Source organism: Cynocephalus volans, chromosome 5, assembly GCF_027409185.1.
Source record: "Cynocephalus volans isolate mCynVol1 chromosome 5, mCynVol1.pri, whole genome shotgun sequence".
In the NCBI taxonomy this organism is placed as follows: domain Eukaryota; kingdom Metazoa; phylum Chordata; class Mammalia; order Dermoptera; family Cynocephalidae; genus Cynocephalus; species Cynocephalus volans.
Window position 1 is genome coordinate 22,196,333 of NC_084464.1, and position 72,089 is coordinate 22,268,421.

The 72,089-nt window shown below is 38.4% G+C and overlaps 1 protein-coding gene and 1 pseudogene across 1 annotated transcript; one reads left to right on the top strand and one right to left on the bottom strand.

Annotated features, from left to right (window-relative positions):
* The first annotated feature begins 25,012 nt into the window (after positions 1-25,012).
* On the top strand, positions 25,013-29,003 carry LOC134378913 (non-structural maintenance of chromosomes element 3 homolog). The gene is made up of 2 exons (XM_063098215.1): positions 25,013-25,132; positions 28,152-29,003. The coding sequence occupies exons 1-2, from the start codon at positions 25,013-25,015 to the stop codon at positions 29,001-29,003; spliced, it is 972 nt and encodes a 323-aa protein (XP_062954285.1).
* Positions 29,004-71,707: 42,704 nt separating this feature from the next.
* The window catches only part of LOC134378825 (chloride intracellular channel protein 4-like), a 752-nt pseudogene continuing 370 nt past the window's right edge, over positions 71,708-72,089 (bottom strand).

The following is a 72,089-nucleotide window of genomic DNA, read 5'->3' on the forward strand; positions in this document are numbered from 1 at the left end:
TGGACTAGGGGAGCCTCAGAACATCTCCAACCCTCCCAGCTAGTTCTGGAAATTCCCAGGGATCATTTTGCACATGCTCCTAAGAAGCCCTTCTGGCTCCCCAAACAGCCTTGCGGATCTGCAGTAGCAACGGTGACAAGCTCCCTGCACTCTTTAGTGGCTGCTTGGCTGGGTCCCCCAGGCCACTGACTTTCATGTTATCACTGGGATGTGCCGTAGCACTCCCCACAAATGGCTGCCACTTCATTCCACACTCGGTAGCCTCTCAGTGGAATAACTGGACTACACTGAGGTAGAGGAAACATCCTGTGTCCCTACAGCTATTATCCTCCACTCCTAGGCTGCCTTTTAAGGGTCGTCTTCTAAGTCTTTCTTCTCAAGTCTATGAGGGGCGTAAGCAGCCACTCATACCTCCTGGCCTCTCCAAAAATATTGGAAGACCATGTTATATGGCCCAAATCTGTACACCTCTAGCCGAGGACGACTTCCTTCTCATAAGCCACTCACTCTTCAGGCAAATAAAACTCCAGTGAGAGACCACCTTGTTACTGCCTCCCTACCCTATGCCCTGACACGTCTACATTTACAATGGATATATGGCTTCTGGACACCTTGGTTTCACAGGTGAAAGACTCGGAGTAATTACCTTTTTTTTTTTTTGCAATAATTTAATGTGAAGTGGATTAAGGCAGGATTTAGAACCTTTAAGTGGGATAGTACTTCTTCAAATGGGTGTGACTCCAAGTGATGGATTCAGTGGATGGAGTTTTCCACTAGGATAGCCCCTCTGGGGTGGAGGCAGCTTGCTGAGACTGGGAAGGATGGAAACACACAAGCACACCTCCAGGGCTCTGTCCCCACATACACAAAAGGTGAGTATTTAACACCGTCCCCTCCACCTGCCAACATTAGAATGTCTTCAGAGGCAGGCCAACCCAGTCTCTTTCTGTACATCTAGAATTCCACTCAGCTCCCTGAGCTACCTGTGCTCTCTTCGTGTGATTTTGCAAAATGCGGCCTTGCAAAAAATTATTCCATCACACATGGAATTTGACATCACAGAGGGTGCCACCACATTGGATCGGGCATTGACCACCTGGATGCAGATAGTTTACCCAGAGACACTGCAATGATCTTTTCCTTGCCTGGCCCCTTTTCTCACATTTTTACTCTCTTCTCTTTAAAACTCTAACCAAATGCACACCACATGCACACATACATATAGATACACATTATACACATACCAGTACACATACATGTCACATAAACAACCATATGTCACATCCATACCACACACATATACACACCCTGTATACACACACCAACCATACACACACCATACATATGTATGCACCACACACACAAATACATACCACAACCACATGCACACCACGTGCACACAAACACACAGATACAGAGTGCACACATACAAGTACATATACACATCACATATCCATAACCATATTACACACAGACACCACACACATACACATATACACATCACATGTATGTACACACACACCACGGGCACACACACACTTTCTTCCTTGATTTCCAGTTCTTACTCTGTTCCTTTACCTTTCCTGACTGACACAAAGGACCAAATCTGTCCAAGCATTGCTGAAGTGGAAAAGTCTGGTTCCTTTGGTGGCTGTGACAAAGGCATCATCAGGCAAGAAGCAGGTGCTGCAGTGCATGTTCCACTGAGTATTTCTCTCTAGATATGACCTCCTTTGTTCAGGGAAGCTTCCAGTGCACTCCCAGAGCTGCATAACAGTTACCTGAGCAAATGCCCATACTTCTATGATGTGTAGTCCATAAGTACTAAATGTCAAAGCCAACAGAAAACCCTAAGTATGGGTCTATTCAGAGATTATCTGGATTGACAGTGAGTAATTTCAGGTATTCGAACCACTGGGTTCTATTAACAATTCTTCTCTAGTACCTAAAACCCTTGGGTTAATGTGTTCATTTATTGAACTACTATTAGTTGATAGCCCATGTTAGGTCACTGAGGAAGACACACATAAGTGACTCAGATGGCGTGAGCTCTCAAGGACCTACCTTCCAGTCTCCTGGATGCTGTCGCATACGTGTCTGATGTCCTTCTCATAGCACCTCAGCATCCGCCGCTGCACAGGAAAGGCTTCTTGCTATGAGTATCTGCAATTCTCTGCTGCAGGGATTTTCTTTTCTGGCCAAGTGCGGTTGGCCTGTGCTGTGGAAGGAATGTCCCCCCAAAACTGATTGAAGCTTAATCCTCACTGTAACTGTTAAGAGGATGGGAAATCCTATTACGGTAATTGAAAGGTGAGGCCTGAAGAGGTGATTAGATTTTGAGGTCTGCGTCCTTGTGAATGGATTGATCCATTTATGGAGTGATGGGTGTGGTTATGATGGCTTTAGAGGGACAGTGAGTGAGTGAGCAGCTTTGCTCTCTCTTGCTCCTGCCATTCTCACCATGTGGCACCCTGCATCGCTGTAGAGCCACCACCAAGCTCAAAGCCCCCACCAGATGTGTTCCCTGCACTTTGGACTTCCCAGTCTCTGAAACTGTGAGAAATAAATTTTATTTCTTTATAAATTACCCAGCTTCAGGTATTTTGTTATTAGCAACAGTGCTTTAGTCCGTTTTGTGTTGCTATAACAGAATTACCTGAGACTGGGTAATTTATAAAGAAGGGAGGTTTATTTGGATTACGATTCTGGGACAGCTGCTTCTGGCACAGGCCTCAGGCTGTTTCTACTCATGGCGAAAAAGTGGCAGCAGCCGGTGGGTACAAGCAGATCACATGGCAAGAGGAAGCAAGAGAGCGGGAGAAGGTGCCAGGGTCTTTTCAAACAAGCAGCTCTCGTGAGAACTAATAGAGTAAGAACTCACTCATGACTCCCCTACCCCCAGGGAGAGCATTAATCCATTCATAAGGGAACCGCCCCCATGACTCAATCAGTTTCCAGCACTGCCACATTGGGGATCAAATTTCCACATGAGTTTTGACAGGGACAACACATCTAAACTCCATCAGACAGAAACAGGCAAATACAGCCTAAATGTAGGACAAAATGGAAACGCCCAAGAATTGTTTTCTGTAGAAGCATCCCTCAAGTCTATAATGGGCAAGGCATTGGTGAATAAACACCCCAGCCCCCTTGACCTTGGTTGTGATAAGTGTGTTCGACATTGTCCCCCAAAGGGATTGAGCTCTAGTCCCACACAGCGGTAATTGAATTGATAACGCCTCCTTAATGGATTTAGTTTACCTGGTCTTACGAACCACCTCCCCTATTGGTGACTCCTGGGATCACCTCTCAACATTTGAATCATTGTGTCAGAATCAGCTTCTGGAGGGACCCCTACCAAGTCAAGGGCTAAAACATATGCACAGAAATAAAATTTATTGAACTGTACAGAATTAACATACACAATAGTGCATAGATATTGAGCATTGGGAAGATTCAGGATTCACATCTAGGACCCTTGTTGCCAAGACTGTCCCACAGTTTGCTGTTCCTCGCCCCACTGGCACCTCCACTCCCAGGATAATGTAGTCACAGAAGCTGAGGTAGGGGTCTTTGCAAGTGGGGGTGACCGATCGATGGTTTTAAATGCAGCAGCAAGTTTGAGGAGAGAAAAACAAATGGATGCTAACTTGAGAGTTACTTCCAGTTGGACTTAAGTGAAGGGAAGGTGGGTTTGGGAATCAGAGGACCAGGATTTCGGGGATTCAGGATACCAAAAGTGAAGATGAGAAAGTGAAGGCAATGAATGCAAGCTAGTCCGTGGCTTCTTGGTAAATGGAAGGAAAGAGGCAGAACGCATCAGGGATACTTAGTGAAGTGCACGCAGGCTGGACTTCCTGCTCTGTAAAATCTTTGAGTACTGAGAGCACTCAGAGTCTTTCAAAGGAAGTTCTTGATCATTGGCCACCTTCTTTAGAGTCATGTGGCCTCATCACCAGGTTGATAGGACCAGAGAGAGACAATTCATTGAAGTCAGCCAACAGCAGACTGACTAATGGTCGATGAAGTGGCCTGGTGGAAGGGCTCTGTCCAGTAGAGGCTGTGAGCACTGATTGCTGATGGACCAATCCACCCAGCTTCCAGGTCAAGGAGCTGGAACTCAAAGATACCAGAGAGACGCAGGTAGCAGCGGGAGCAGTACAGGCAGAGACAGAAGGGGCAGGTCGCTCTGTTACCTGAAGTCACCTGGAGCAGAGAACAATGGACTTCTTCTTGCAGAAACAAGATGATCAGATCCCTGGAGAATCGCAGTATCCTGAACAGGGCTTCATTCTGGCTGGGGTCAGCTCAGTCCTGTCTTCCTTATTTTCACTTGCATCCTTATGGAAAAAAAAAAAAAAAGAATACAACTAATGATTTAAAAGAATCCAAGCACAATTCTGTTCCTTACAATCTTAAAAAACGTAGCCAACACATGGGGTAAAACTTGAAGTCAGAGTAAGGCGGGGTATTGGTGTCCTTGCAAAATGGAATCCTACAAAGTACTCATGGGGTCAGATTCTTAAAGAAGAGCCTCCAATGGCCACATGCTCATCCTGGAATAGCTTCAGAATGCTGTTCCACGGGTCTATCTGGATATTGAGAACGTAGCTTTACCCATCAAGGCGAGTGAAGGACTAACGTCATCCACATAACACAGAGTCAGGCATACTTTTGGTTGACAGTTGATATAATAAAGATGTTTACTTCAAACAGGGATTTAACAGTCATCACACACAGATCAAATGCTTTTCAAGTCAGGCACTGATGCATCCGTGATAGCTAACATTTGCAGCGTGCTCACTACATGGTCCTACATGCTTTACACATAGAAATTTATTTCATCCTCACAACAGCCATAGGAAGTAGGTGCTATTCTCTCCCTACTTTTGCAAATGAGAAAACTGAGTCAAAAAAAGGAGCTTAATTATTTGCCCAAAGTCACATTTATAGCCAAAGGTTACAAATAAAAAGCTAAGTTTTGAACATCTGTCCTCCCAGAAGCAACCACCAAGGTGAGATTGGAAGTTCATTGGATTTATTGGGAGCAACATCTATGAGGGATGAAGGGGACAAACAGGAGCAGTGGGTGGGGAGAGGCTTCCTACTGAGATACAGGCGTGAAATGTGTGAAAAGAGAGAGGGAGGGAAAGATGGGTAGGCAGACCCGCAGACTGCCGTGTAGCTCTGAGAAAGTTTCTGCCAGGTCAATGGATGGGGAGGCCAGTGGGTGGAGAAAAAACCCGAGCGTGGATGGCCTAGTTTAATTCCCCCATGTTGCTCAGTCATTGGCTGAGAGCAGTCTAGGAAAAGCGTGACCTGCTATGCATGCTGCTGGGGACCCAAAGCAGGAATTGGGGGCTCTGCCGCCTGTAGTAGGTTCTGAACGGGGCAACTGAACTCAAGATGTCTGGTCCCAAAGTCATGCTGGTAATCATTCTATTTTGCTTCCCTCTGGGCCTCATACTTTAAGGGTATTTAGTGAGGAATGTAACCCTGTCATAATGATAGGTTTGGGGAGTAAAAGGGGATGCTTCATTATAAAGCTCTATGGGGCTCCGTTCACATAGTATATGGTGTAAGCAGTGCCTCCAAAGTCGTGAAAAGCAATGACTTTGGTAGTAAAGATGTGGATCGTAATCTTCCAGTCTAAACATACTTGTAAGTTTTGCTTTGGGACACCTTCATCACATAAAATCTCATAAAACTTTTCAGCCAATGTTCAAATATTTATTCGACAATTATTAAATAGAAGGCACTGTCTTAACTGTAGTGGGAACTCCTAAGATCTAAAAGCCTGAACCCTTCCATCCAGTGGTTTACCAAGTACAGAAGATGTCATTAATATAAATAACCACAGATATGCAAGGATAAGAAAAAATGGCCACACGAGGCACAGATATGGCACTATGAAAGTGTAGGGAAGAGAGGGCCTACTTCCTGTTGGAAAGATTGGGGAAGAGTTCATGAAAGAAAAAAGCAATGATACTGGTTCCTCAAAGGCAAATATGGCAGCTGGAGGAACATAATACGCATTGCAGTGGGAGGCAGGAACACAAGCCTGTCACAGAAGCAGGAAGCCAAACAGAGGGTGACAATATCATAATTCTCATAAGATATAAGAAATCTTCCTTTCAAAAGTCCAAACCCCAGGAAAGCTAGAAATATATTAATCTGTTTATTATAAGAAGAAACAGAGAAATTGACTTTCTACCTCTATTCATTTCCTTGGGCTTTTGTGACAAGAGTACCACAGTTTGGGAGGCTTAAAACTACAGAATATTGTCTCACAGTTCTAGAGGTTAGAAGTCCAGGATCGAGGTGTTGGCAGGGCCGTGCTCCCCACAAAACCTCTGGGGGAGGAACTTTCTTTGCCCCTTCCAGTTTCTGATATTCCCAGAGTTTCCTTGAATTGCAAAGTTATCATGCTCATCTTTGCCTCTGTCTTCATCTGATTTTTTGTGTGTCTGTATGTCACATGGCCTTGCTCCTTCTGTGTCTCTGTCTCTTACAAGGGCACCAGTCATATTGGATTAAGGGCTTACCCTGATCCAGTGTGACCTCATCTTAATTACAACTGCAGTGTCCCTACTTCTGAATAAGTTCCCCTTCTGCGGTACTGGGGCTTAGGATGTCAGCATATTTTTGGGGGGAGACCAATTTTGAATCATAACATCCTATCAATAAACCTTGATATTATTCTTTGCTGTCTTCTGAAATTTAATTTTGCATGAGAAACAATTTGTTCCATAGATTTTCTAGGTACTAAGAGCTGTGCAAAGGAATCAAACACAAAGCCCTGCATATTTATATCACTAAATCTGTACACATTTCTGTACATTAAAACGTAATATTGAGTCTGTGAATAATGTCCAAGAATAATAAAATATTTTAAAAATATTTGACAAAAAGAGACAGTTTCATCACTCCCTCTTGGTCTTTCTGAATCAGTGTAGCCTCATGCTCAAAGAGTCTGTTACAGTCTGTTATACTTTCAGGACAGATTCTTCATGTAGAAATTTCCAAGGTAAGAGCTGAAGTGCCAACCACTTCAATAAAATCACAAAGACCATATGATCATCTATACAGATGCTAAAAAGCATTTGACAAAATTCAACATTCATTCATGGTAAAGACTCTCTACAAGTTATGTATAGATGGAAAGTATCTCAACATAATTAAAGCCATATATGATAAGCCCACTGCCACTATCATCCTGAACAGGCACTGGACAAGGATGCCCACTCTCACCACTCTTATTCAACACAGTGTTGGAAGTACTAGCCAGAGCAATCAGAGAAGAGAAGGAATTAAAGGCATCCAGATTGGAAAAGATGAAGTCAAACTGTCCCTGTTTGCAGATGACATGATCCTATATATTGAACAGCCTAAAGCCTCTACAAAAAAACTTTTGGTGTTGATAAATGATTTCAGCAAAGTTGCAGGATACAAAAGCAACACACAAAAATCAGTAGCATTTCTACACTCCAACAGTGAACATGCAGAAACAGAAATCAAGAAAGCTAGTGCATTTAAAATAGTCACCAAAAAAAATAAAATACTTAGGAACTAAGTTAACCAAGGTGTGAAAAATCTCTACAATGAGAACTAATAACCACTGTTGAGAGAAATTAAAGAGGACACAAGAAAATGGAAAGATATGCTATGCTGTTGAATTGGAAGAATTAACATTGTGAAAATGTCCATACTACTGAAAGTGATTTACAAATTCAATGCAATCCCCATCAAAATTCCAATGATATTTTTCTCAAAAATGGAAAGATCCATCCTAACATTTACAAGGAATAACAAAAGACCATGAATAGCCACAGTAATTCTGAGAAATAAAAAATAAAGCTGGAGTCATAAAACTACCTGACTTTAAACTATACTACAAAGCTATTATAACCAAAACAGCATGGTACTGGTATAAAAACAGAACTCAAGACTATAATATGTGCATTTCCATATTAAGAAAACTAGAAGTTTCTTCACAAAGCAAAGCTACAAATTAGATTTTTTAAAAATTACATATATTAGTGCTCACTTTAATAAACAGAAATTGATGTTACTATAATGTGGTTAAGCCCGATTCCTGATAGCTTTGACGAATGAAGGGAAATACGCAAAATTATCAAATGTCACAGAAGCAGCACCTTGAGGCCAGAAGGAGACAGACAGACAAAAGGAACTGGGAGGGGGAGGAGATACATAACGCTAAAATGAATAGTAGTACATACTGTGGGTTTATTTAACCAGCCCTCTTTGACTGGATATTTATATCCTGTTGAAACAGTTTTACAAAAGTGTTGATGTTTATCTCTGCTTATTTTCTTAAAATGAATATCTAGGATCAGGAACACTAAATCAAACAGTTGGAATTCTTGCCTTTGCACTACAAAAACAAATTTATCAAAATTCATACTGCAACCAGCAATGTAGGAAAATATCCAGTTATTCATATGCTTGCCAAAACTGTCACCCTATTTTTCAGTTTTGCCTACATAGTAGACAATATTTCATTGTTATATTAATACCTAATCCCGTAAATCTAATGAATTTAAATATTTTTGTTTGCTGAGCATTTATGCTTTTTATATTGTAAATTCCCTTTCATGCTATTTCCACAATTTTTTTTCAGTTGGAATATTGAACATTTTCTTCGTAATTTTCATCTTTCCATATTAAAGATACTAACTCTTTGTCTGACACAATGGTTCAAAATATTTTTCTGTTCACAATATGCCTTTCCATTTCTTTGAGGGTTGTGTGTGTGCACGTGTGTACGTGTGCACGTGCGTGAGTGTGAGACATCGCTTTCAGTCTCGTGTCGTCACTTGCTTCAACATTCCCCTTCATCGTTGCTCCTTTTGCTTATAAACTTACAAAATCTGTTCACATTATGTAATCAAACTGTAGGCAATAAGAGAACTCAAGGGGTTCCTGCATGGCTTTCTTTCCTACTTTCCCGTTCCCAGGTGAGCAGCCACCACCCCTGGGGGTCCTGCCAGCACCTCGGGTTCAGACATGCAAACCAGAACTGACCTGCATTCTGCTCACAGGGCTCCTTCCCCATGCTTCCTATTTCTTTTCATGACTTTGCTATTCTCCAAGCCACCCCGACTCAAAAACTCTCTTCCACCCATGGATTTTCTTCCTCTAATGTCACCCACATCTGGTAACTGGCTACATGCTCTTCTATCTCATTAAGTAGTTTCATGGCCATTCTTTCCTCCCTTCTGCCATAATCCTCGCTTGAACCTTTGTCACTCCCCACCTTGCAGCTAAGGTCGGTGAGATCGATGGAGGGGAAGAGGGAGGGAGGCAGGGAAGGAGAGAGAGAGAGACAGACAGAGACAGAGAGACAGAGAGACACACGGGGGGGACTCTTAACTGATATAGAAGCGTAACATACACTTTTATGCAAACTTGCGTTTTTCATTGAATCATGGTCATCCTTACAAGTCATAAAATACAAGTTTATTTCTTTTCTTAAATGGCCTTTTTTTCCTTGATCCCCCTTCACGTCTTCTATCCACAGTCCCCTTGCTTCTGTCCATTACACTTCCCTCACATAACCCATTTTATTTCCTTCATGTTTAAGTAACAAAATATATGCATACCCATATCTATGAACAAATGGCATATTCCCTTATAGAGGAACTTTCCACTGTTGCACAGAGAGATTGTGTGTTGTCTACACCTCCCTACATTCATTCTCACTCAACAAGAGCTGGTGGGATTTTCTTCACGTCAGTAATTACAGTTTCGTCTTATTCTTTTCAAAGGCTGTATAATATAGTATGCTACAGTTGTAACATGACTCATTTCACCATTCCCTACTAACAGACATTCACTTTTAATCGTCATTTTTATTTTCCTATCAAAAGGAATGCTACAATAAAATCCCTGTTCCTGATCCATTCATACTGGTGCTGGTATTCCTCTGGATAGATTCCAAGGTGGATCTACTGGGTTGAAGAGTTTGCATATTTTAAATGTTAATAGATATTGCCAGGCTGCTTTTCAAAAAACTTGTTAAAAAATACATTTGGGCAAATGATATATAAGAAAATCTATTTCCCCAAATCCTTGCCAAAAGTAGATCACATTTGAATTATTAACTTATAATGTTCCTAGATTATGATCAGAGAGGTGGCACTTATTACTGTACTGAGTACATATTCCTTCACAAATATACAAATGTTGTTAGATTTTATATGCAGCTGCTGTTATTTGCCGTATGTAGGTCGTGTCACTATAACATCACTTTCCTAAATTAAACCTTTATCATTATAAAATGTTCTTTTACTGTTCAGACCTTTTTAAACTCTAAACAGCAACTTTCTTTATGGCCTCTCCAGGTTTATTTCTGCTTTACATTTCTGGTATCACTTGATTCAGCAAGAAATAGGGATCAACTTTTCTTTTTCGTTGTCTTATTTTTATTTACTGTGAGCATTATATGGCTGGGTTTTTGTCATTTACTCAGTTTGACAGTGTCTTTTACTTGAGGAATTATCATATTATTATAAATAATTATTTGAATTTATTCTGTTTTTATTTATTTTACCTTTCTGCCGTCCCCTTTTTGTTTCTTTTCATTGCAGTTAGCTGGGGTCGATACTCATTTCTCTTCTCATTTTGCTCCTTAATGCGTGTGTTCTCCTGGGCTTCTCCATTCAGTTATGACTACCAGAGTCACATACATAGGGCATGAAGTTAGATGTGTACTGCCAGGTGCCTGGTTGGAATCAAGGAGTGGTAAGAGACCAGCCCAAAGGGAGAGAGCCCCAGCAAAAAGAAGGATATAGAAAGGGTGCGTCTAAGGAAAGTGAACCAGTGCCCCTTGGAAGAAGGGGTCTGCTTAAAAAACCTAGACAACTCCTGTAATCATAACAACACCAGACAAATAAGACCTTCTCTGCCTCCCATCCTGCCCCTAACCAGATCCTGAACGGATCAAAGCCACAATTTGCAAGATGGAGGAGGTACAGAAGCACAGAGTCTGAAACAGAGAAGAGTGGAACTAGGCTCTGCCCTTCCTGCTCAGCTTTTAGGGCCAGACTGAGAAACGCTGTGGGCAGGGCAAAGCCTCTAAAGATGTTGAAAATATCTTTTTATTACTAGCCATACAAGTCAGTGGTTTACGACTGGAGGCAGGGATGCTAAAATACATGAGGACTGCAGGTTCACCACAAACTTCCTTCATAGAGACCCTCTCCTTGTCACTCTAACCCTGCATAATATGTTTATGGTCAAGATCAAGAGCAAGGACCACCTCATTCCGTGAAGCTTCTAAAAGTTTGGATCAGATGAGGCTATCACTAGCAGCTGTTTTATCTCACACTCTGCATTACCCCTGGCTAAATCCAGAGCGCCTCAATCTAATTGGTTTTTTTTTTTTTTTTTTTTCTGGTGTGATAGTTTTCCTTTTCCCTTTTATTCTTTAACTGACCTGCACTGTTTTTATTTTTAGAATCATAATGCTTATTTTGGAAGCTTATAAAAATACAGAAATATATAAATAAGGAAACAGCAATTGCCTACAATCCCAAAACAACCACTGTTAACATTTTGGTTATTTAAAATAGAACCTCCCTTCATGCTGATTTTCATCACTTTCTATCCCCTCACCATAATTTCTTTTACTTAATAAACAGTGTCCTATTTATTTATTAACTCTACTTTCCATCTTCTTGACTATGTTTTGTCCACTGCTGCAACCTTAGGTCCTATAATAGTGCCTGGCACATAGAAGGTACTTAGTAAGTCTTTGTTAAATAAATGAGTCAATATCATACACGCGCACGCGCACACACACACACACACACACACACACACACACACACACACATATGTAATCAGAGCTGAGATCATACTTCATATACAATTCCAGATTTTTCTTCATTTAGCATTATATTTCAGCATGCCAGTGACTTACTTAAAACCCTTCAGTGATTTCTCGTACCCTTAGAACAAAGTCCAAACTCCTTACTATAGCCCACAAATCACTCGTGTTTGGAAAGACACACAATCTCCATCTTTGGAGCTAAAGCATCCCCAGGACCTCAGCATCCACTGCAGCACACCTCCAAGCTTCTCTCCCCGCCAAGCTAGGTCACCATGTTATTTGCTCCCATAGGATCAGTACTGCCCCCTTTTAAAACCCTCGTCACATTTGTAATATGTGTTCAATGTCTACCTTTTGGATTTGACTGTAAAATCCATGAAAACAAGATCCAGAACTGTCTTGAGCATCACTCAGCATTCCCAGGGTCTAGTTCAGTACAGGTCTGGTGGTGGCGGCAGCCTCTCAGATGGTCCTGGGGGCCCTGGCAGCAACAGCTTGCAGCAACAGCCTCCAGCAGCAGTAGCGGCCTCCCCATGGCTCCCCTGGGGGCATCCTTGGGGTGGGGTCCTAAATTGGTATTTTTTAAGTCAAACTGTTGAGTTACAATTTACAAACAATAAAATGAAACATTTTATATGTACAGTTCAATGAGTTTTGACAAATGTATGCATCCATGTAACTCCCCCCACAAGTAAAATATACATTTTGCATCACATCAAAAAATTCTCTCATACCCTTTGCAGTCAATCTTCCTCACCCGCAACCCCGCCACACACACATCAGACACACACACACACATACACACACACGCATACACACACACACTCTCTTAGCAAACACCTATCTGATTTCTATCACTATAAATTAGAATTCTGTTACACTGTTTTACATGTACGGGATAATGCAGTATTTTCCCTCTTGTTTCTGGCTTTTTCCACTCAGAACAGTATTCTGAAATTCATCTGAGTTATTGCTTGTGTGGGAGGTTGTTGGGAAAATAGAATAGTTTGGTCAGGGCCCTCTCCATGGGTCCAGTTGCGTGTGGATTAGCACATCCATTGTAAGCAAATTGCGTGTGTGTGTGTGTGTGTGTGTGTGTGTGTGTGTGTGTGTGTGTGTGTGTGTGTGTGGAGTTAGTGCGCATGCGCCCCAATGTGTCTTTTTAGTTTTGTTGCTATTCTTGTGTTCTACAGAGAGAGAGAGAGAGAGAGAGAGAGAGAAAGGAGTTTCAGTGAAGCAGGTGGGCATCTGCCTCGGGTGTCTGCCCTGCGTGGCCATGCTTTCCAACCTATGGCTCCAAGGACCTTTGGCTGGTTACCTAGCTCATAGACCTGTGTGTAAGGGGTCTGGGGACCCAGTGTGGTGTGTAAAGCATTTGTGACCCAGTCTGTGAAGAGGCTTGAGGGGTCTGTGGGCTTCAGACCCATCCCTAGCTCAACAATCGGCCCACTCCGTGCAGAATTACCAGCAGGTAAAAGAGCCTGACAACTGGTGTGGTCACCTCGCTTTACAGAGGTTCATTACACTTTACTGCTGAGTAGTATTCGCCGTTATGAATGGACAGCAATGTGTTTACTAGTTCATCTACTGATGGATTCTTGAGTGTTCCAAAGTTCTGACTATTGTGAGGATGGCTGCTATGAAAATTCATGTCCAAGGCTTCTGTGGACATATGTTTTTATTTTTCTTGGGTAAATATATAGCAGTTGAATTACTGGGTCATTTGATAAATGTTTGTTTAATTGGGAAAAAAAACCCTGCCAGCTTTTCAAAGTACTGTAGCATTTTATATTTCTATCAGTGAAGAGTTTGGATGTGTTGTCCCCTCCAAAACTCATGTAGAAATTTGATCTCCAATGTGTTGGAAACTGATTGAGTCATGGGGTGGATCCCTCATGAATGGATTAATGCTGTCCCTGGGGCGGGGGGATTAATGAGTGAGTTCTCGCTCTATTAGTTCTTGTGAGACCTGATTGTTTAAAGGACCCTGGCACCTTCTCTCTCTTCTCTTCTCTCTCTCTCTCTCTCTCTCTCTCTCTTCCTCTTGTCATGTGATCTGCTCCTATCTGCCAGCTGCTGCCACTTTTCCACCATGAGTAGAAACAGCTTGAGGCCTGTGCCAGATGCAGCTGTCCCAGAATCGTAAGCCAAATAAACCTCTCTTCTTTATAAATCACCCAGTCTCAGGTATTTCTGTTACAGCAACACAAAACAGACTTAATCAGTAACATTTGAAAGTTTCCTCCAAATTATCATTTTTCCCATCTTTTGGTCAGATTGTGTTTCATGAATTTTCAATCTCATTCAGTGCATATTTTAGGATTGTTATGCTTCCTTTTATCTTTGTCTTTGAAGTCCATCAAGTTTCTAATATTAGATATTAATGTAGCCATACCAGCTTTTTTTTTTTTTTTGTCTTTTTTGTGACCGGCCGCACCGCGCTCAGCCAGTGAGTGCACCGGCCATCCCTATATAGGATCCAAACCTGCAGCGGGAGCGCTGCTGCGCTCCCAGCGTGGCACTCTCCTGAGTGCACTGCAGGGTCGGCCCCATACCAGCTTTCTTGTATGTAGTGTTTCCATGGTATATATTTCTCTGTCCTTTCACTTTCAACGTACTTGTGTTTAAATTTATGGTGCATCTCTTATAGTTGGTGTTTAGTTGTCTTGCTTTTTCATCCAGATTAGCAATTTAATTTATTTAGTCTTCAACATTTTATGCAATCATTCATGTGGCTGAGTTTGCCTACTATCTTGCTATTCATTTTTGCTTTGTCTCTTTGGTTTTTTGTTCCTCTGTTGAGCCTTTCCTGCCTTCTTTTGGGTTACTCAGATATGTTTTTAGTATTTCATCTTATTTCCTCTGTTATTTTCTTAGCTATATCTTTGAGATTGACACTGTTGGCTCTAGGGCTAATAGCATGCATCCTATAATAATCCCCATCTAAGAGTCAGTGTTACAGAATTTCACACTTTGTACCTGATCGTCCACACTTCTCACATCACAAATGTAACAACCTTACAATAGTTTATCCCAGTTTCCACCCCTCCTCCTTTGAGCTGCCATCATATCTTTTACCTGCACATGCTTTATAACCCCACCTTACAATGCCATTTTATTTTATTTTGACAGTAAAATGTATATTAAGAAAATTATTTGTAAGACTAAGGCTGTTATAGTTACGCATCTACTTGCAGTTCTGGTATCCTCTGTTTTCCTGTACAGATCACTTGTATCATTTTTCTTCAGCTTAAAAAATTCTTCAACATTTTTTATAGTGCAAGTCATCTAAGTGTCTTTATTTCACCCTCAACTTTTGTAGAATATTTTTGCCAATACAGAATTCTGGGTTGACATTTTTCACCATTTTAAATATATCATTGCATTAACTCCCGGTCTTCATTGTTTCTGATAATGTCAGACATTTTCGTATCATCATTTCCTTTTCTGTAACTTGTTTTTTTCCTTCTCCCTGATTTCAGGATTTCCACTTTATGTTGCGTATTCAGCAGTTTCACTACAGTATTGTTAGGTGTGGTTTCCTTTGTATTTATTCTTTTGAGGTTTAATGAGGGTATTCAACCTATAAGTCAAACTATTTAAACTTGGGAAATTTTCAGTCATTACATCTTCATTATGTATTTCCTTCCACTCTATTACTCTTTTCCTTCTAAGACCCCCTCCCATTACATTTATGTCAAATTCTGCGATACTGTTCCATGGGTCTGTCAGTCTCTATTCACTTTTCTCTCATCTTTTTGTTTTCTGCACTTTAATTTGGTTCATTTCTATTGTTCTGTCTTCAAGTTCACTGATTATTTCTTCTGCCATTCTAATTTTCTGTTAAGCCTATCCAGTGAATTTTTCATTGAATTCTTGGATTTTCAGTTCTGTGTTTCTTTGTTTATAATTTCTATGTCTCTGCTGAGATGCCCTAACTATTCTCTCATGATGACCATATTTATCTTTAATTGTTTGAAAGCATTTGCTTTAAATTTGTAAATAAATTTATGCTAGATGTCTTAATATGTTTCCCTGCTAAATTTCATGTTTGAATTATGTTGTGGTTATTTTTCTTCACATTTTTCTTTGCTTGAGGTTAGTATTGTCCTGTTCCCTTGGATGTCTAGTAATTGTAGATTGCATGAGGGACATCATAGAAGACTGGATTCTGTTATCCTCCTCTGAAAGGTGTTTTGTTTTGGTTTGGTTTTTGGTTTTTTTTAGTAAGCATTACTGGTTAATCCCTTTAAACTCATGTAGGCTTGAATTTACATTTTGTTACAGCAGATATGTGAGAAACCAAGGGTTTCCAAGTCACTCTGATTTGACAGCATTCAACCTCAAAACTCTAACCCCTCTGCTTACCTTGTTCAGGGATTGTTTAGAGCTTTCTTTGGGCAGGTTTAGAGTAAGCCACTCTAGACTGTGGTCTTTACTCCTAATATACAGACTTTTGGTGTCTCAATTTGCTGAGCAAATGGATAATGAGGAATTAACGTGCCTCTCCTAGCTGGGCTTGAACTCCACCTTTGTTTGAACTCTATTATCTCTGCTCCACTCTCAGGACCACAGTAGCCACTAGCAAGTAGCCACTAAGCAAAGCCTCAATTAGTCTTGCTATGGTTATGTACAGCACAGCCCTCAGCCGAGGACTCATGGTGGAGTCTCTGTACTGACATCTCCCTGCTCTCTGTTCCACTCTGCAGATTCCAGCTGCTTCAGCTGCCCTGAATGCTGAACTTTGTCCCTTCAGTTCAGTGAGACTTTCTCTGCTTGGACTCCACTTCACTCCTCTAGTTTGAAACTGTGCCCAGGTAGAGGGCCAGTGTTTGCCTTATAGGATTCCATCATAAGTTTCTCTTCTCTCAGGGATTACAGTCTTATGCTTCATGATGGCAGTGCCCCAAAAGTTGTTTTCTATATTCTTTCCAGTTTAATGGTTGATTATAGCAAAATAGCTAGAACGGGACCAGCTCTTTTCTACCATCACTAAATTAAAAGTTGTGATATTGTTTAATTTTTTAATTAAAAAGTAGAAATGAATACATGAGTTTGTCATGGGCTAACTAACACCCACGTTGCATGCTAGTAATACAAATGTAAGTTAATTATGTTGAAAGTCCATTTTATTTTAAGGAACTACTACTCAATTTAACCATCAGATCTTATACTGAGAAAAAAAATGTTTACAAATAATATTAACCTGCTGATGTCTCTGGAATGTGTCAGCTGATATCACACAGAAAAAAATGAATAAAACAGTCATTTTTAATAATACATGAGGTACACAAGAAAAACACTTGTCAAAATTGCATAATGTTACCATAGCCCATCTATATATAAATGCATATGTTTATAAAAGTGTATTTCCCCTGTGTTGTGCTAATCTTTTTCACTTGGCATATTTTTAATGGTTTTCCAAATGACCTTTATAAAATGAATCAAGGATCTGACACTGTCCTTTGGAGAAATACAAAGAAAGAATGCTGCTTATAATAACTTTTGTGTGGAAAAACAACCAGAAAATGACAAACACAGAGAATATTAATACTAAAAAAATTAAAGCTTGAAAGTGGAGCCAACTGAAAAATGTTGCCTTTTTGGTAGTAATATTTCTACAGGTCTCTGAAATTCCATTTTTTCTTTATTTTCCAAATCATTGTCTTTATTACTTGCGATCAGATAGATTTTTCAAAATAATTTGGTAGGTATAATACACCACAATTTTCTAAGAGCTGTAACAATGAGAAGCATCTCAAATAAAATTAATAAAATGCACAGAAAATATGTGTAAAAAATATAAATACAAAGAACCTAGAAAAATGACTGCAATTAGATAAGATGGAAATCTAAAAAGAAATTAAATTTAGTTTGTAATACATTTTTTATTCTTTTCTTTGAGAAAATTACTACTGAAGTGAGGGGGTTTTTCCCCCTGTAATTTAAATGTTAAGCTGCCGGATGTGTGTCTCATTCTTGAAGAGTCGAAGCTTTGCATTATTTAGCATATTAAGAATCACAGAATTTTAAAAAGGGCTCCTTTATTGCCTCAAGGTTCTAATTAAGTAAACCTTAGCCTGGTACATTTATACTTGCAATACACTGGATTTTGCTCTTTTTTTCCCCTGTAGTCAAGTCACGTCTATATAATAAACATGCAAAATCTTTAAAATGATCTCAATTTTCTTTTGCTTGAGGAATTAAACCTATCTATTATTTTAAGAAGTTTTTAATAGAGGTCAGCAATCTGGAAGACAACTAAAGATTCAAAATACTTTTTAATTATTGCAAGTTGCTTTTCTTATTTATAACAAAGAATATGCATTTCATAAAGGCAATTCTATACTATTAATCTTATTTCTTCTTTCGTACTCTCTCTGCTTCTGCTGTTGTCCCCACCGTTCTACTCTCATGAGACAATGGCAATTCTAAGAAGCAACAAGAAGGTCATCGTTTTTGGATCAATATTATGGTTTTTTTGTGTCTGTGTATGTGTGTGTGTGCACATGTCTATCTGCGATAAATATCTGATCACACAGCACTAATTAGTTGTCCTTTCAGCAGTTTGTGGAAAGAGTTGCAGCAGCTAAACTGAAAGCCATAATCAAATAGAAGTTCTGGAGGCACACAGCATTCATAAATCATACCCTTAAATACGGTTATTTTTGCCATTTTAGAAAGTGTCAAAGGTGTCAACTCTGTCCAAATATACTGCTTAACAGTGACTATTTTAGTAAACTGACTTGAAATGCATTCAGCCAGCTGACAGGTAGAAGCACATAATCTAGTTCACAGTACAAACGAACAGTTTAAAGGCCAAAATAAGCACTAAACTACGAATTCTCAATGACATGTTACAGTGACCATGGCTGCAACCACAGATCCAAATATAGTACTAATGTGTTCCATCCACATCAGAAATAGATGCTCAAAATTTTGGAATGTGATTTTTTTTTATATCTAGTTTCTGGTTAAGAAAACAAAAATTATTTAACTACATTCAAAACTGAAGTCAAACATCTAATTGAGGATATTAGCAGTGAATAAATGAGAAATTACAGAAATGCAGGTAATGAGTTGATAACGTTCTCTGCTAGTGGAATGGTTAGAACCTGCGAATGGTAACTCTGTGGGAACTGCAAACATAAATAGATAAATATTTGTTAACATGACAAGAAACGAGACATTCTCTTAGCTTGTCAACAAATGAACAAATTGATATTCAAAAATTTAACTGTTGGCAAGTAAAATAGGAATTTAGGTTTGGCCAGGATTATTCCCTCCAAAGCCCAAAGTGTTTAGTTATAGGTAAAATGTATCTAACATTTTGCTGTTTCCTAGAAATGTTAAAATGCTTAATGGTTTAATATTTGGGGATATTTTAATATAATTGGCAGCAGAAATGCAACAAACCATCCCTGCATTCACTCTGTCCAAACCATGAAGCCACAATCTTGCTACCTGGGACTTTAAACTATGTCACATTTTGGAACCATTTATGAGTATTGGCAGTTAGTTGATTGAAAACAATATACTATAATTATACAAAAATGTTCAGTTTATAAAAACATTTTCATGTGTTATTTAATTCGAGTTATTTTGATTAACTTCATTGCCAGTACAGAACTGTAAATATTTATACCATCCTGTTGATCTAGTAACAGTGTCTGGATATTTTGCATTCATAGCATAAAAACTAGATTCATACATACATGCCTTTCCTAATAAAATATTACTCTCATGTAAGAGCAGAAAGATATGTGGTGATTCTTCTCAAGAATAATCTTTAAACATCACCCATTTCTTCCACAGTTAAGAGGATTCTATCCTTTTATGAAAATCAGCTTCCTTTTTCCTTATTCTTAAAAGTATTAAACTCTCCAACTTAAGCACAATGAAAGAATTCAGAAATTTTAATATGCTGCTCACGAGCTTTCCCTGGTTATCATCAATTAACACTTTCACTGAACTTAGAACATCCAAAGCTATTTGGAACAATGAAGTATTTTATCCAATAGGAAGTCTCTATTGCTAAGAGAAAATTACAGAGAGGGATAGAGGGAGTCATTGCCCACTACCACAATTAAGTGGATTTTGTCTAACATTATGGAAATCAACTCAATAATGCAGGGATGATTTTGCAAGCACCTACTATGTTTATGACACTTTACATAAAGTATTACTAATACTCAAGAAGGGTCTGTCATCTCTTTTTTTTATAGGTGAAGAAACAAAGACTCTGAGATTAGAAAACTTGACAAAGGACATTAAATGACAGAGTCAATATCTGAATTTAAGCCCCCCTGACTCTCCTATTCAGGTTCTACACCCCCACTAAATTTGCACTTTTCAGACTTCCCTCTGGCTATCCTCTGTTGAACATTTCCAATAGGAAGACAAAGATTAGGGCTGCAGGCAGATGATATTAGAGTGAAACTAGTTGGCACAAATGAACAAAAACAGAACTATGACTCAGAGACCTACCTGCAGACCTTCAGCTATTTATGCTATAGAGAAGAAAAAATGAATAATAAAACTCGGCAGAAAATAACAGTGTGAGCTAACCTTGTTGAGCTCATACCAGGCTTTACAGCTTTTAAAGTCTCAAGTTAGCTACTAACTTTAAACTTTTTACCACAAAACTGTTTAAAACACTGCAGTGAGTAATAAAATTTACTATTTAAATTGTAACTCTTTTCTTGAAGACATTATTTAAGTGAAAGAAGCCAAATACTGTCTGATTCCATTTATACAAGGTATCTACGGTAGGCAAATTCATAGAGACAGAGTGCAGAATGGAGGTTACCAGGGACTAGGGGAGGGGGTTGTGGGGAGTTGTTTAATGTAGAGCTTCAGTTGTGCCAGACAAAAAAAGTTCTGGAGATGGGTGGTGGTGATGGTTGCACAACCATGTGGAGGTATTTAATGCAACTGAACTGTGCACTTAAAAACGGTTAAAATGGTAAACTTTATGTTACCGACATTTTACCACAATTAATTTTATTTCTACTTTCATATTCCTCAAGCCCCAAATGAAATGCTTAACAAACTTTAAATGCTGCAGAGACCTAAGTAAAAACAAAAAACAAACAAACATAAAAGAATGGGAGGATTTCCAGCTCGGAAAAGATGGCATAAACTCATTTCTCCCTTGTCCTCCCCACTAAGTACAACTGTGAACCCTGGAACTAATGCAAGAGGCAGCCAAAGGAGAATTCCAAAAGGTGTGAATAGGTAGACAAGGTGATTAGAGATCTCAGAACTGGGGCCACAGTGCAGGGCAGGGCATCTAACACTTCACCCTCACCCTACTCAGCAGAAGAAAGCCACTCTCACCCAGCATCTCTCAACCTCCTCCTGTCAGCAGGCAGTAGTCCAGGCAGGCTCGTTCAACCCTCTCTGGAAGGGAAGTTTGCACAGACACCACCAGGTGGGTCCCACAGCACATGTGAGGAGAATAGCCCAGAATCCCCACTGAAGCAAGCATCCAGGGGAAGCAGTCTTCCTCACTGCTGCTTGAGACATCCATCCCGCCCCCACCTAGAGACACCATTTGGCTCAGTGGCACCAGCAGGGAGATCCCACCACCGCTGTCGGACCTAGGAAGCCTCTTAACATCCTGGGGCCGGAGACTGCCTTCCCCCACCCAGAGACACCAGGTGGCCCAGTCTGGGGAAAATCTTTCTGTCCCCTCCAGCATTACCAGCAGGACCCCGTGGGAGCCCTGAGTCATGCAGACCCAAATGGCACAACATTTTTCAAGTGATGAAAGAAAAAAAACTGTTGACCACAAATTCTATGCCCAATGACCATCCTTCAGCAGTGAAAGGAAAAATGCATTCTCAGATGAAAGAAAACTAAAAGAATTTGTCACTAGCAGATCTATTCTTAAAGAATGGCTAGAGAAATTTTCTCAAATAGAAAGAAACTGGTAAAAGAAGGAATCTTGGAGCATCTGGAAGAAAAAAAACAGAAAGAGCATCAAATGTAGCATATATGACATACAATCCTTTCCCTCATGAGTTTTATAAATTGTATTTGATGATTGGAACAAAAATTATAACACCATGTTTTACTCAAGAAAACAGTGACACCAGGAAACTGATAAGTCACACACGCCTATAGTTACACCCAGAGCAACCGTTATGAAAAGTACTCTAGATATGCCCAATAACTGTAAATAAATCAAGATGGGATCTTAAAAGCTGTTCAAATAATGCACAGGGAAGCAAGTAAACTGGAAGAGGGGAATGAGAATGAGAGGAAACAATGAGAAAACAAATATTAAAACGGCTGGCTCATGCCCTAACGTTTCAATGCTCAGCTTAAATGTCAATGGTCTCTTTCAATTAAAAAGCAGATATTGGCGAGTGAATTAAAACAATACGCATGACTGAACTGTATATTATTTAAAAGAAACATACTTCAAATGCAATGGTATAGGAAGATTAAAAGTTTTAAAAATGGAAAAAGCTATACCATGCCAATATTAACATTTAAGAAGCAGGAATGGCTATATTAATATCAGATAAAATGGACTTGAGAGCAAAGAAAATTACCAAATAGAGAAAATATTACATAATGAATAAATTTCAATCTACCAGTAAGACATAACAATCTTAAATACTTTTTATGCCCAAACATCACAGCCTCAAAAATGCTTGAAATGAAAAGTGACAGAGCTAACAGGAGAACAGAAAAATTTCCAATTGCAGTTAAGAATTTCAACCGTCTGCTCTCATCAAATGATAGAACTATTAGAAAATCAGAAAAGATATCAATGATCTGAATGGCACAATCAACAAACAGAATTTAATTGAGATACACACACAAACACACCAAACACACATGCACCCCTACATATATATGTAAAGCACTTGACCCAACAGCAGCTCAGTATGCATTTTTTTAAGTGCCCATGGACCATTCACAAATATCATATCCTGGACCAAAGCTCACCAAATTTGAAAGAATTGAAATTATGAAGAATATATTTTCTCATAATGAAATCTAACCAGCAGTTAATAACAGAAAGACAACAGGAAACCTTCATACCCTTGGAAATTAAATAATGCACTTCCAAATAATCTGTATGTCAAAGAGGAAGTCTCAAAGAAAATAAAAATTGATACAGAACTGGATAAAATGAAAATGCAGCATATCAACATTAGCAGGATGCAGCTAAAGCAATGCTGACAGGAAAAGTTTAGCACTAAATGCTTACATCAGAAAAAAAAAATCAACAACCTATGATCTCACCTCAAGAACCTAGAAATAGAGCAAAATAAATCTGAAGCAAGTAGGAGAAAGAAAATAGCAGTGAAAAACACAGAAACCAAGGAGACTGAAAACAGAAAAACAATAAAGAACATCCATAAAACAAAAGGCTGGTTCTTCAAAAAATCAGTAATGTTGATAAACCTCTAGCAAGACTGACAAAGACAAAGAGAGGGAAGATACAGCTCACCAATATCAGAAATAAAATGGGATATCATTGCAGGTACTGTAGCCATTGAAAAAGGAAATAAAGGAATAACTTGAACAACTTTATGCTCATACCTTCAACTACCTAAAAAGAAATGAATCAATTCCTCAAATACTACAAACTACAAACACTCAACTGAGATAAAATAATCCGAATAGTTCTATAACCATTAAATAAATTGAATTTGTAATTTTAAAATTTCAGGCACAGATAGCTTCCCTAGACAATCCTACCAAACATTTACAAGAGAATGAAGAATCCTACACCATCTTTTAAAAGATAGAGAAGAGAGCACTTCCTAACTCATTTATGAGGACTTTATAACCCTGACACCAAAACCAAAGAGAAGACATGAATAACAAACTACAGACCAATATCTCCCAGCAGATTAGATGCAAAAATCTTCAACAAAATATTAACAAATTAATTTCAACAATGTATAAAAATAATTATACACTATGACCAAGTGAGATTTATTTTAGGTACGCAAGATGGTTTCATTGTTCGAAACCCACCATATGAATAGTCTAAAGAAGATAAATCATATGATCATATGTATCCATACAAAACAAAATTTGACAAAAGTCAGAACTCATTTGTGATAACAGAAATAGCGGGTAATTACCTTAACTAGATAAAAAGCATCTCCGAAAAGCCGACAGCCATTATCACATATAATGGTGAAAGACTGAATGCTTGTTCCAAAGATCAGAAGTAAAATATGGACGTCTACTTTCCCTGCTGCTATTCAACATAAGGCAAGAAAAGGAAATAAAAAGCATACGGCTTGGAACGTAAAAAATATAACTATTGCTCTTTGCAGATGACATGATTGCCTACATAATAATTTTTAAGAAATCTACCCCCAAATTTCATAGAACCAATTAGTGGCTTGAGCATGGCTGCAAGATACAAAATAACACTATAGCATTTTCAAATTGTTCCAGAGAAAATAAAATACTTAGGAATAAGCTTAACAAAACAAGTATGGGATCTTTGTGCTCAGAATTAGATGTTGTTGAAAGAAATAATACAAGACTTCAGTAACTAGAGTCGTGACATACCATGTTCTTGGACTGGAAGACCAAACATAGTAAAGATGTCACTTATCCCAAATTGTTTTATAAATTTAATGTAAGTCCTATCAATACCCCAGCATGTTTTTTTGTTAGTCACAGACAAACTTATTCTAAAATTTATATGAAAAGGCACAGATCTTAGAATATATAAGGCAAGCTTGAAAAAGAAAAATAAATGGGAGAAATTAATCTACCTCATATTAGGGTTTACTGTATGTAGCTACAGTAATCAAGCCTGTGTGGTATAGAAGAGAATGAAGAAGCCAGAAATAAGTCCACAAAAACATGCCTGAGCACTGATTTCTAAGAAAGGTACAAAAGTAATTCAGTGGAACAAAGACAGCCTTTTCAACAAATTATGTTGAAATCATTACACATTTATCAGAAAAAAATTATCTAAACATCACTCCTTATATAAAAATAACTTGGAATGCATTAGCTTTTAGAACAAAAAGAGTAGAAAGAAATCTGGAACTAGGCAAGAAGTTCTTAGACTTGGCATCCAGAGCATGATCCACACAAAGAGAAATTGATAAATTGGACTTGATTAAAATTAAAAATCTTTGCTCTGTGAAAGACCCTGTTAAGACGATGAAAGGCAAACTACAGACTGGCAGAAAACATTTGCAAACTGCATATCCAACAACTATTGGTCTTATTGAATGTGACGTGGATTATGCGGAAAAAGAGTGTCAAGATAATGAATTCTTGGTTTTCCCAACAACTAGTTCACCACACTTGATAAAAACTTTATTTCATAGAAATTAGTCACACACATGACACCTGATCTGTAAGTATGAAAAAGGTGGGGAAAAGATGTTTTATTAAAAACCTAGGAGAAGGTACATGGAGATACTATTAGTTATGGTTCAAGAAAAAAATGCCATAGTGAAGATTTGCGGAATAAGGCTAAATCTCACATTGGTGGTCTCTGGCTAAATCTCACATTGGTGGTCTCTGGCTTAGGGCCCATTTATGGCACCCTTTGCTCCTTTTTGAACTATCAAGTGCCTTGGCCTTATATGATGCCCCCACCCTCTCACCTTTGCCTCATCCCCTTTGGGGATGAAATGAGTGTATTTGTATGTGAAGAGGGCATGAGTTTGGGGGGCCAGGGGTGGAATGTAGTTGATCAAATTGTGTCCCCCCAAAACTCACTGAAGCTTGAATGGTAGCCCCCAAGTTTTATGTATTAGAAACTTAGCCTCCACTGTGACTGTTAAGAGGGTGGGAAATCCTATTATGGTAATTGAAAGGTGGAGCCTTGAAGTGGTGATTGGATTGTAGGACCAGGCAGGAGTGAATGGATTATAAGTGGTGGTCAGGGGCGTGGTTCTGAGGGCTTTAAAAGGAGAGTGAATGAGGAGGTTACTCTCTGCTCTGCTCTCTCTGCTTCCACCATCTTGCAATGTGAGACCTCTGGGTCACTGTCATCACCACCAGATGGACTTTGGACTTCCCAGCCTCAGAAACTGTAAGCAAATTATGTTTTCTTATAAATCACCCAGTTTCGGGTATTTTGTTATAAGCAACAGAAACGGACTAATACATACACTAAGCATATTGAGACACTCATTGTGATCCACCTCAGATATTTGCCTTAAAAAAAAACTAAAGCCTTAAATCTATTAAATTCCAACATAAAATGTTTAAAGTCAGCTTAAAGTTGTGCATTTTGAGGACAATTAGCTGTACTCATTACCCACCAAAACCAGACCACGCCATTGGTCACCTCCTCTCTCCTCTGGCTACAAGTAAATCAAATCCAAGTTGTAAAGTGTGAGAAACAATATGCTTTGATCAAGTTGTTTTATCACTGGGGCCTTTATTACCAAGCTTCAAGATATATCTCATTTCTAATGTATTTTTACAAATATTTGTTTAAAGCCAGTAACATAATTTGATATACATGTATTCTGTGTATAAAATTTCAACACAATATTTCCAGGTATATACCAGTCTATCACATGATATTTAGCTGTCTGAAGGTGAATGTGGTGGTATCGTTAGCTGATGATGTTGACTTACACACAAGGAAGCAGGTCAGGTGTGAAGAAGGAATCCTGAGATTTATAGGAGACCTGCTTCTAATGAAAGCAAGAGTTCCAGGACTTAACCCTGGTGATCAGTGGAGTTGTATTTGGCCCAACAAGGCATAATCTCCAAGGGACTTGGAAAGCTCCAGTCACAACTTAGGAAATATCTCTCACTCTCTATGAAGCTCTGTGCTGCCATCTGATAGGCAGAACAAGACAGAAAGGCAGATGTCATCCAGGAAAACAAGCAGTGTAGGCTTTGGATCTGGTCATAATGATAGGGACCCAGCATCCTTCTCCTAAAGCATCACTGTTTCTCTGAGCTGTGCCCTCAGCCCCACACTCATCACTCCACACACTCTGCCTGGCCGGACTCAACCACATAGCAGTTTCAGCTACAGTCTCCATGCTTATGCTGCCTTTATGGACAAATTGTCCTTCCCTTCTCTCCTGCTCTCTCCTGAGCTTCACATCCATTTTCCCAATGGTCTTCTGAACATTTCCATTTGAATATAATGCAGAAACCTCAAACCCAGTAGGTCCAAAATCAAGCTCATGTTTTTTCCTCTAATCTTTTCTCTCCTCCTTTATTTCCTATCACCCGCTGGTTGATATCCACATCTGCCCATGTTAAAAGCTTAGGAATCATCCTTTACTATTCCTCGCCATCCATATCCAATCAATCAACAGTGTTGTTCTTATTCTTATGGTCATTCCATTGCACCTCTTTAATACTTTATGAATTTATATTCTCTTCTCCAACTTTACTCTCTGTCCTAATCGAGGACATCATCTTTTACTTTGACTATTCTAAACTTTTCCTAACTGACCTGGTGCTCAACTCGCCATCCTCAAATAAAGCCTCTTAAAAGCTACCAGAGAGATCTACCTAAAATAGAAATTAAAATATATTATTTCCCTTCCTAAGATCCTCCAGTGGTTGCCCAGTATAGAGCGATTTTTGAACAGCCACTATGGACACAAAAAGACAGTGGAAAAAATAGTAAGAGAAAATTATTACTAACCTAAAACTTTATACTTAAATAAACAATCTATCAAAAGTGGGGGACAAAAAAACCCCCACTTTCAGCCATACAAGGACTAAGAGAGATCCAAACTCCAAATGAATTGCTAAAGATTTATTTTGGCACGCAGAAAAATGGAACCAGAGTGAAGACATGCTATATTTAAAATATTATAAAGCACAGATATCGGATCATACGAGTCAGTAAATTAATTTTCTATTTAGTAAAAAAAAAAAAAAAAAAAAAAAATCCTAAATTTTGTGTTTAATAGAAAAGTGGAATTGACAGCATAGGTAACAATAGCAAGAGTAAGAGGAATTGTTTAGTGGGTAGTTGAAGCTTCTAAAAGTCTTTGTCATTCCAGGGAGAGAACAAAAATATGGAATGAACTTAAGTTTTTAAAGATAATTTATAGTTAAATATGTAGATGAGAAAATTAAGGATAATATCCAATAAAAATAAAATAAAATCTACAGATAACAAACAGAAGAAGCTAAACAAAATAAAGAAAAATTGGGGTTAAAGAGAAAGTCAGGAAAGGAAGTGTTTTTCAAAAGCAACGAAATAGGTTCGCCCTACCGTCCCCGCTGCTGCCGCTGCCGTGAAGGGCGAGCGCCGGGCCGCCCGCGCGTCCTCCGGAGACCGAGCCGGCGCCGGTGACTGTTGCAGAAACCGAGGCGCCGGGGCCGCTCTAGCGCGCAGGCCGAGAAGGACGAGGAACGGAGCCCCGGCCGCGTCCCCCGGGTCCCAAGCGGTGGCGTCGCTGAGGAGGCCCCGAGCACGTCCCGCGGGCCGGGCGGCTCGCAGGAGGCCCTGGGCTCCGCGTCGCAGGCCGCCCCCTCCGCGGGTCCCAGGACCCAGAAGCCGCTAGAGCTGAAGGCGGCCGAGCTGGTGCAGTTCTTGCTGGTTAAGGACCGGAAGAAGATCCCGGTCAGGCGGACCGACGTAATGAAGCACGTCGTCGGAGACTACAAGGACCTCTTCCCGGACCTCCTCCGACTGGCTGCCCAGCGCCTCCAGTACGTCTTCGGGTACCAGCTGGTGGAGCTTGAGCCCAAGAGCAACCCCTACATCCTGATGGACGCCCTGGAACCCGTGGAGGAGGATGCCGAGGTGAGGGGCGATCAGGGCACACCCACCACCGGCCTCCTGAGGATGGCTCTAGGGCTTATCTTTATGAAGGGCAACACTATCAAGGAGACCGAAGTCTGGGACTTTCTGCGGCGGTTGGGGGTGTACCCCACCAAGAAGCACTTAATTTGGGGGGATCCAAAGAAACTCATTACTGAAGACTTTGTGCAGCAGCGTTACCTGGAGTCCCGGCGGATACCCCACACTGATCCTGTAGACTATGAATTCCAGTGGGGCCCGCGAACCAACCTAGAAACCAGCAAAAGGAAAGTTCTCAAGTTTGTGGCCAAAGTGCATCATCAAGACCCCGAGGCCTGTGAAGCTTTGTCAGATGAGGAGAAGAGGGCCCGACCTGCGCCTGAGCCTAGTGGCCGAGCCCCATCCTCTTGAAATCTGAAATGGATTCAGAGGGACTCCTGGGACAAGGGTCTGGGACCCAACGACACAGTGCTGAAGGAATTAGGGATAGGAGGGACGGAGGGAGCATATTTCTGTAACGCCTAAATGTGTGTAGCTTTAGGATGTGTTGGCAGAGTTTTGTTTGTTTAATATTGTGAGTTGTTTGGTTCCAAATTTTCACTTATAAACAGATTAGAAGAGCATTTATTTTGTTTTGATTTGTTTTACCTTTTTTGGTATAAAATTTTTGCTAGCTTAGTAACTGGAAAACTGTACTATGATCTGGAACAGATATTTAGGAAAGAACACGAGTAAATTGCTTTGGTGCCAGGAAAATAAAAGCAAAGTAGCTATTATCTGGTCTCTTAACTACTTCAGTTTGTGAGCAAAAATAAAAGTCTTTATAATGTACATAATATATTTTCTCTAGATAATTTTTTTATATTCACAATTACTCAGCTCTGTTGCTGACGACTTAGTTCCATTTTTTTTCTTTTTTTGCTACTGTAGTTATAATAAATACTGTATTTTGAAGCAGGTAAGCAGAGTTTATTAAATTGTAGGACATGAGAAAATTTTATGATTCAAAACCAGTATCTTTAAAAAAAGTTTTTGCTACATGTTATTAAGGTGGTGTGTTTTAGAAGTTGCTTTACTTTGTGTATATGTGCGTATATGTATGTATGTATATTGGATCATGATGTAAAATCTAATCTCTCACTGTGAGTCCCAGAAAAGTTTATAAAACAGTGGCAAAGTGATTAACGAAGCCTGCTCGGGAATCAGACTGCCTGGGTTCAGATATGAGTTGAGGTAGGTTCCTTAGCCTGTGTACTGACATTTCCTGATGTGTAAAATGGGCTGATGATGCCTATATTATGTGTGCTAGTGTGATAATTATATATGGAAATTTATATAGTTCTTGGCATGGTCCTTGGTGTGGAGGATTTAGTTCTTTGTTCCTTAAAAAAAAAATTTTTTTTCTAAAGATGGCTGGTAAGGGGATCTTAACCCTTGACTCAGCACCTCACTCTCCCAAGGGAGCCATGGGCCAGCACTTGTTCCTTAAACTTTTTAAAAATCTTTTTTTTATTCTCCTTGGTCTGGAGCTGCTTTTTTTTTTCTTCTTCTTCTTCTTTAATTATCTTCTAAATCATTGCTAGAAGAGCAATTACTGGTTGAAAAGTTACAACTGTATTTTTCTAGTCTGGCTCCATTTTATGGTTTTATAGAAAAATATGACGGGTATGGTGAGTACAGCCCTCACAGAACAATAAGAGTAGGAAAGTTAGAAGATCTCCCCCAGGCTTTGAGAGAGCATTATAGATAGTGAAAAGTGGGTGTGTTTTGAGGTTGTCTAAAAAACCAGGTTTGAGTTATGGCTCATGCTAACTCGCCAGCATGGTGATTTGGGGGTAGGTCTTAAGTTCTTTGAATCTCAATTTCTTTCTCTGTTAAATGGGATAAATAATAACTATGTTATAGCTTGTTATATAGATTATACGAGCCAGAAGAAAAGTTAATTGTCTTGTTTTCCTCCATAATCTCTAGCAAAATGCTGTTTATATTCAGAGATTCAACACATGTTTTATTCACTGAGTGATAGGTATAGTTGTTTTGGGGGGAAGTGATGCAAATTAACCAGGAAATGAGGTGTCAGTACTTTGCTCAGGATAAAAAAGAAATGTGAACTTCACCCACACAACTAACTGTCATCTAGAAAATCTGTGGGGGCTATGTGGTGAGAAAGGGGGAATGTGATAGGTTGCTGGGTTTTATTTCGTTCTGTTGAATTGGGATTTGCATCAATGGATTATAGTTGGTCCTTGAAGGCATTTCTTCTTGATCTGCATTTTATTTCAGTGTCTAAGTTACCTTCTGAGATCAAATTGGCCTGCATTTTATTTCAGTATGTAAATTACGTCCTGCCTAGTGGGTCCCCTTACCTCACTGACTCTGCTTTCTCCTCCTCATGTGCTCTAATATTCATGTTTTCATCTTAATGGTGAAAATTATCATTACCCAGCACTCACTGCCAGTTACATCTGAGGCAAACATCTTCTCCCACGCTTTACTCAAAGTGATATTAACAATTTCCCATCAATGAGTTACCATTTTGTTTTAGGTTTTAAAGTATAAAACATTAGAGACTAAATCGAGCCCTTATTTCTTTTTCTTCTCACTCTCCCCAGAAGTAGTAAAAGTCTGTGGTTAGCATGCCACTTTATAATTTTAAAATTTTACTATGTTCGTTTATATACATAAACTATATGGTTATATTGTGGGCTTTGACAGTTTATATAAGTTGTATATTGTAACCTTTTGCAACTTAATGTTTTCACTTACCATTAGTTTTCGAAATTTAGCCATATTCCATATAGTATAGATCTGATTCATTCATTTTAGTTCTTTCATATAGGGGAGAAAATAAGTTTGTTTATCCATTCCCTAGTGGCGAGGCAGTTAGGTTCTTTACAATCTTTTGCTATTTGCAGGCAATGCACAGGTCCTTAAGCACGTGAGCCAGAGCTTCTCCTGCCAGAAACATAGAGCAATCGGGCTATTGCCAAATTGCCGTGGAGCTTGTATCAACTTGCACTCCCACCCCTTGTGAACATTTGGCCTTAGCAGCATCTTTTCAGCCATTCGGTGGATGTGTAGTGATAATTGGTTATGGTATTAAATTGCACCTTTTGCTTATTAGTGATGTTAAACATTTTTGCTTTTTTTTTTTTGGACCAGGTTTCAAATCCATTAGACCCTTTTAAAATTTTAATTAATTTGTAAGACTTCTTTATATGTCTGCACATTAATCCATTGTCTGCTGTATCTAATGCAAATACCCTCTCACACATTTTTACCGTTTTTTTTTTTTTTGGTCATATTGATGATTTGGTTTTAATCTGTCACAATCATCAGTGTTTTAAGGGCTGGGTTTTTTGAATAGTGCTTTAAAGAATTCTCCCTAATACTAATATTGTAACAGTGTTTTCAATATTTTTTTGTTAAGTATTCAAAGTTTTGATTTTCACACTTAATGTTTTTAATCTGTTTTTGTGTATGATGTGAAGTATGGATATATATTTGTATTTTTCCTCCATGGCTAGCCTAACCATTTTTCATAGTTTATCTATTCTACACTGATTTATAACACCCTTTCTATTCACAGTGTCTACATATAAATAAATTTTTGGCTAGGACTGAAAAAAAAAAAGCAAAGAAATAGGATGATAAATATAAAATGGGAAGAAGATGTTTTCAGGCTGGCCAGTTAGCTTAATTGGCTAGAGTGTGGTGGTGATAACACCAGGGTCCAAGGTTCAATCCCTGTGCTGGCCAGCCACCAAAAGGACAAAAACAACCAAAGTAAGGAAGATGTTTTCAACAAGTACAAATACAACAGTAACAAGAATAATTTCAAAAAATTTAAACTTATCAATTAAAAACACACATTATCTACTTGTCTTGAATATAAAAATAAAATCAAGATTCATGCTGCTAAGACAAACCCAAACAGTACCATAGACATATTTTAAAGTTTTAAAATAAAGTGCAGAAAAATAATATTAAAATACCATTGAAAAAACAATTCATGTGGGAGTATTTATATCAGAAGAATAGAATGTAAATTCAAAAGCATTAATAGACATAAAGAAAGAGACGACATCTATATGAAAAGAATAACATCCCCAAAACTCTAACAATTATAAACTTGTACATACTTGATGGATTTAAAATTTCTAAAGCATTATCTGACAGAATTATAATGATAATGAACAGATATAATATAAAAATATATAATTATAATGAACAGATCTAGACATGATTGGTGATTTATCAAATAAAAAAGACTGAAGATAAATGAAATGAGATAATCGAAAAGATTAAAAAAGTAACCCTGAGGAAAATAAGAGTAGGCCAATAAAAAAGCTAAGATAAATATGAGAAAGCAAAATCGTACACAGAAAACAAAAAATCAGTGGAGTGGTTTCATGGAGATAAGTGCAGCAGATGTATGTTGAAAAAAATGAGTGAAAAGATCAAACAAGCAAAACTAATAAAAGAAGCAAAGAAGGCAAGTATTAATCAATGTTGGAAATGAAAAAAGGAATGTAACTATAGATTTAGTTGTATTTCCAAATTATAATAATATTTTTATTTTTTTTAAATAGATACATAAACACCTATCAAACAATACACAAAAAACACACTGGTTTCCTCCAGGGACAACTAGGTTGCTGAGAGGCAGAAGTGGAGGCAGATTTTATTTTGAACAATGTGAATGTATTGTCTGTTCAATAAAACTTTAACTGAAGAAAATAAGCTTAAAAATTACAAATATAATATAATGCCATGACCAAGTCAACTCAGCTCATTTTTTAAAATATGAACTCAATTAAAAAATGGAATTATTGGATAATCAATAACAATCAAAAATTAAATTAAAAAATGTGTTTCCCTCCACTCACTCCTCCTAAGAAAAATGACAAAAATTACCGCCAGAACTCTTACAAATCAATGAGAAGAAAAAAAAAAATGACCCAAAGGAAAAAATGGACACAGTACAGGAACAGGCAATGGCAATTCACAGAAGATAAAACCCAAATGGTTAACAGAAATATATGGTGCGGGCGAGACAAAAAAAGCTCAAATGTGCTTGTATTTAGGAGAATTCTAATTAAAGAGATATCGTTTCATTGCATTGGCAAAATTTTAAAAATCTGACAGTACATGGGTGGAAAGGGTGTGGGTCAAAGCAATTCTCCTACATAGCTGTTAGGAAAGAATTGACACATCTCTTGGCACAGTGCGGTGTCACTGTTAGAAAATGTGTGCCCTGGGATTCAGGGATTCCTCTCCTGGATGTATATTCTCTAGTGAAATTCTCACCTGTGTGCACAGGATGACATGCTCAAGAATAATCATCGTAGCCTTGCTTACAATAGAGTTAACCGGAAACAACGTAAATCACAAGAATAAATAAATTTTGTTACAATCATGCAAAGGACGTCTATACAGCAATAAAATCAATAAACTAGAAAGAGACAGGTATAGAGATAGATGAGTCTCAAAGACAATGTTCCGAGAAAATAAATGTTGCAGAAGGTGTGAAGTATGATACATTTATATAAAGCTTAAAATGATAAAAAGATTATACATTGTTTATGATTACATATATACAGAAAACATATTCAAATATAGATGGAAATTATCAGTCACAAATCAGAGAGGGCTTGGAATGGAGTTCACACAGGGACTTAATCACATGTAAGACGTGTTTTAAAAGAAAAGATGTGAAGCAAATAAGGTAAAATAGTAAAAACTGGCAAAGCTGGGAACTGGGTACTGGTGTATGATATGTTACTTTCTGTATGACATGTTTGAAATATTTGATAATTTCAAAAATAAAATTAAAGGCTTACTCCAGGGCTTATTACCAGTGGCAATACTTGCAGTGGCAGTGCTATGTGGGTAGCACTACATCTGTTCCTTTACTGCAGTCATTGCCAATCTATCCCCCACTATTGCTACTAGAGGACCCACCTCCTTAAAGAAACTTGTAATCTTTCCGTAAAGGAAATAACCCTTTTGTGAAAAAGATAACAATCTCTAATATATCTCTTCTATAAAGGGGAACTTTTATAGATGGAATATTTTTAAAAACTTTACTTGTTTATTCAGTGCTTGATTAAACCAGTCTTTGAAAACAAAGAACTATATAATAAAATTAACTACATTATTTGAGAACTTTCTTTTGAGAACATTTTCTTTCGTGGCCATGTTTTGGTTACCAATCTTGCAAGCATGCAAGAAAGATTAAAATCTAAAAATAAGAACCAAAAGAAGTCAAACTATCCAAAAAAAAAAAAAAAAACTCAAAAAACTAAAAAACATATTTTTATTTTTTTATTAATATCATTTTTTTAATATTCTAGGATGTTGTTGTAGAGCAGTTGGTGGGGGGGAAGGGGAAGGAAATGGGATAGAAGAAGGAGGAAAGAGGAGGAGTGGGATTGAGGCCTGTCACACCACCCCCCCATTACCATATGGGAGACCAGGTGGCTTCCTGCAGTGTCTTGGTCATTGCTGGGCTGGGAGCAGATGTCCAGAGTTGTGGCAAAAGCCCTCACCCCCACCACTCCAGCTCGGGAACCCTGGGCCCTTCTTGCTGCAACTCAGTGGTCAGTGGTTGTCACTGAGCTGGTTGTGCATGTCGGACCAGTGTGGCCGAGGCCCTCAGCCCCCACCCTCAGGATTAGTTGTGGGTGTCAGGTGGCATGGCTGAGGCCCCTGGCCATCCCCATTTCTGGCTTGGTATCCCAGGGGACTTCCGGTCCTTCTAGGTGCTATAGGTATTCTTTGATGAAATGGGACTTTTGCTAGTTAATATGAAACTTTGTCTCTGGTTGTGAGTACTTTGTTTTTACTTTCATTTCTGTGTTGGATTATTTGCTGTTCCCACCACTTAAACTCAGCACTGGAACTAATTTGCTGTCCTTTGCTTATGTCTACAATGGGGGATCTTCCTGTGGGGACCAGTACTTGAGCTGTGTGGTTGAGCTAAATTGCTGCTTTGCTGCTCTTTCTCTAGGGAAGGCTTTCTGGGCAGCTCAGGGTTTAATGGTTGACTTTATAGGTACTTCTGGCTCTCATGAGATCCTGTATATCAGGGTTGTGTAGAAACTCTGGTCTGGGCTTGAGTCTTTTCATCAATCTGCACCCCCTGCAATTCTATATTCCTGACCAGTCTCCTCTGAGTGGTCCTGTGCTGAGTGGGGTGCAGATCAGCTGTCCTTGCTGTGCCCCACCCAGTGTTCCCCCAGTGGGCCCATCTCCCCCCCACCTGTGCTGCAAACACTTCCCATGGGATGGGCCGTGCTTCAGTCACTTGCAATGACTCACCAGCCTCTGAGTGGCTACTTTTTTTCAGTTGTTGTTGCTCTTTAGTCCTATGTGAGTTCACAGGAACCCTGTTAGTTGTCTTGCTGGCCTGGGGGCCACCAAGGCCCTCTTCTCCCCTGCTGCCTCCAAGAACTTCATCTGAAGGGCACAGCTCTGGCCTTTGCCAGCTCCTGTTTCAGGCACTCAGCAGCTCCAGCCCGGACATGGCTGGGGCTCAAAACAGTCAGAGCGGTTCTTTCTTTCTCTCATTGTGGCTTCTCTGGCCTTCGGGCACTCCGTGGGTCTCTCCTCCTTTTCCCTGAGCTCTAGGTGCCCCAGCTTGGCTGTTGTTGCTTCTTTACAGTTGTAATTGGTTGATTTGTGGGAGACAGTGATGCTGGGGACCATCTATTCCACCATCTTGACCAAAAGTCCATATTTTTAAAATACTAAGGCCGTAGTGAAAGACTCATGTTTCAAGGAAGTAATTTTATATTTACTTATGTAACAGACGATGTGATGTGAAAACTCATATTCCTGTCAATGATTACGTTCTTTTTAAGTGATATGGTATATAAAATAATTAATATTAATAATATTAAATAATTAATATTAACATTGACAAAGACTTAATACTTCTTACCCAGTTTTATATAACACAAACTGAAACATTATCAATAGAATCCGGGCGGGAAAAAAGTCAATCAACCCTGAGAAGAGTGTGGGGCAGACACAGCTTCTTAATCCACTGGGGCACAGGTGTTTTTCTCTGCTTCTTTCTCTGCAGAGTCAGCTGTATTATTGATGCCTGATTCTGTTTTCTCTGCTTTAGCCATTAAACAAACTGAAAATTCAGGCGAAAGCCAAGTGTGGCTTTCCTTGTTTTTGTGTTCATCCGAATATAAGGAAGTTTAATCACCTATTAAGAAAAAAATCTGTCATCTAAAATGTTGACAATATTACACATGCAGGTAATTTTTCTTTAGAACAATGAGACAATTGGAAGAATTGAAAAGGTCAATAATTCTGTTTTCGGAACCTTTTGTTTGGTTGTGAATTACGAAAAATGCATTTCTTTATATTAACCTATTTACATAATTCCCTCAGATACGGCCATTTGCTCTATATGTATTAGTTTTTTTCTTGTTTCAATCTATAATTTTCTTTATTTTCTTCTTCCAGATAACACTGTTGTCTAACATTCATAGTGGGATGGAATTAGCAAATATTTATTGAGTATTTACTATCTCCAAGAAATAATATTTTAAGTTCAAAAAGAGATGACAAGATTATAGAATCTAGTGGTAAATGAATGGAGGATTATTATGCATTGTTTGAAGCTTTTCTCCATGTTTAAAATTTTTATAATAACTTGCTTGGAGACAATAATCAATCATATGAGAAACGAAATATTCTGAAAAGTGAGGAATTGACAGAAAAAGTTTTCTGGAAAGGAGTTATAGTCTCTCTTTCCTGCATAATTTTTCCTCTTGCATCCTTACACACGTGTGCAAAGGGGGCTGAATCCAGGTTGTCTGCAGCTTTCTTCCTATGCTCAGGGTGATGTTCCCCAGTACTGTCCCTGACATCACCATGAGAGAGCACGTGAGGTCATAATGAGGCCATGTGCCCTGGTTCTGCCAGCCCCTCTTTGACTGTGGCAGATTCCTACCACTGACTGACCCACCCGGGGGGAAATGGTCAGGATTTACCTGGGTTGACATGTTTCCTCTAATGTCTTCTAAGGCTGCATTGCAAAAACCACTTTTCTGTTTTGTCTCTGCACTGCCTGTCTTTTCTTTTCCTAATTCCAAGTCATTCTTTTTTTTAGTAACTCCAGCATTTATTTGTTCAGAAACTTTGCATCTGAGAAAACTCGCATTGGAAAAATCCACATAGTTTAGAATTACACATGAGGAAAATGGGATTTCCAGATAAGAATTTTGTTTGTTTTCATCTTCATGAAAGAGAAGCACCTACATTCCTACTTATTCTGCCTTAAATTAGAAAATGACACATCTTGCATACTGCTACTAATGTCATTAATAAGACTTACCCACTCCCCTGTGAAATACACAGACGGCGAAAATGTCTATGATCGTTTATCTAATAATAACATTAGTGGAAAATTACCTACATCTCTAATGGATAATAGCCAACTGGGCTCTGCAAATAAATCATAATATTACTTTTTTCCCCACACCATTTCTTTTTTAATGAGAAGTCAGAAAACAAAAAGAGGAAAATTTTAGTAGTATGTTCATATTCAAGTAGGTTTTGCCAAATCAAATTATTCTAATGTTGTTTAACAAATAACCACTTTTCTGACCTTGTAAACTTAAGTATCACTTCTTGATTTAATCTCAAATATAAATTCTCTTTATGATTAATACCAGTACTACCTAAATTGTCTTCTATAAAAATAAATTTAGTACTAACTTTCCAGGTTGTCATTTGTAGAAGAGCAAATTTTAGGTAACAATCAGTGAAAAAGTTAGTTAAAAGTTACAGATACCTTTCATATTATCTATACCAAAATTTCTTTTCTCTTATGGCAATATTCTAATTTTCAATTTATTTTGACTCAGTACAGTATTCAAGTTACCAATTTTAAAAATATTTTGTCACGAGTTTTTTATAAAATACTCAACTGGTAGTACGATATCTGTTAATCTTCAAAATTTGGGTGATTTTTCAACAGCTTCTTTGCATTCATTTATAATAGTTTTCCTTTTCAGGTTTGTTTATATAACTGATTCTGATCTTTAGAAGCTTTTAAAAACTTTTGATGCCTGAGCCTCCCACTCACCCCCTCCCAAATCAATTAAATCAAAATCTCTGGGAATAGGGCTCAGGCAGTAGCATTTTTAAAACTTCTCACATGATTCTACTGTACAATCAGATCTATCCTAGGATGGTGCTGTCTCCACAATGAATAGAAAGGCACATGTTGAAAGAAATTCTGCCTCCAGACTGCAACATAGAAGTTCTGCCTGAGTTTCCAGCCTTTGGACTCAAGACTGCAACATCAAGTTTTACCTGAATTCTTGACTTGCCAGCCCCACAATTCTATGACTCCTCCCGCACCTTTTTGAAGCTCACCCTGAACTGCTCTCACTACTGCCAAGAAGAGAACTCCTAGGCTCCCGAGAGCTCACTACCATCTACAGCTCTGAAAGCTCAAAAAAATTTGGGGAAAAAGAAAAAGTATGTAGAGACTTGTGGTCAAGATGGTGGAATAGACGGTCCCTAGCATCACTCTCTCTCACAAATCAATGATTTAAACTATAAAAACATAGCATCAAGATCATACGCAATGGGGAGACGTCCAGCAGGGGAGGCAGAAGCTCACGGACACCACATGCTCTGCGGGGCCATCGTCACATGATCTGGCAGATAGGATTCACTGCCGCCACCAGCTCGATTCCCAGCCTGGCCCAGTGCACACAGAGTGGGGAGACGTCCAGCAGGGGAGGCAGAGGCTCCACAGAAACCGCACACCCTATGGGGCCTCCACTGTGTGATCCAGCAGGTAGGCTTCACCGCAGGCACCCGGCTCCATTCCAAGCCAGGCCTAGTGCACTCAGAGCAGGGAGACGTCAGGCAGGGGAGGCGGGAACTCCACGTGGACCACACTGCAGACGCGTGACCCAGCAGCCCGGCCCAATGTGTACGGAGAACAGTCATCCAGCAAGGGAGATAGAAGCTCCGTAGAGTCCACACACCTTATGGGGGGGCCATCACCATGCGATCCAGCAGCAGGTAGGCTTCACCACTGCCACCTGGCTCCATCCCAAGAACGGCTTAGCACACGTGGAGCACGGAGATATCCAGCAGGGGAAGGGGAAGCTCCCGAGAGACCACATGCTCTGCGGTGCCTCCACACATCCCAGCAGCCTGGCTAAGAGCACAGGAAACAGGGAGAAGTCCAGAACGGGAGGTGGAAGCTCAACAGAGACCACACACCCTGCAGTACCGCCCTGTGATCCAGCAGCCCAGCTGAGTCCAAGCTGACCAGAGAGGTGGCTCCCTGGAGAGGCCCAAGACCCAAGGCAGCCACACATGCAAGGCACTAGTGGCCAAATGTGCAGTCACTGAGGTAGCCATGCCAAATTGGCAACCACAGCAACATCTTAGTCAGTCAAGAGTGTCAAACCTGTGGACTATGAAACCCCATGCTACAATGAATAAACATCAAAGAAAAGATACCAGAAATACAAAAAATCAAGAAAGTACACTACCAACGAATAATAACTCTCAAGCTCTAGATCCTATAGAACAAGAAGCCCTTGAAATGACTGACAAGGAATTTCGAGTGATAATTCTAAAGAAAGTGAATGAGATACAAGAAAACTCAGCTAGACATCATGATGAAATGAGGAAAAGTATACAGGACCTGAAAGAAGAAATGTACAAGGAAATCAATGCCCTGAAAAAAAATGTAGTAGAACTTGCCGAACTGAAGAAGTTATTCAGTGAAATAAAAAACACAACAGAGAGTTTAACCAGCAGGTTTGCGGAAGTTGAAGAGAGAACTTCTGAACTTGAAGATGGGCTGTTTGAAATAACACAAGCAGACAAAAAAGAAGAAAAAAGAATCAAAGGCATTGAAGAACTTCTGAGAGAGATATCAGACAACCCAAAGTGCTCAAAAATCTGAGTCATGGGTATTCCAGAAGGGGAGGAAAAAGGAGATTGCATTGAAAACATATTCAACAAAATAGTGGCAGAAAACTTCCCAGGTATAGGAAAAAATGACAGATCTTCAGGCCCAGGAAGCGCAACGATCTCCGAAGGTATTCAACCCAAAAAGGTCTTCTCCAAGACATGTTATAGTCAAATTGGTAAAACTCAAAGACAAAGAGAGAATCTTAAAGCTGCAAGAGAGAAGCATCAAATCACCTATAAGGGAGCCCCAATCAGGCTAATATCAGACTTTTCATCACAAACCCTAAAAGCCAGAAAGGAATGGGATGATATATTCAAAATACTAAAAGACAGAGATTGTCAGTCAAGAATACTCTACCCTGCAAGGCTATCCTTCCGAAATGAAGGGCAAATAATACATTTCTCAGACAAAGAAAAACTGCAGGAGTTCACCACCACACGACCACGCTTACAAGAAATTCTCAAGGGAGTAATGGGTTTGGTTCCTGAAAAATAACTACCACTGCCATAAAAACCAAAGAAAAATCTAAACACACTAGTATAATAAAAATGGCATTCATGAAGAGAAAACAAACAAACAAAAAGTCTATCTACAACCCAAGGAACTAAAAAATATGGAAAACAAACAGTAAATCAGAAAGAAAGGAACAAAAGACACCTAAGACAACCAAACAATAATCAATACAATGCTAGGAATAAATCAACACTTTTCAATAACAACTCTTAATGTAAAAGGCTTCAATTCCCCAATCAAAAGACACAGACTGGCTGACTGGATTAAAAAGGAGGACCCAGCTATATGCTGCCTTCAAGAGAACCACCTCACCCAAAAAGACTCACATAGACTAAGAGTGAAAGGATGGAAAAAGATTTACCATGCAAACAGAAAAGAAAAACGTGCTGGAGTAGCTATTCTTATATCTGATAAAATAGACTTTAAACTAAAAACCATAAAAAGAGACAATGAGGGACACTACTTAATGATAAAAGACTGATCCATCAAGAAGACATAACAATCATAAATATATACAAACCCAATGTTGGAGCAGCCAGATTTACAAAATAAACTCTATTAGACCTAAAGAAGGAAATAGACACTAATACCATAATAGCAGGGGACCTGAACACCCCACTGGCAATATTGGATAGATAATCTAGGCAAAGAATCAGCAGAGAAACACAAGATCTAAACAATACTCTAGACCAATTGGACTTCATATCAACAGAACATTCCATCCAACAACCTCAGAATAGTCATTCTTCTCATCAGCACATGGGTCAATCTCCAGGATAGATCACATATTAGGTCACAATTCAAGTCTCAACAAATTCAAAAATATTGGAATTATCCCATGTATTTTCTCACACCACAATGGATTAAAATTAGAAATCAATAACAAATGAAATTCTGGAAACTATACAAACACATGGAAATTAAACAGCATTCTACTAAATGACATATGGGTCTAAGAAGAAATCAAGCAAGAAATCAAAAAATTTATTGAAACTAATGAAAATAATGATACATCATACCAAAACCTGTGGGATACTCCAAAAGCAGTACTAAGGGGGAAATTTATTGCATTAAATGTTCACATGAGAAGAATGGAAAGATGGCAAGTGAACAACCTAACATTTTACCTTAGAGTAGTAGAAAAACAAGAAAAATCCAAACCTAAATTTAGCAGACGGAAAGAAATCATTAAGATCAGAGAAGAACTTAATGAAATTGAGACCCAAAAAACAATACAAAAGATCAATGAATCAAAAAGTTGGTTTTTTAAAAGATAAATAAAATTGACAAACCATTAGCATTGGCTAATAAAAAAAAAGAAGAGAGAAGATTCAAATAACAAAAATTAGAAATGAAAAAGGCGATATTACAACTGATTCATCTGAAATACAAGGAATCATTCGAGACTACTATAAACAACCATACGCCAACAAGTTTGAAAATCTGGAGGAAATGGATTACTTTCTGGACACACACAAGCTCCCAAAACTGAGCCATGAAGACGTAGAAAATCTGAACAGACCAATAACAATAAAGGAGATTGAAGCTGTTATCAGAAGGCTCCCAACAAAGAAAAGCCCAGGACCAGATAGATTCACAGCAGAATTATACCAAATATTCAAAGAGGAATTGACACCGATTCTTTACAAACTATTCCAAAAGATTGAAACAGACGCAAATCTCCCAAACTCATTCTATGAAGCAAACATCATCCTGATACCAAAACCAGGTAAAGATACAACCAAAAAAGAAAACTACAGGCCGATATCCTTGATGAATATAGATGCAAAAATCCTCACTAAAATACTAGCAAACAGAATACAGCAACACATACGTAAAATTATTCACCACGATCAAGTGGGATTCATCCCAGGGATGCAAGGTTGGTTCAACATATGCAAATCAATAAATGTGATACACCATATTAATAAAGTCAAACACAAGGACCATATGATCATCTCTATAGATGCTGAAAAAGCATTTGACAAAATAAAACATTCATTCATGACAAAGACCCTCTATAAGTTAGGTATAGAGGGAAAGTATCTCAACATAATTAAAGCCATATATGATAAACCCACTGCCAATATCATCCTGAATGGGGAAAAGCTGAAAGCTTTTCGTTTAAGGAAAGGAACTAGACAAGGATGCCCACTCTCAGCACTCCTATTCAACATAGTATTGGAAGTACTAGCCAGAGCAATCAGAGAAGAGAAGGAAATAAAGGGCATCCAGATTGGAAAAGATGAAGTCAAACTGTCCCTGTTTGCAGATGACACGATCCTATATATCGAACAGCCTAAAGCCTCTACAAGAGAACTCTTTGAGTTGATAAATGATTTCAGCACGGTAGCAGGATACAAAATCAACACACAGAAATCCATAGCATTTCTATTCTCCAATAGTGAACATGCAGAAAGAGAAATCAAGAAAGCCTGCCCATTTACAATAGCCACTAAAAAAATAAAATACTTAGGAAGTGAGTTAACCAAGGATGTAAAAAATCTCTATAATGAGAACTACCAACCACGGCTGAGAGAACTTAGAGAGGATACAAGAAGATGGAAAGATGTCCCATGCTCTTGGATTGGAAGAATCAACATAGTGAAAATGTCCATAATACCCAAAGTGATATACAAATTCAATGCAACCCCCATCAAATTTCCAAGGACATTTTTCTCAGAAATGGAAATACCTATCTAGACATTTATATGGAATAAGAAAAGACCATGCATAGCCAAAGCAACGCTGAGCAAAAAAAATAAAACTGGAGGCATAACACTACCTGACCTTAAACTATAGTACAAAGCTATAATAACCAAAACAGTATGGTACTGGCATAAAAACAGACACACTGATCAATGGAATAGAATAGAGAATCCAGAAATTAACCCACACACCTATAGCCATCTGATCTTTGACAAATGCACCAAGCCTATACACTGGGGAAGAGACTGCCTCTTCGGCAAATGGTGCTGGGAGAACTGGATATCAATATGCAGGAGAATGAAACTAGACCCATACCTTTCACCATACACTAAAGTCAACTCCAAATGGATTAAAGAATTAAATATACACCCGGAAACAATAAAACTTCTTAAAGAAAACATAGGAGAAACACTTCAGGAAGTAGAACTGGACATAGACTTCATGAATACGACCCCAAAAGCACGGGCAAACAAAGGAAAAATAAACAAATGCCATTATATCAAACTAAAGAGTTTCTGCACAGCAAAAGATACAATTAACAGAGTTAAAAGACAACCAACAGAGTGGAAGAAAATATTTGCAAAATATACATCTGACAAAGGATTAATATCCAGAATATACAAGGAACTCAAACAACATTACAAGAAAAAAACAAGCAACCCAATTAAAAAATGGGCAAAAGAGCTAAGTAGGCATTTCTCAAAGGAAGATATACGAATGGCCAACAGACATATGAAAAAGTGCTCAACATCACTCAGGATTTGGGAAATGCAAATCAAAACCACACTGAGATACCATCTCACCCCAGTTAGGATGGCTAAAATCCAAAAGACTCTGAATGATAAATGCTGGCGAGGTTGCGGAGAAAAAGGAACTCTTGTACATTGTTGGTGGGACTGCAAAATGGTGCAGCCTCTATGGAAAATGGTATAGAGGTTCCTCAAACAATTGCAGATAGATCTACCATTCGACCCAGCTATCCCACTGTTGGGAATATACCCAGAGGAATGGAAATCATCAAGTCGAAGGTATACCTGTTCCCCAATGTTCATCGCAGCACTCTTTACAATAGCCAAGAGTTGGAACCAGCCCAAATGTCCATCATCAGATGAGTGGATACGGAAAATGTGGTACATCTACACAATGGAATACTACTCAGTTATAAAAATGAATGAAATACTGCCTTTTGCAACAACACGGATGGACCTTGAGAGAACTATACTAAGTGAAACAAGTCAGGCACAGAAAGGGAAATAGCACATGTTCTCACTTATTGGTGGGAGCTAAAAATAAATAAATAAATTCTCACAAACACACAAAAAAGCCAGGGGTGGTGGTGGGGTGGGAAGAAGATATAACAACCACAATTACTTGAAGTTGATACGACAAGCAAACAGAAAGGACATTGTTGGGGGGAGGGGGGAGAAGGAGGAGGGAGGGAGGTTTTGGTAATGGGCCACAATAATCAACCACATTGTATATTGACAAAATAAAATTTAAAAAAAAGAAAAAAAAAAGAAAAAGTATGTAGAAGAAAACAACTATCACTTACCTTGTCATTTGGCAATAACCACTGTTAATCATATGTAAATTTCTCTTCTAGGTCATACTTAAGTTTTACAAATTTGATATCATAATGCACATCCAGTTTTATATTTTACATTTTTCCCTTATCAATATATTTGCCCCATAATGCTTTAATACCAGCTTGCTTCCAACCTCCTCATTTGACCAGGATGGTTCATCACTCTTTCTGGCAAGGTTAGAAGAGGATCCGCTCAGAGGGTAGCTCCCTCAGCTCCTTTGCCTTGCCTCATTCGGAAGGCTAATGAGAAGCTGGCTTGAATAGAGATTATTCCTAATAGAATCATTTCTCTGTGAGGTTCTTTATGATATCAGGTTTCATGCTCAACAACTGAGGCCTGCCTGAGATGCGTAGATCCAGAGCCGTGTCCCCATCCTCTCAGACTCACTAGCAAGCCCCATTCTAGAACATGTAATCTGACTCAGGCATTCTGGAGATTCTCTCCTATCACCAGAAACTGGTTAGGAATGGTCTCCTTGGCATACATGTGGATAGTCAGTACATGCCACACCACACAAAGGAAGCAAAAGCCTGAGAGCTCCTAAAAGCCTCCAGCAAGACCAATGAATAATATATTTATATACACATTATTTATATTGATAAAGTGACTTCTAAATTTGGGGTCACAGCCCAGTGTTACAGAATCCAACCTCCAGGAACGCATCACAGTACAGAGCTCTAATAAGCACGCTCCAATCATACACGTCCCCACCACTTGCATTTGTGTCACTTCATGCATTTACTTACAAACCTGACTCCTGAAAACAGCTAAGATTATGAGTTTTAAAAAGTGAGTTTAACAAGTTGGAGTTCACCAAAGCTCAATCTTGGGCTCTTTTCTTCCCTCCTCTTTATTCTTTCCCTAAGTAATGACGTCCATTCCCACGACTTTAAATATGATCTCAATATAAAGTATGTCATTGTCGTAGCTAAAGTATGTCATTGTCGTAGCTAACTTTTTTTCTAGGTACCAGGCACTATTTTAAGCATATTACATGCATCAACTCACATAATCCTTACAAGAATCCTATGAGTTGGATACTATTATCACCCTCATTTAAGAATGAGGAACTGAGGCATAAACAGATTAAATAACTAGTCCAAGGTAACACAGTGATGGAGAAAGCCAGAATTTTTGTTTTGTTTTGATTTTGGCGGCTGGCCAGTACAGGGCTCCACAGCCATGACCTTGGTGTTATCAGCACTATGTTCTCCCAAGTGAGCTAACTGGCCAGCCCTAAAGCCTGAAATTGAATCAGGCCACCTGGTGGCAGAGCCCATACTCTTAATTACTCTATTTTACGGCCTATGCAGTATACATGAAAACATGGCCTCTCTTAATTTTGAACTTTATTGATTCTGTGAACCACCACAGTGGAGCTATTAATTTGTGTATGCCTGAACACAGGGCCTGGTCTGAGGGAACACTGACAAAGCCCATGAGAAAGCAGAACTGTTTCCCTGTGGTATTTTAGAGGCAGGTGTATTAATTTAAATGTTAAATGTATTAAATATCTATTACAGGTTTCATTCACATTCATAAAGAACTGTGTATTTAAAATAAAATATACCTCATTAAAAAAAAAAGAAAGTCACATGTTCATATAAATTACTGTCTTTTTTTTTCTGGTGGCTGGCCAGACAGTTATTTTCTTAGCCGCATACCTAGACTGCCTGTATTAGTCCATTTCTGTTGATTATAACAAAATATACAGAATTGGGTGGTAAATAAATAAATGAAATTTATTGCTTACTGTTTCTGAGGCTGGGAAGTCCAAAGTCCATCTGATGATGGCGACAGTGACGCAGGGTCTCACATTGCAAGATGGTGGAAGCAGAGAGAGCAGAGAAACAGACTCTCTTCTCTCTTAAAGCCCTCAGAACCACACCCCTGACCACCATTTTGAACCCATTCACTACTGCACAGTCTTACAATCTAATCACCTCTCCAAGGCTCCACCTTTCAATTACCGGAATAGGACTTCCCACACTCTTAACAGTCACAGTGGGGACCAAGTTTCTAATACATAAAACTTGGGGGACACAGTTCAAGCATCAGTGAGTTTTGGGGGGGACATAATTCAATCCACTACACTACCCCAACAAGCTATTTCACTATTTCAGCAAAACATTATAGCAGAATTAGCTAAAAGAAAAAAAAATGCCAGATAATCTACTCAAAATAAATAGGAAACAGGAAAACCATCACACAAGAAGGATATGTAGCTACTGATTTCAAAGCCAAACTTACATGTGTGTCTTGGAAATGGCCATATTAATAGTTCCATCAGTTAGATCGGTAGCTAGGCAGAGGACAGAGAGATAAATAGTAGGTAAGTGGAGATATAGATGGACAGACAGATAAAATCAAATGTTGGTAAGTTAGAACAATTCATGGAATTTTATGATACAGGCGTCCTGGAAAACATCATAAGGAAGAACAAATTTGGACACAGAGGACAAAAGCAGCCTACAGATTGTTGGAATGCTTTATACTTGAAGTAGCCTGTCATTTTCTTTTCTGAATCCTCTGTGGTGATTGCCTGGAATGAATTGAAGCAATGGCATTTCTGCTAAGAGACTGGGTTTGAACATAGACAGAATACCAAACATATGCAAATAAATGGTGTATGCCCTAGTGTTTTTTGTTTCTTTGGTTGGTTGTTTTAAATATGTGAAGTAAACAGAAAAGACAGTGTGCTTTGAAGTGGTGTGGTTAAAGGAGGTAGTTTTGTGATGGCTACTCAAATCCGGTGGAAATGCGAGTCTAATTATTTTTTGTATGAACACATCTGTCTGGTTAGATAGATGGCAAGAGTCTGGATGGCAGAGACCACAGCTTATCTCTTTTTATCCCTAAAATGGCAACGCTCAACACATAACAGAAGCTGAGTAAGTACAAAGGATAAGGAAACATACCATAGCCCCATCCCCATGTTGATGAAATGAAGCTACACAGTCTGCTCCAGCAGCCACAGATTGTGAACTGAGAATAAGAGGACTCTGGTGGCAGTTCTGGCCAATTCATAACATAGGAGAGTGTATTAAATTATCTTTATGTTTCTCACTAACGTTAGAATTTTATTCCTTATATCTTCATGCCAATTTAATCTACATTATCGGAAATCAGCATTAAGATGTAATTACTTTTACCATTTCATGATACTTATTAAAATTTTCAATAATATGAAAGGATACTAAAGGCTAGAAGAAAGCAGCTTTAGAAAAATTTTAAATTCTCTCGCACTCACAAAATCATATTGCAAACCTGAAAATAGAGATTGCACAGCCAGCGGTCCAAGTCCAGGCAAATCACATCTTCAATTTCCCTGAAGTTGCCAAGGTTCTGGTCATAATGTCCCTGGAGGAGGAGACACTTGAATTTTCCCTCCACTACATCAAAGTTGTTATCACACAAAGAGAAGAGTGTCCAACCCACAACCAGGTCAAGGCAAGCTGACGTCCCACGAAGGAGGAAAAGTTCAAACAAGAAAGCCATGCCAGGTTTCACATCCTTCTTTTGAGGGAGTACCTAGGAAGGACATTAAAACAAGGGAAGATTGGGATGTTGGATTTCTAGAAACACATTGTATTCAATGATGCCTGTAGAAAACAGAATTAAGTAAAAAGTTGTTCTGTACTCCTGTTGTTTGCCCTTGAAAATTCACCACCAGATTTATTTACATAAATAATCCTTTCAGCCCCAGGTAATTGAGCAACAATATCACCATGAAAATGGGACCCAAACAAGACAAATTCAACATTGCCAGTTCAAGATTCTGCAATTTAAGAGCTTTAGAATTCAAGCGTGCAACACATTAACTAACAGGATATACTGTATTTTCATTTCTCTTTGCTTGAGCTGGTACCACTATTGTACGACTATTTCTACATTCCATCATAGTGATTCTTTTACATGCCCGTCATTCTTCTTTGTATCACTCACTTGCCCAGAACAAGGGCTTTGCACAGAATAAATGCTTTTTAAAAAGTGGTTGAACAAACTATTACACTCCAGAGAAACTAATCTTACCCATAAAGATAATCTGAGGTATTATTACAAGGCTCACCTCTTGAAGGAAAAATAGTCTCACTTAATTTTGTGACTACTCTGTTTATTTCATTGACACTATAATGCATGTCACTGTATAAAAAATTTGTCAGTGTTAAATAAATACTATTAGGTATAAAGATGAATACAGTGACCAGGTTGGCCAAGTCACTCTTCAAGTCCCCAGGTGTAGAGATGGAGCTTATCTCTCAGTTTTAAAAAATAATAATAATTTTAGGACATGAATAATCTTTTCTTTTAAAAAAATAGATTACAGCCTTGGATTTTTAAAAATTTTGTACAAAGAATTATAAACAAAGATAGAAACTTGCCTAGGACTGATATTTTATAACAATATATTTAGCCAAAACTATGCAGGTATATTTTATATGATTTATGTAAATATTGCAAGACTTAGTTTAGATATAAAATTAAAGAGTCATCTGCTGAAAAATGCCATAACCCTGTGGCAGCTGCTATTAAACCATTAACAGGATCAGGTTTCATTTAAACCAGATTTACCATTTTCTACAACAGCCCATGGGAAAGCTAAAAACATTAGGCACAAATTACTGACGAAAGAGATCCTTAATGAAGCCGTACTTTTCATTGGACTAGTTGGCAGGGAGTAACCTTTCCAATAAGAGAATAAAAGCTAAATGAGTAGGAGATGGAGAAATGGAGTCAGAAACCTGATTTGGGCCATTGTTTAAAAACAGAGTTGAACTGATGCTATTAAGAATAATTTCATCTATTTCTATCCCTGCATTTAGAAATCAAAACTAGTGCCCCTTTAATACTAAACTGGTCTTATTCAGCAAAACTTTCAAAGTAGATGAAGTAAGAATCTGACCAATACCGAACCCATTGGATCATTGATTTTGTTGTAGTCTTGGGCTAGTAGTAAGTTTCCATGTACTTGAATTTCCTCATCAATAAAAAACAGGGATATATCTTCCTCAGAGACACGATGCAATCATCAACTTAGATGGCACATATAAGAATAATCAGAAAAATATAAAATACACATTGTTTATTTATTCATTTATTTATTTATTTGTTTTAAAACTTTATCCTAACTAGTTAGATAATAGTCTATTTAGATAATAAATAATAGTTTAATAATAGTTTATTTTAATAAAGAAGGAAAGAACATATTCAAGGTTAAAACACATCTGCGAACATGCAAAACCCCAGCATTCTTTTGGCATAAGAAACAGTTCAAGACTATCAAGCATATGAACACCATGCAGCTCTGTGTCACCTGCAGCAATGCATGAAAGGAACTTCATCTCAGCCTTGTCTACAAGATAGAGAAGTCACATGCAACTACCCTGACAGCCCCCAAAATAAACAAATACACGAACAAGACCAAACCTAGTCACTAATACCAATTGAAAAAGAAGATAAAAGCTATAAATTATAAATAAAGGAATTACTTCACGGGCCAACAATTGCTTTAACTTCTTTATTCTTCCAGTGCCTTTCTCTTGCTGCGTGTTGCAGGGGAGTTCTTTTGCTCTGTAATATCCAGCTTGGGATGCATTCTTTCCCTTTGGTAAGGAAGATCACTAAGTTTCACTGTATTTCTCAGAAAATTCCTTTCACAAACTTGAATATTTCCACAGCTATACTATGATGTGATATTTTCATGAGCATTCTTCATTAGCTTTGTAATTAAGTTCTACATATTAAAAGAAATAAATGTATCAGTCTCCCCCTACTACTAATGCCTTCTCAGCATCAGAGTCCCAGTAGTTGGAGGTCGCAACATCCTCTGAGCACTTGGTCTTCGGAGCACCGTGAAGAGCACTCCTTCGGAAGGAAGAGATACTATGGAGCTGAATTTCAGTGAATAATGTAAGAGTAATGGACCTTCCATATCACAGAAGGTACATACAAAAGGTGGGTGGAGAACAAGTAGAAACCAAGAGGCAAAGAAGAATTTTGAAGACTGACTGTTGAATGGATGACTGGAAATAAAAGCAAAATTCTTTCCACCTGGACACCAAATATTTTTAAATTAAATCAGTCCAGAGAGGACTAGTGTAAATATGTAAAATGACAAAAATTCATATTCATAAAGTATTGTTCATATTTCCAAAAACAGAGGGTCTTCAAAGTCCTGCCTCTGGTTATGTTAAAGACGGTAACCATTGACAAACATTCCCACCATAACAAAGAGGAAACACCATTTAAATTACAAAATTATGAGTAGTTTTTAACCCAATAGGAAGCTGAGGACACAAAGAAATTTAGAGGAAACTAAATCTCAGAGAGGGATTAAACCTTTCATATATGAGCTAGGACTAGAAGCAGCTTTAATCTGGGGGAGCAGATAAAGAAGCAGACCTGTCATTGAGTGGGGGATTTTGCAGGGGAAAGGAGAAACTGGCTGAACTTTTAACAATCTTGTGCTCATGGGGCATACTGAATACATATGAGCCCCAGACACAGAGCAAGTCCTCACCTTGGGACTTTTACCAAGGGCTCAGCAGCATGTGGGCAAGAGGGTCTAGATGGAAAGGCAAAAAGAGATTTCCAGTGTCACAGAAATCTTGGGGCATGGCAGGAGAGCAGAGCAGAATCTCACAGTTACATGGGGCTTGGATACCAAGCCCAGCTGGAAGGAGGGACCTTCAACTTAATGGTTTTGGAATCAGTGGTAAATAAAACTAATTAAACTGCAACCCAAACCCAACTTAGCTCACTTCCTGATTTGAGCAGAGACCAGACCCTTGTGGGGGATAAATATTTTCTACTTCAGTCTCTACAATTCGTTTATACACAATGTCTGGCATTCAATACACAATTATGAGACATCCATACAAGCAGGAAAACATGATGCACAGACAAAAGAAAACCAGTCAATAGAAACTGACCCATGGGTGACTCAAATGTTAGAATTAACTAAGACTTTAAACAATCATTATAGTTAGGATAAAAAACTAGAGGAAAAGATGAAAATAATTGGTGAAAAGTTGGAGTATTTCAACAGAGAACTTTTTTAAAGTTTTAAAAAAGAAACAATATTTAAAGTGACAAAATTATTAAATGGGCTTAACAGTAGAAATGGACACAACAAAAAAAAGGATAGGTGAATTCTAGGAGAAATCAATAGAAGTTATACCAACTGAAGCACAGGGCAAAAAGAGTGAAGAGAAACAGATTGGAGCATGAAAGACCTGTGGGATAATAACAAACAGTCAAACACACATGTAACTTGTGTCCTAAAAGAAAAAGAGAAAGAAAATGGTACAGAAAAAAATATGTCAAAAGATAATGGCTGAGAGTTTTGCAAAATTAATGAAAGACATCAATCTACAAAATCAAGAAGCTCAGAAAATCTCAAGCAAAAGTAAAACAAACAAAATAACACCTAGGCATATCATGGTCAAATTGACAGAAAGATAAAGAGAAAATCTTAGAGGCTCATCGATGATGACTAAGTATGTCCCTTGGACAGCCAATAATAAATTTTTCTTAGATATCATATTTCCTTAATAAAATCCTGAATTTAATAAAATAAAAAATCTAACAAAATAAAATTATTATACATAGTAGGGAAAATCTAACTTTCATTTCTTTACCCATCTTCTTTGCTCTGCACTCTGGTCACAAAAAGTCACTTTTATCTCTGGCACTAACCAAAAAGTTCCCAGAAATTTTGGTTTACTATAAGTGCCCCCCTTGGGTACTTGGTTGGCTGTTTCTTGCCCAGCTGACATATTACAAACTTATGTTTACCACATGAATTGTAATTCCTTAGCACACATTCAAGACCTTAATACAGCCTTACTACAGTCTAACTCCCTAGTTTTTTCCTATTAAATACATACTTAAATACATATTAACATATATGATATAAACACATACATATTAAACACTGTCAAAATTATTATTGTTAAAATTATGTTCTCAAATGCCTGCACACACACACACACACACACACACACACACACACACACACACACACAGTCTGTTATTTTGTCATGGCAACCTCTTCATCAGAAAATCCCTTTTTCTCCCCCAAAGTTTGCTTATTATAACCAAATAATCTTGTCTTCAGTTTGGACAAGACCTTCGAGGTGATCTTTTCTAATCCACAGGTTTTCAAGCAGACATATAGGCAGAGATACCGATGGGACCCAGACATAGGCTTGGGGACAATGGTGGCAGATAAAGGGAGTGGGACATAAATCAAAAGGTGTCTTCTAGGTCTCAAATGAATGGGGAATAGGGTAGTCAGGGAAGTAAATCAATATACTTAATTTTCGTTTAGAAACAGCAAAACGTTCTTGAGGAGGCAGACAACTCTGGACAAATGAGTGGGAGTCAAGGCCACAGCGCAGGGTAATCTGGGTTATCCAGCGAGAGTTTTATGGTGCCATTATTTTCTTCCTCATTCCCTTGGCCAAGATAAATAAGCAGATCAATTAGTTCTAATCCCCAGTCTTCCTGCTGTGGGACAAAATGAAGTAATTATTCTTGGAAACTTACCTTGGCCTAGGGATTGAGGACAGAGTGTAGCAGGAGCAATAACTACCACAGCCTTTGAGTAGAAGAGAGAGAATCTTACTTTCTCCACCACCAGAAAACTAGTGCTATCGTGTTAAATGTAGTCATTCCAGATCTCTGTTTTAGGAATTTTTTTTTAATTCTTTAATCTCAACTGTTAACATTTATTTACTAAATACTAAGCACTTTTTAAAACACTTTATCCTCATTAACTCAATTGCTACATAATCCTGTGCAGTAGATTCTATCATTGACCCAATTTTATAAATGAGGCAACTGAGAAAAAGAAAGACTTGGACCTAGGTCACACAAAGCAGATGCAGAGGGCAGAGCAGGGATTTGGTTCTGGGCCACCTGCTCCAGAGCCACTCACGCTATGCGTCCTGAATGTAGGAGGGGCCGACATCCAACAGCCCACCTTAGATTCACGGTGAAGTGGCTTCAGGTCATTCTGCTCAATCCTATTGCTATTCTTCATGATTCCTACAAACTGAGAAGCCAGGGCTCTTCCTCCAGATGTTTCTCTGTATCCAGCCTGTTCTTTCCTAAATTGCTCACTTTGGGTTCAAGTATCCAAAACAAACATAGAGCTTACTGAGAAAAAACAATTTTTACCCCAATACAATCCAGGATCCTCAAAGAATGAGTCTTTCTGAAGGGCTAAATTTACAAGATAGCTGACCAATTAATAATTCCTAATAAAAATCCTTCTTAAATGAAGGGCCAATTCTATGATCTCTCAAACCTAAAGCTCCTGAATATAATTTCATGATTTCTCAATAACTAATTTAGTAATTTGAGAAACACCAATGATCATACTATAATGTCCTCAAGGCTCTAAACTTGCAGTCCCCAAAATTAAGTTGGGATAAGAATTACCCATGGGTGCTTATTAAAAATGCAGATTTCCAAGACTCGTGCTTACCACTAAATCAGCAAATTTGGAATGGGGCTTGGGACTCTGAGTTTTAGCACGCATGCTGAGCCAATTGTGAACCAGAGGGGGTGTCAGCCCACGCTTTGAGAATCACTTCCCAATACGGATACAAAGATAAGCAAGACAGGCTTTTGAATCCTTGATCACTGATTGACTTCCACTGCTAAGGAAAAGTATATTCCTGTCTAAAATCTGAATGAATCATACTTGAATAATTACTGGCTAAGCAATATGACCTTTTTACCATTTTCCATCAAACATGACAGAAATCAAGAAGAAATATATTGCACGTCATCTCATTATATCGCAATTCCATTTCCTGACCTCAACCTCAACATGTCATAACTCATCTCTTCACATGCTGCTCAAATGTTCAACCAAGAATATTTCACACTAGAGAGATGGGAAAATCTAATTGAATGTTTTAGTATAGAAAATGCAGTTCTCAGATTCTTACTTTTTTTTTTTTTACTGTGAAAACAAAAGTTAAATTTTCTTTTCAGTTTCTCCTTGTTAGGCAAAAGATAGATCTTTCCCTTCACTGTCCCTGAGAGTTGAACACATTGGGAAAAATTGGGCACAGCCCATTACTTTTACAAACCCCAGTGAGTGAACCTCGACACACAAAAAGACAGCATTTCTGAACATCTGCAGCCTGATTAGATCAAAGACCAACAAATTACCCACAAATGGTTTTACAAGGAGCATGTAAATATATCATTTGTAAGAGAGAAAACTTCTGGCAATAACTACTAGTCAACATTTTCCCTTTGGGCAGCCCACATTGCCCCAAAGATACCTAGCAATGAAGTTGATGCCTGTGCAGCGCTCTGTACTCTACAAAGCCCTTACATGCACCTATCAAGTTTGATCTGCATGTCAACTCTGTTATGTTGTTGCCATTAGCCCATTTTACACGTGATTGAAAAAAGGTTTAGGAGAGTAAAGATTTGCTCATGTTTCCCCAGCTACCAAATTCCTGATTTGACTATGCAAAATGCCATATCCCCCTTTGCTGCTTCCCTCCAATCATTCATTCATTCACATACATTTATTAAATGTCCATTTTTGTGATTAAGCACTATTTTTGGCACTGAGGACAAAAATAATTGAGTAAGACAAACAGGCTTCCTAATCTCATTGAGCTATAATGTGGTGGGGGAGGGAATAAGCAATGAACAAAGAAAAAAGACCTTATCAGTAGGGACAAATGATTAACCCACCACAACTGACATTGAAATAATAAAAATAAATACTGATGGACCAGAAAATGACTAGAGGAGGAGGTTATTCTGGTAAGAAACTCTTGTCTAAAGAAGCACATGTTCCCCTAAGACCAGCCATGTCAAGGTTTGAAGAAGCAGCCTGCTTCATGATAGGAAATCACAATAATTTCAGTAGCCCTGCAGGGAGGATAAGCTCAGTGTGTTCAAAGAAGGAAAGTGAGGCAGGAATGAAATACACAAGCAGAAAATTAGGATGAAATAAGATTAGGGAGTGGGACAGAGGCCAAATCACATAAGGTTTGAAGGCCCACATAAGGAATTTGGATTTTATTCTAAAGGCAATGAAGATCTCAATGCAATGGAAGATTTTAATCAGGGGCTTGACATGATCTGATTTGCAGTTTCTAGATGGACCTTTATTGGTTCTTAAGTTTAGTGACGTTTTTGTTTAAACATAAATCATTTTCCTGCAATTTCCAAAAGCTTTGAAAGCCACATCAGTTCAAAGTCACTGACTATTGCTTGGTATATGAGACAGATGGATGGAAAGAGATAGCCAGATCTACACTTTGCAATTCACAGGCTGTGTGACCTTAGAGACATTCTTTTTCCTACTCAGTCCTTGGTGACTTCACTCAGTGTTCATATGAGAATTAATGCCTTAAAAGTAATTGTAAAGCATTTTTTATAGATGTAGAAATATTAAAACATATTCCCTTGGAATGTGAGTGAGTTCAGATACAGAAGCAAGTTCCTACTCTTGAGAGAATTCAAAATGATTTGATTGTTGAATTGCATGCCAAGTGAACAAGAACTACTCTTGTAACTAGGGCATTCTCAACTCTGAATACATTGGATGCAAACAGAGGTAGAAAACAGACACAAAGGGCAAAGACGGATTTATGGCATTTTGAAAGCATTCCCAATAACATAAAACCCCAAATATTTTCTAATGTTAAACAAATTCAACTAAAAGACAGTCACTAGTTGTCTATTTGAAGACCTCAGTGTCACTCTTCAGAATTCTTAGATTTGTTCATTCATTTAAAAAACATCTATTGAAACAGCCATATTTCTAGATGCTGGCAATACAGCAGCAAACAAAACAGACCAAAGTCCCTACTCCCAAGAAGCTTACATTCTTGTGCTGCCAAGCACTATTAAGATCCAATGACCACCTGGCAAAGTCACGTAATATAATAGCCTTCTTCCCAAATGTTAGTTTGCTACGTGATACTGAGTCTGTCCTTTCGGAGACAGAAGGGAGAGACTGAAAAGACAGAGAGATTTGCCTTTAGAAAAAGATATAAGTCTGGTAAAAACACAAAGAAAAAGTACAGGAATGGGTGTATAATTTACAGATATGGAAAACCAATATATGGGTTCTCACTGCTTCCCTTAGGCAGGTTGTGTGAAGTTGGCGTTGACAGTGAATAGTGATGTAATTGTATACAGTGATGTAACTGGCACACAGCAGGCATTCAATAAATGCTACTCAACCTCACAGCATCTAGTAGCAAGGAGTGGAAGCAAAATAGAATCAAATTTAGTGTAAACTGAGTTTTCTCAGAGGAGAGAATTAAGAACGGAGTAATTAAACCTTCATGAAGGAATGTTCTGAAGGGCTGGAGAAACCTAACATACAGAGGAAAGCAGAGAACATTGTATGTGGACGATTATTATCATAATGATTAAAACAACCATAGCTACCAGATATTTTCTCCATGAAACCTGTCATGCTAAACAATTTATATATTATATTATTTAATACTCATAAAATTCCTCTGGAATAGCTATTAAATTTCCATTTTACAGATGAGGGGATTGACACCAGGGTGTTTAAATCATTTTCCGAAAGCTTTGAACGATGTAAGTAGCAGAGCCAGGATTCCAACTCTGGTCAGCTTCACTCTAAACATGTTCTCTTAACAACTACACTGTGGGCCACGTTTGTCATTGTTTCTTTTGGTGGAGGGGAGGGGCAGAGTCTCATTACTCAATCGGAGCCTCCTCTATGTAGAGGGAAGTGAGTTAGGGGTGAGTTAGGAGAGACCACTGCTGAGAGGAGAATGCCCAGTGAACACGAGCCACTCAGGAAGAGTCACTTGCCATTAAGGTTCTTACAAGTCTGGGGGACCCCTTAACCAGCAGAAGTGACCTTTTCAAGAACTGACCTAAAGGGCCTTCGTCTAACTGATATAGTGGAAAAAATTCTAAAGCTGAACAACGTAATGTACTCCAAGCCTCTCCATTATTAATGATTAATAATCAATAATCAATAAAAGAAATCATGCTCAGGCTATAGTTTTCCTAAGACCATTCCTTCCTATGAGTTATTAAAATCATTTCAATTCTTAGATATTAAACGTCACACAGAAAATACCTCTTGCAAAATGTTGGGTTCATCGTATTTTAAGAATGAATACTTAAGGTAATTTAATCAGTTTCTGATATATGCAGTTTTCAGAAAACATCTCAGGGAACAGCATGGTAACCATGGCTAATAATGACAAGTATATGAGCTATATTCTTCATATGCATATTAGAATCAGAGCACTACCGAAGTACTTGACCATCTGAAGTACTTACGAAGCTTTAAATAAAAAATAAATTTGCCTATTTCACTGAAATTGAGCATTCTTTTTGGGGGCATAAAACTTCAAACTTATTAATTTCATGGCTATAATTTAAAATGAATGCCAGTACTAGCTAGAAGACTATATGGTAAGTGTCTTAGAATTTCAAGAAAAGGCACTAAATTTTTTATAGTATTTGTATTTCATTCTCAGTGCAATAAAAATATGACACCCTTTTAATAATAAATAAAATTCTCAGTTTGATTTACATGCATGGATTAAATGTCATGTTTGAAAAGTTGCTATTTTATTCATATTGAATTTCCCTCCAGTCGAACAAAAATGGTGCCCATAGACTACTATATAATGATACCTTGGCACGTTGATATACAAATATTAACTGGTTGATATACTCTAAAAAGTTCTAGAGATCAGAAAATAGTCTGGTAGCAGAGTGAGTTTAGGTGAGGTTTGCTCTGGAGCTTCTAAGGTGCCTATGTGGACCCTACAATTAGCCAAAACCTCCTCCATATGATGTGGCTACACCAAAGGAACAGAGTGGGCCAGACCTCTCCCTGTCACACATTTAGCTTATTTCAGAGATGCCAGATTTACCTGTTAATTTCTGAAAGGTTGAAGTCTTTTGCTGCTCCTTTTTGTCCATTGGGAAAAAAGGACAATTTATTGTTACCAGTTCTTCATGAGCCCCTGTGTTAGTGTGTTAGGTCTGCCATGACAACATACCACAGCCTGGGGTGCTGCGACAACAGAAACTTATTTCCTCACAATGCTAGAGACCAATTCCAAGACCCGGGTGTCAGCAGGGCTGCTTTCTCCTGAGGCCTGTCTCCTTGGCTTGTAGGTGCTGTCTTCTCCCTGTGTCCCCATGTGGTCCTCCCTCTGTGTGTATCCTGTCCTCATCTCCTCTTCTTATAAGGACACCAGTCAGATTGAAGTGAGGTGCACCCTAACAACCTCATTTTAACTTAATTACATCTTTAAAGACCCTCTCTCCAAATACAGTCACATTCTTAGGACTTCAACATGTGAAGTTGGTGGGGGGACAAAATTCATCCCATAACAGTCCCCTTTTGATCCACTTCCATCTCCCACACCTACCTTTTTACATGTGCATAGTGTAACTAAAGGATAAACCATTTCACTCAAAACTCAAATGCCTTTTGGATGACCCAAAAATGAATATAAAAATGGGATGATTTTTGTTTTCCCTTTAAAGCATACAAGGTTCAATCTGTGGAAGCTACACTTGTGAGCACTTTCAGGGAAAGGCCCTGACTTTATTTCTCCAGTACTTGATACAGTACTCAGTATGTAGAAGGGGCTAAATAACTTCTTTAGTCATCTACTACTGCATAACAAACTACTCCAAAACTTAGTGGCTCAAAACAGCAATATTTACTGTATCTCTCAATTATGCACATCAGGAATTCAGGCACAACTCAGGAAAATAACTCATCTCCACACGGTGTCAACTGGGGCCACTTGGGCTGCTCTTCAACTGGTGGCTGGGCTGAAATAGAGGGTCCAGGATGGCTTCGCTCTCATGCCCTCCTCCTTGGCAAGAACAAATGGAAGGATTGGCTAAGCTGGGACCCTCTCTCTCTCTCTCTCTCTCTCCTTCTCCAGTAGTCACAGGGTCTCACCTTCTAGTCTGTCCAGCAGAGTAGTTGAATTTTTTACATGATGATTCAAGGCTCTAATGGCAAGGCTTCCAACGAGGCAGAAGAGGAAAGCTGCCAGTCTCTTAAAGCCTGATCTTAAACCCAGAGTACGCCATCATTTCCATTGTGTTCCATCGATAAATAGTCACAGAGGCCCCTCAGATTCAAGAGGAAAAAAACAAACCTCATCCTTCAGTGGGAAGACTAGCAGAGATTTTATGGCCATCTTTTATTACCACAGGAGGTTACTGGTAACTAAAGAAATGAACAAAAATATGAAAAATGTACTATGTACTACAAATAAAATTAATCTATGTGGCCATGTACATTGCAGTAACCTTTGACTAACCCAGCAATTTCCATCTGAGTGAACACCAAATATGAAAGATTTTTAATAACTCAAGCAAGCTAATATGAATTCAAGATGCTACTTGCCAAGTTTTCATATTTGTTTTGACTCTCCTATTATATGTATTTTTTCTTAATTTTGAAATTCGTATTTACTTATGAAACCTACATCTCATTTGCACGTTACATCAATACACTGAATGTGGTGTCCTCCCCAAATTCACATGTTGAACTCCTAACCCCCAGTGCAATGGTATTTGAAGGTGGGGCCTTTGGAAGGCAATTAGATTTAGATGAGGTCATGTCATTTATTAGTTTTTCTATTGCTTGTAAAAAAATATACATAACTGGGTATTTTATAAAGAAAACAAAATTTATTGCTTACAGTTTCTGAGGCTGGGAAGTCCAGGGAACACAGCTTTGGAAGTTCTTGATGGTGGTGACAGTGATGGCAGAGTATCTCATTGTGAAAATGGCAGAGCAGAGAGACTAACCTCCTCCTTCACTCCGCTTTTAAAGCCCTCCAAATCATGTCCATGACCACCATTTTTAATACATTCACTACAGCATGGTCTTATAATTTAATTACCTCTTCAAGGCCCCACCTTTCAATTACCATAATAGGATTTCCCATTCTCAACATTTACAGTGGGGACCAAGTTTTGGGGGGACATTCAACCCAAGGTATTCCACCTCTGACCCCCAAAACTCATGTCCTTTTCACATACAAATACATTCATTTTATCCCCAAAGTCTTCACTTGTTTTAACTCAAAAGCCCAAAGTTCAAAGTCCCATCTGTGAAATCAATACAAGTTATCTACTTCCAAGGTAAAACATAGGGTACATAGTCCCATTCAAAAAGGGAGAAATAGGCAAAAGAAAGGGGTAACAGGTCCCAAACAAGTCTGAAACCCAGCAGGGCAGGCATTAAATCTCAAGAGCTGGTGAATCATGTGCCTTGACTACATGTTCGACCTCTGTACACTGGTGTGGGGGTTGGGTCCCCAAGTCCTCGGGCAGCTTTGCTTCTGTGGCTTTCCTAGTCTGAGGTCATGCTTCAGCTCTCGCAGGCTGGCACTTCACGCCAATAGCTCAACAATTCTGGGGTCTCCATGGCAGTCCTGCCTCCACAGCTCCAACAGGCATGGCTTTGGTGGGGTTTTTCTGCAGCAACTCTGATTCCACATTGCCTCTTGGCATCTCTCTAACAAAGGCTGTCTGCAGTGAATTCACCCCTGCAATAGATCTCTTCCAGGGCCCATACATCCTTTTGAAATCTGAGTGGAGGCTTCCAAGCCTTCCCAGCTCCGGCATCCTACAAGCCTGCAGACCTAACACCATGTGGACACTGCCAAGGCTTCTGGCTTGTGTTTTCCAAAGCTGTGAGTGCAGCTGAGGCCAATTTAGCCATGGCTGGAGCAGCCAAAGCACCTGGGGTGCTGGTGTGGGGAGCAGCATTCCAAGGTGGTCCTGGGCGGTGAGCCCATGGAGGGCACTCAGGCCTTTTCCCTGAGACCAATCTGTCTGCCTAGGACTTCAGGCCTACGATGGAAGGGTTGGCCTCAGAGCCTTCTGCAATGCCTTCAGAGCCTTTTCCCCTTCTCTAAATAATCCCTTTCTTTCCTACTAATCTCCTTAGCACCATTGAATCTTTCTTCTGAAAATGCTCTCTACTTCTCTCACACATGGCCAGGCTGCACGTTTTCTGAATCTTTCTGCTCTTCTTCTCTTTCAACTTCTGGCTTTTCATCGTCCCTTTGCCACCATAACTCAGCATAGGCTGTAGCAAGTAACCATGCAGCTTCCTGAGTGCTTTGCTGCTTAGAAGTTTCTTCCACCAAATACCCTGGCTCACAACTCTTAAGTTCCAACTTCCACAAAATCCTAGGGCATGGACACAATGCAGCCAAGTTCCTTTCCAGTTCATAGCAAGGTTGATCTTTGCCCCAGTTTCCAATAAGTACTTTTTCATTTACATCAGAGATCTTCTCAGAATTGCCTTTGTTATGAAAATGGACTCAGCAAGGAAGCAGCTGGCACTCAGAGGGTCAGAGACTCAGGTATTTTATTACACTGGCAGTCCCAGAGGAGATAACACTCCAAAATCTGGACCCCGAGTTGAGGTCTTACAAGGTTTATATAGGCAAACTCATCCAGGCTTTAGGTTTCACTTTCTCAGCATTCATGTGGCTATGTCAGCTGTAAGTTTCGATTTTTCAGAATTTGTGTGATCTAAGCAACCTTGGTTACAGAAGAGAAAAAATGCAAGCAGTTGATTAGCAGTCAGACTGATGCAATAAGCAAATATCCTTTCAAAGACAAAATATAATTTTAAAAACAAAACAAGCTTATCAGAAAATTATTTTTGAGTTCTTCCCAACACCTTTACTGTCCATATTCCTATCAGCATTTTGGTTACCACCACTTAACCAGCATCTAAGAAGTTACAAATTTTACCTGGTTTTCTTATCTTCTAAACTTTCACCAGCACCTAGGCTTTTTCTAGCCTATTCCTCCAAATTCCTCCAGCTTCTCTTTAACAATCAGTTCCAAAGCTGTTTCCACATTTTCAACTTGTTATAACATTTCACTTGTTATAAGCAACACCCAAATCTCTGGTACCATTTTTCTGTGTTAGTCCATTTCTATTGCTTATAACAAAATACACAGAACTGGATATTTTATATAGAAAATGAAATTTATTGCTAACAATTTCTAAGGCTAGGAAGTCCAAAGTCCAGGGAACACAGCTGGTGAAAGTCTTGGTGGTGGTGACAGCAATGACAGGCTATCACATTGTGAAAATGGCAGAGCAGAGAGAGAGAGACTGACCTCCTCCTTCACTCTCCTTTTAAAGCCCACCAAACCATGCCCATGACCACCATTTTTATTCCATTCACTACAGCATGGGCCTACAATCTAACCACCTGTCAATTACCTTAAGAGGATTTCCCATCTTCAACAGTTACAGTGGGATTTAAGTTTTAGGGGGACATTCAACCCAAGGCAGGATGGGATTAGTGTCCTTATAAGAAGACAGAGAGATCTCACTCTTTTTCCATGCACACACACTAAGGAAAGGCCACATGAGCGCATAGGGAGAAAAAGCCATCTGCAAGCCAGAAAGAGGGACCTCAACAAAAACTAAATCTACTAGTATCTTGACCTTATATTTTCCAGCCTTCAGTACTGTGAGATGTAAATGTCTGTTGTTTAAACCACCTGTTCCATGGTATTTTGTTATGGCTGCCTGAACTGTGTGTCTTAACACACAGTGCATATAAATAATTTAATCAACCCAGATTAAATGGCCATAACCAAGAAAAGAAAGGTCAATATATATGAAATTAATGAAGTTCTAGAATAGGAGTATATGCCTGTTGAAAACAAGACCATGTACATAGGTTTTTTTTTTTTTAATTCTCTGATTTTCTTAATAAAGCGTTTGTAGCTTTCTTCTATAGTCAGAAAGACCAATACAGCTATTTTCATTTGAAAATATCAAAAATTGTCTGAAGAAATTTTTGCCTCATTCTTAAAGAAATTGAGGTTACAGTTAACATGACAATAAACAGGTGTATTTGGGGGAGGTCCCCATGCATGCCAAAGTACTACAGAAATTCTCAGAAAACATCCAGAGGCCTTCCCTCTAGTTTTCTCCTTGACATTGAGCTTTACTGAGTTTGCTCATGCCTCAAAGAAGTAAGTTTATGAGCTCACTTCTCTTCTTAGAAAATGTATATTTAAAATATTGTATTTCCAAAGAGAGGAGAAGAGACAAAATAAACATGAAGTGGTAAAACTATTTAATATTGATGTTTATTTTCTTATTCATTGCCAGTGATGGACTCCCATTTATAAGTAATGTTAAAATAATATCTCTGACTTGATTTGTTTCTTCTCCATCAGATCTTTCTTTAATTTTTATTTTAGAAATGACTGACACCAAGATGTTACTCTTAAGATTATCCTAACATTTTCTTCACTTTCTCTGTTTTTTCAGGAAACAATGCACAGTTTTGGTGAGCTGAATTTATATTAAACTTGTTGCACCTCTTTGACTAGAAGTACAGCTATTGAATACCTATTATGCACAAGTACTGTATGCTCTGAAAAACATAAAGATAAACATGGTATGGCCCCTGCCCTCAAATACCTGAAATCTTGCTGGAGCTGATTAATGTGTATAAACAATAGCAAAAGTGGCTAAGTTTAGAAACTGAAGGGTAAGTAGGAGTCAATTCTAGGGAAAAATGCCTGGTGACACATCAGAACTTGGAGGACAGGGCCGGCCCCATGGCTTACTCAGGAGAGTGCGGAGCTGGTAGCACTGAGGCCATGGGTTCAGATCCTATATAGGGATGGTCGGTGCGCTCACTGGCTGAGCATGGTGTGGACCACAATGAGCCAGGGGTTATGATCCCCTTCCCAGTCAAAAATAAATAAATAAATAAATAAATAAATAAATAAATAAATAAATAAATAAATAAATAAATAAATAAATAAATAAATAAATAAATAAAAAGAACTTGGAGGATATATGAAATTGAATACAGCTCAAGCTGGAAGGTTAGTTGAGTATGCCATGGGAGGTAGGCTCTATTTGATGTGGGTAAAGACTGTGGAAGGAGGCTGAGGTTACATTACTGGGGTCTTTAAATCCATGGCAAGAAGTCTGAGCACTCCTAAGAGCAAAGGGGAGTCACCAAATGATTTTAAAAGTAGAGCAATAGAGAAACATGGCAGAAAGACCATTTTAGTTAATGATGACTTTAGGGGTCTTGGTGATGACACTGAGTTAATAGAATGCCCTTTCTGGAGTTAGCAAGCAAGGGTCAAGTACCCAAAGTTATAGAGGAAAGGTTTTATTCCTCACATTGCCATCATAAGCTATGTGGTCTTGGGTAACTTGCATTACTTCTCCAAAATTCTATTTCTCATCAGTGAAATACAAATATTAATGTTTACCTTATGATGGAGTTTGGATGTATTGCCCTCCCAGAACTCATATGGAAATTTGATCCCCAATGTGGCAGTGTTGGGAGCTGTTTGAGTCATGGGGGCAGATCGCTCATGAATGGATTACTGCTCTCCCTGGGGGGGGGGATTAATAAGTGAGTTCTCACTCTATCAGTTCCCATGACAGTTGGTTGTTTAAAAGACACTGGCACCTCCTCTCTCTCTCTCTGTCCCTTGCTTCCTCTTGCCATGTGATCTGCTTGTACCCACCAGCTGCCTGCTGTTTTCTCCCATGAGAAGAAACAGCCTGAGGCCCGTGCCAGATGCAGCTGTCCCAGAATCATAAGCCAAATAAACCTCAGTTCTTTCTAAATTACCCAGTCTCAAGTATTTCTGTTCTAGTAACACAAAATGGACTAGTACACCTTACTAATTTCTTTTGAAGTTCAAGGTCATAATATCAGTGAAAGCTGTAAATGCTACTGTAATGTAAAAAGATTTTATTGGTTTTAGAAAGGAAGGACTTAAAAAAATCAAAATATAAATGTTATTCAAAATTGTTCATTTATCCTTTCAAACAATACAATCGTGGATGTGCTATAAAGGGAAATAACCACACACTTTAATTTACCAAAACTTCACCTAAGGTATATATTTGGGTATTGTTCACTGTTGGCTTTTTAGAGTTGGTTTGGTTTTAGTTGAAAATTGTTTTAGTCCTTCAGTATGCCAGACACTAAGTGCACTATAACATTGACTCCAGACCACTGCTCTGTTGGTGGTAACGTCATAAGATGAACGTCACAGGGCTTCTTGGGATGACTATTTCATAGTGGAGATAACAGAGGCACAGGGAGGTCAGGTAACTGCTGTCACATTGCTAAGCAGGTTTGGGGACCAGAATTCAAATCAGATTGTAAGGTTCACACTCAACCACCATTCAACCATGTCTGGGCCTTCAGAATTAATTTTTTATATTTAAATATCCAAGAAGAACCTTTCTATGACAGCATTTCCAAAGATTTTATTAGTAATTAAAATGAATTTTATTCCTTTGTCCAAAGAAAAAGCAACATCTAGGGACAAATAAGTAAAAAGCAGATATTCTTCAAACTAAGAGACTAGTAACTGCACACTCAGTGTGAGTCTGTTACCTGGAAGCCTGTGTTGTCACATTCTGTTCTCTGAGATCCCTATTCCTGCAGCTTCTTTGCTATGGAGTGTGCATTTCTGTATCATTCATATGATGGCATACGTTTAAGCTTGCCATAATTTAGTGTAAGCAAAATCACTTTTTGCCTTTAAACTAGTATTCACAAAATTTCATCATTTACACACTGATGCATGATCCAAAAAACACATGTACTTATCAAATAAAATGGGGTTAAGAACCATCAAATTCAAGTGATTTTCTTTTTCCTTTGGCTCACACAGACACTCAATCTAAGATATGGTTTTATTTTCTTTGTGATATGGGGTAATGTGAAAAATGAAATATGTAAACCTAAATGGAAGGAAACCATGGTCTTAACGGAATCATTAAAGAAATTGTTCCAGAATGCTACATCTTTCCAGAAATAATGACCCTATAATGTCAGCAAATTTGGAGTCAGCATGGGTTACCTGCTCCATATGGAGGGGCCTGGTCATGTTCATTAGGTCTGCCTGAAGCTTAACCTTTAAGAATTTTTAAAAATTCATTAATCAATGTTCTTTGCCTGAATTTTGCTGCTTTTGCTTCTTTAACCTATTATTTGTATCCTTTTTTTAAGTTGGTCAATCTCTGCACCCAATGAAATGAGAATTGCAAGCGTAACAGTTCTAGCTAATAATTAACAGAAAGTGCTTTCAGCTCAGATACCATTGCCAAAGGTCAGTAATGATATTTTAAAATGTCACCCCAATAGATGGCAAGGCGAGATAATCAGCAACAGGAAAATCGTCATCACAATTTTTAATTTGTATCTAGCTTTACATGCTTTGAAATTACTTTAAAACATTTTCTCTTTCAATCTTCTATACAGCCCTAAAATATCTGGATTTATTTATTCACATTAATGTTTTAGAAATCAAGCACTAATGAAGAAATAGTGAAATCTCTCACCAAACTTCTAAAGGATTTGTACAATTTTCCTATAATAATGTTTTTCTAACAGTGTTTTCTTTTAGTAATGTTTTCTATCACTTTTCATCTTGCTAATTATCAACAAGATGGATTTGCACTTGCACACATATATGAATGGTTTAAGCCAGTGGTTCCCAAAGTGTGGTATGTATGTCTTATGAAAAGTAAAGATGTCCTAGCCCCAACCCTTGACTTTGAGTTAATTAGTTGAGTTTTTATGAAGCTAATTAGTTGGAGAAATAATCATTTAATTATACAAATTATATGATCATTTGTTCTTTCTTTTGCTATTCAAATGTTCTTAATTGCCTAATATTTTCTTAAAATTGGATAAAAAGGCATATTGTGTATTTAATATTCCTTTGTAAAATTATAAAACAATTCAAAAATGGAAATTTATAAAAAATAAAGATGTCATAGTTCTTGCATTCTTCCTTAATCTTAAAAGATATTCGCTGTTAATTCCTTTAGCAAGGTTCTGCTAAGGGTGTATTTGTTGTGGGTTGAATTGTGTCCCCCAATAGAATAGATGATGAAATCCTAACCCCCAATACCTCAGAATGTGACCTTATTTGGAAATAGGCTTTGTTTTTTAAGATTTTTTTTTTTTTGGATAGTGAAAATATACTTTATTTTTTTAATACAATAGCTGCCAGCAATATACTGGTATTGATGTTCCAGAGAGAGAAAAGAAAATACAAGTACTCTAAGCTTTCATTTGCCTGCTGAAGAAAATTCTAGAGAAAATATTCCAATTCTGTTCAACATTATGGCTAGAGGAGTTGAAAATTTTTTTCCTGATAAAAATATAATTTTGGTGGCCCCAACCGCAATAAATCGTAAAGGGAGGAGTTTAAAAAGCCATGTATATCATAATGAATGCTTCCCTCTCTTTGAATTAAATATTGATTATAACCAGTGTAAGAAACTGATAAATCAGTAAACTTCATGAAATGTGTATCAAAATGTTCTTGAAAAAATACATTTCTATTTCCTCTCATTTTTACTTTGTAGATATTTTCTAAATGGGTTTTGTAAATGCACAGAAATAAAAGCTATCTACATGCAACTCTGGAGAGAATCGAAACACAACAGAAGTAAAGTGAAAATGCCTAAATTCTAGAGTTTATCCACTTAGTATAAGAATAAATGTCAGAAATCTCTTAACTGTACACATATTGCTCAAGGGTTTAAAGATAAGTTGTGAAAGCCACTTACCAAGAAATAAAATCTTATTTGAATTCTATCACAAAAGTTAATAATCCTAGCACAAGAAGAGAACAGAACCGTATAGAAAACCTGCATCTGTATCAAAAAAGGGAAGTTACATTAAGTGGAATAGTAGAGAGCTTTCCAAAGGTTGAATACAATGATTTTTCAAAATCCCTTGGAAAATAATGAGACTTTCCATCCAGATCTCCTCGCTGAAGTGAAACACGAAAGGGGAAATGATTCCTTAGTTGCAGAAAAAAAACCAGATGATTTCCATGTTAATACATATGCTACACCAACTGCCAAGAAAACTTTAATGTCCCAAATATCTCAAGATTTTAAGCCATGATCTTTCCACAAATATACAATGGAGTAAAAGCATGTTGTAGGATCGTCCTTCTTACTAGCTTTCGTCCATTTGCCAAACTCAATTTCACGTGAATAACTTCCCTCGTAAAGTAATAAAATCTGTCTTTCTACAGAGAAAAATAATTCTGCCTTCATCAAAATCATAATAGACCTGACTTCCTTGGACATCCAGAGGGACAGCCAACTGTAATCAGTGGATAAATAAAAAACAATAGAATAAATACCCAAAGTGAAAACACTTCACAACTGAGGCTCAGAATGTACTGTTTGTCACTCTGTTTTGAGAACTGGAGCTCCTTCCTCTGCCAGCCCTCTGTCCTGCACCACTCAGCCCACCATTCATTAGGAGAAAGACACCCTCCGCTTGAGTCTTTCTTGTACTTTAAGCTATGAGGCAAGGTTCAATATCACCTGAAGGCCAAGTTGCCACGATTTAAAAGTAGGTGAAGCGTGAGAAGCTTGTCCGCGCACCAGTGCAGACAGGGCACTTGCATCCCCTGAAGCTACTGCAACACAATCTGTCAGTAGATAACTAGCGGGTGCTTCTTCCTGGAACCAGACACATCATCACCCAACATTTATTTACAAAAACATGGGTGCTCAAACTCTAGATCAGCAATAAGGAGTTCTAGAAAAGGTAAGGGAAAGGAATCTCCCTGAGCCAAATGGATACAACAGAGTTTTTCTTATGTTTCTATCCTAAGCTAGTTACTGATAGGTAAAAAATGCAGTATGCTGATAAAAGTCAGGCTGCTTCCACAAAGCCACTGCTTACTAAATGCTAGCATATCAAAGGGGGGAAAATACTGCCATTTTAAAGCAATATACTTAAACTTTCAAAAAACAGCCTAATCAGCCTATGAGAAACAACACTTCTTAAACAACTTAGGTATAAAAAATTACCAAAAATGTATTAGAGTCACAACCACAGTTCTTTTAGTACTTAGAAAGTCCAGTTTTTGGTTTTTTAAAAATGAATTACATACATAGAAAACTTTTATTTTTTAATCACCAAGTTCATTCTCCCTTGTTAGAGCACAAATAATTCCTGGTTTGGGACTTTGATTTCAAAAACAAAAACAAAAAAACCATGCAGGGTTATATTCTCCAATGTGGCTGTAGAAAATTTAACTTGAGGAAGAGCAGTAATTGAGATCAGGCAAAACTGTTAATATTCACTCACCATAACACAACTATAATTTACTCCACAAGGAGTGAACAATCCTCTACACAAAGTCTCAACAGTAAATGGGGATGGGACGGGTAAGTTGGCCACCTGGACAATGTATTCTTTGGGTCATCTACATTAAACATGCTTTAGAAACAAAATTTTACTTGATATTTTGAGAAACCCACCCTACATTCCATAGGTTAATTTCTGTATGTGTTAACTTCTACATTACTAAACACTGTACTGCTAGAGCTAAATCAAGTAAATATCAGTTTATGTAGTGTTGCTCCAAAGATGTATAAACAGCAAGGTGTATGCTTACCTAAAAAGGAGCTTTTTAAAAAGAGGAAAGAAAGCAATAATGTTCCAAATGAATGGCACTGGACAAAATACACGTAACACGCAATACATTTAGACAGAGTATCAGGTACCTATCAGTTTCTCTTGTAAGGATAAAATGCTTGAGGAAGAACTTGAGAATACACCCCTCCCTCTAAACTTTTAGCTTCTACATAGTGTCAGGTGTTACAATTGGTGTGGATCAATGCTTTTAGGCAAAAGTAAAAATCTATCTACAAAGCAAAATAGCAAAATCTGTAGTGACTTTTGTAGAAGGCTCTTCTCTGGTGGTAATATCCCTTAATATACACCCAGGATAGACTATTTCTGATACAGTAGCAATCCTTTCATATACTCTTACTAAATATTACAAAATTTCAAAAAAAAAAAAAACCATAAGTATTCCTTGTACCATGCATTATGCACCAGTTTGGGGTGACTGATGAAGTCATGGCTACTATTTTAACAGTTAAACATTGCACCTCGAAAGTTCTGCCTTCTATACACAATGAATGGACACAACGGCGAGGGCTCCAGAGAGATGGCAAACTACCTCTGCAGTGAAGTTTGTGTTGGAGGGTCTCCAAATGAGAGGGGACGAGGATATGGGAGGTAGGCAGGGTAAAAGGATTTTACAATAATACTGCTTAGGAGTGTACATTTTAAGATAACTACTATACCTTGTCTATCCTTGGCCCTAATCTTGAATAACTGCATGTTCATGCAAAATACAATTTCTACTTTATAGGAATAAGAGCAGTCTGTTAGGAAAAGCATATTCTGAGGGGAAGACAGAAAGATAGCTCTCTCGTAAGTGCTATTTTACTTGGTAAGTCTTTTGGCTACATCACTATATGCTATTTCAACCTCCTGACCACTGGGACAGGTATTGGTGAACTCATCCCTACTATAAGCCTTAGTTAAGTATCTCCAGATGCCAGTCATTCCTTTTGGGATATCAAAGTTGCGATATTTTTTGGCCACCACCTTGACAATGTGCAGTTTGGGCAGCAGGTTGCCATCAGCTAATGTTATTTCATTGCCGTCCAGAAATTTACGTGTAGAAAACTTAATGTTCTCCATAGTATTCTCATCAAGTTCATCAGGTGGGGAGAATTCAGATATTCATCCAGTTTCCGCAGTGTTTTCAAGAGACCCCTCTCCAGTGCTTCGTTAGCCTCTGGCCTTGAATTCCTGATAGATG

Excerpts from the sequence above, each read along its gene's own strand:
- LOC134378913 (XM_063098215.1), top strand. The coding sequence starts at position 25,013 with ATGAAAGGCAAACTACAGACTGGCAGAAAACATTTGCAAACTGCATAT. Across the intron at positions 25,133-28,151 it reads GTCAAGATAATGAATTCTTG|AAACCGAGGCGCCGGGGCCG; the intron begins GTTTTCCCAACA and ends TGACTGTTGCAG.